The sequence below is a fragment of the Corvus cornix genome, chromosome Z, assembly GCF_000738735.6.
Source record: "Corvus cornix cornix isolate S_Up_H32 chromosome Z, ASM73873v5, whole genome shotgun sequence".
NCBI lineage: Eukaryota > Metazoa > Chordata > Aves > Passeriformes > Corvidae > Corvus > Corvus cornix.
In genome coordinates this window covers 35,679,755-35,751,843 of record NC_046357.1, presented here as the reverse complement: position 1 = coordinate 35,751,843, position 72,089 = coordinate 35,679,755, and the positions used below count along the sequence as shown (strand labels likewise).

Sequence of the window (72,089 nt, the reverse complement as noted above, 5' to 3'; positions counted from 1 at the left end):
AGTCAGTTCTGATTCCAGTATTTCTGCCCTTGTTCAGTTTTATCAAAATTCATTCTTCATTGGTGCAAGTGCAACAATCAGAAGGATGTCAGGTTCAGATCCCCAGAATGTTTTTGGTTAAGATTGATGTCCCAAGGTGTTCAGTGAGGTGATACACATGTAGACACCATAGAAGAGGTAATACACAGTGTTAATATCTAACATAATACAATTTAACTCATTACTTATTTTCACTCAAAATCAAATCCCCTTGAGGCACACACTGGTCTTCCCTATCCTTCTGCATTACTCACCAAGTGCTCCTGGGTCCTTGAGCAAAAACAATCCCTTTTGCTGAGGCACACTTTTTTCTCAGCATGATTTTAATGTACACTATGGGAACTTTATCCCTTTCTTCAGGATGTAAAAATTTTGATTGGTCAGAGCCAGCCTTATTGACAGACCTTTGAGTAACCAGGCGGCCTTTGCTAAATGTATCTCCCAGTGTTTGAAAGTCCCACCAGCCATTTCTCTCAGTGGAGTCTTTAATGTCTATTATGTAATTTGATCTTTCCAGAGGCTGGTGCACAATAGGGAATGTGATATATCCACCCAATGTTATGTTCTTTGGCCCAAGTGTCTAAAAGGTTGTTTCAGAAATGAGTTCCATCATCTGATGCAATTCTTTCTGGAGTACTGTGTCACCATAAGCCTTGCTTTCCGAGGCCCAAGACAGTGTTCCATGCGGTGCGATGGGGAACAGGAAATTTCCAGCCTTCCTGTGGTTGCTTCCACCATTGTAAGCACATGGCTCTTGCCACACAGGTTTGGGGGAGTGTGATATGGTCAATCTGCCAGGCCACCCTATACTTATATTTCAGCCATCATCCTTCATTCCACGGAGGCTTTACCCGCTTGTCGTGATTGATCACAGGGCATGTTCCATATTCATTTGTAACCTGTGTGATAGGGTTCACAGTTAAATCCACCCCTCAATCATGAGCCCATCTATACGTTGCATCTCTTCCCTGATGTTCCAAGGTGTCATGGGCCCACTGAGCTAGAAATAATTGGCCTTTCTGCTGTCAATCCAAATCCACCTGAGCCACTTCAAACCTAGCAGACTGATCCACCTGCTGGCGGTTCCAATGCTGTCGTGTAGCCTGACTCTTGGGTACATGAGCATCTGCATGATGTACCTGGCTAACCATGTTCTCCACCTAGGCAGCAATACCTTGCCATAATGCAACAGCCCAGATGGGTTTACCCCTTTGCTGCCAGTTATTCTGCTTCCATTGTTGCAACCATCCCCATAGGACATTTGCCACTGTCCATAAATCTATATAAAGTATTGGCCATTTCTCTCATTCAGCAATGTCTAAAGGCAACTGGATGGCTTTCACCTCTGCAAACTGACTTGATTCACCTTGTCCTTCAGCCATTTCTGCATCTTGTCCTAAGGGACTCCAAATAGCTGCTTTCCATCTCTGATGTTTTCCCACAAAACAGCAGGGTCCATCAGCAAACAAAGCATATTACTGCTTATTTGCTGGTAATTTATTGCATAGTGTGACGTCTTCAGCACATAATACCTTCTTCTCTTGTGACATTTCAAAATCTTTGTCTTCTGGCCAGTCCATGATCACTTTGAAGAATCCTGGACAGTTGGGATTTCCTATACAAGCTCATTGTGTAATCACTGCAACCCACTTCCTCCATATAGTATTTGTTGCATGATGTGTAGAGGATATCCTTCCACTGAACATCCAAACCAACACAGGTAATTGGGATGCCAGGAGGAGCTGTGCTTCAGTACCAATCACCTCCAAAGTGAATCAGACACCTTCATATGCTGTCAGTATCTCCTTTTCAGGTAGGGTATAACATGTTCCAGATTCTCTGTATGCCCAACGCCAAAAACCTAGAGGTCAACATTGAGTCTCCCCTGGTGCTTTTTTCCGGAGGCTTCAGGTAGGGCTATCCTCCACAGGTGCAGTATAAAGCACATTTTTTACATCTTGTCCTATTTGAACTGGCCCGTGGGCTATCTCCTGCGTGATTTTTTCAAGGGTTTGTCACTGCTCAGGCCCCATTTTGAAATCATTCTTCTTCTGGGTCACTTGAGAGTGCTTACAGTCAGACTGTAATCTGGAATAGTCCTTCTCTAAAAACCCAAAACACCTAAAAAAATCTAGTGTTTCTTTCTTGTTAGTGGGTGCGGGCATATTATCTTATTAATAACATCCATTAGAATCTGAACGTCCATTAGAACATCCCACGGGATGTTCCTCTGAAGAGAAAAAACCAAAGGTGTGATTATTAATCATTAACTTCCAAAATAAAGAGGTGCCTGCAATACTGAATACAGACACCAGACTGGTGTCCTGACCAGAGGCAGTGTCACATCATAAGCCCATCCTAGGAAATACCACAGAGAACACAAACTGCAAGGTATTACCGGTATAAGAGAGACAAAACAAACATGAGTGCAAATAAGTGCACATTGTAATTAATAACTGTTAAACTAACACGAAGAATGTTTCTAACAAGTTTCCTTTAACATGCTCTAGTCAGATCAGTCCTTACCTCAACTCTTTGGGCCCTATATTGGATGCCAAAAAGGACCATTGTGGTTTTAGGCTCAGCTGGAGATGAAACACCACACAGCCACTCACTGAAGTCTAACTCTCTTCCCCTTCACCATGGTGGAATGGGAGGGAGAATTGAAGTGAAACTCATATGTTGAGATAGGACAAGTTTAACAATTGAAAATAAAGTAAAATACAATAATAATGACAATAAAAAGGAAAAAAAACACTAAAAGTGAGGCACAATGCAATTGCTCACCACCTGCTGACTGATGCCAGGCCCCTCCTTCCTGAACCCTGGGCAGACACTTTTCTGGGTAACTCTCCTCACTTTATATATCTCTTTGGTACATTTGGATCATCTGTCCCAGATATGATCCCTCCCAGAGTTTTTTTGCATATCTCCTCACTGGCAGGGCATGAGACAAGGAAAAATGTCCTTGACTTAGGATAAATAGGACTTAGGAAAATAGAAAATACCAGTGTGTTACCAACATCATGCTCATTTGAAATCCAATACACAGCACTGTAACAGTTACTGAGAAGAAATTAACTCTACCCTAGCTGAAACCATAACAATTAGACATGTACCAGCTCAGAATACAGACTAATACTGAGCAATGCACTGTTTAGGAATGATGGCTTTGGAACTTCAGAGTGTTATCTCAAAGTCCTTCAACAAGTTGAACAACTTGTTGTAGAGTACCATTCTAGATTTTGTTGTGAAAATGTAAAAACTTCATTATTGATCACAGGTATTTTTAAACCTGTTTAATGATTTTAATATTAACCACCTTATAGTGATATTGTATTTGCTGAGAATGGACAGCTAATATCTAACAGAACAAATAAGTTACAAATTTTTAGACCTTAAGGCTCATAAAATGGAGAGGGAATATTACTTGCCTGATACTATATGAATTGTTTCTGCTCTTTGTCTTTATTCTATGGAAACACACTAACATAGAGAAAGCCAGTTTCCTGTTATTTAATAAGGTGTAATATTAAATATGATTTTCAATATTTATTTCCAGCAAACAATATTTTTACTTGCAATTATAAGAAACTTTCAACTATAGTAATAGCAACTGTACCTTTACTTCAAGCAATTTCATATTAATTGATTGCAAATTTCCAGCTGACGAAGCAAACTGAACTACAACTGCAGTGGAAGCAGTTATTAATTCATTTTTAATATTAAAAAGAAAAGAAAATACTTCATGGATAAAAGAACAGAAATTAGAAATTGATGTATTTTAGAATGCCTGAGAATTTCATTAGGTTTCCATGTCAGTACACTCAAGCAGCATGGGATTGATTCCTGTATGGGATGGTTTCCTGTGATGTTTTAAACTTTTCCATTCCTTCCTCACTTAGCTCTAAAAACCTTTCAATGGGAGGCATCAGAACTTTTAATCCGATTTTGAATATATACTAAAAATATTCCCTAATTTGTCTCAAGGATTGAAATTCAACTTTTACAATACCTTTTACAGATCATTCAGCTTCTGACAGGTATCTTTCAAACATCTGGAGGGCTTTAATAAAGTTCTATTTTCCCGAAAATAATTTCACACAGGAAACATTATGAAGATTTGTTATGTATTTTGTAATAAATTTTATTACAGCCTCATGGGAACACTTAATGAACACCAGTTAAATACTGCAGAACTGAAATACTACTAGTTTTCAGAAACAAGACCTAGAGGTTGGATCAGGTAGCCTAGTATTCACTTAAAGCCATCCAGTATTTTAGCACTGGAAGCAGGAAGTAGAGATAACTAAATATGGGTAACTAGAGTCAGAAATAGTCACTCTAATTCAGCTACCGATTGGTTGAATAGCTGAATATGAATATTCAGCACAGTCAGGGGTTAAGGCACAATGGGGAACAGCACTAAAGACAGTGAAACATGTTCCAGAATAATTTCTGCATGAACCATTACTGACATTCTGTAGTCTGCATTTAGGATAAAGGTTGCTTTCTGAGAACAGATTTTACTTCAAAAGATTAGGTAAGCAGTGAATCATTAAAATACTCTGCCCAGGGGAAATGGTTTACTGACAACCTTTATAGTAAATCTTTTTTGAAATTCAGTAAACAGTGTCCATACACTCAAACCATCTAATTTTCCCTTTGCTATTGACTTCAAAATCTGTGTGATATTGATGCCTTTTCCTGGTCTTAAAAATTAAGAGCCAGACACGGTTAAAGGAAAAAGGGGTTTTGCCTTGGTACTTAATAAGGATCCTTATGGTGCACTACTCCGCTGAGGTGGAATGTGCCAAAATGCACACACACAATAGATCGCATATACAATTTATAGACCTTGCAAATTAGCATATCTAAAAGGATTCCCCAATTAGAGGCTTGAATGAATAGTGTGATATCCCCCCCATCCTGAGGAATTCCCGCCTGGATAGGTCTAATATTAGTTTACAGGATGTGTTCTAGAGAAGACCTTGGTTTCTCAAGATAGCATAGGGCTTTCTGGCCTCAAACTGCGAGGCCTCCAGGATGTTTGGTATTCTGGCTTAACAGAATATTAGGACTATGCTAAGTTATCGGACATAAGGAATTACAAGTATGCATGCTAAGAGCACTGAGGATACATAAAAGAAATATACAAGGCATATAAAAGGTATACAAAAGAAAAGGCAAAAAATCATCATGGCATCAATATACCATAGAATCACAGAATCATGGAATTATTAACTTCAGTATCAATGAGTCCAACTCTTAAAGCAGCATGGACATGTTTCCACTAAACCACACTCCCCAGTGCCACAAACACACACCTTTATAACGTTCCCCTAAGCACCTTACTGCCTGACCAGCCTTGCAGAGAAGAAGTCTTAAAAGTGCATCTAAACCTTTCCTGGCAGAAATTGAGGCCATTTCCATTTGTCCTGTCACTTGTTGCCTGGCAGAAAAGACTGACCCCCAACTGGCCCTGTACCCTCCTTTCAGGATGAGTCATAAGGTCCCCCTGAACTTCCTTTTCTCCAGGCTAAACACTCCCAGCTCCCTGAGCTTCTCTCCACATCTTCTCTTCTTGTGCTCCACAGACCCTTCAACAGCTCTATTGCCCTTCTCTGAACATGCTCCAGCACCTCAATGTCCTTCCTGAATTGTGGGCCCTAGTTTTGGACATGGGATTTGAGGTACAAATTCACCCCTGCAAAGTACAGGAGGATGATCCCTTCACTAATACTGCGGGCCACACTGATTTTCCTGATGCTCCTGATCCTATTCAGAATGCTGTTGGTCTTTTTGGCCACCTGGGCACACTGCTGGTTCATATTGAGCTGGCTGTCGACCTGCACCCCCAGGTCCTTTTTCACTAAGCAGCTTTCAGCCTGTAGTCCCAAGAATACTCCTCCCCATACACTTTAAAATAGGTGCAGAAAATGTAATTTTCATAATAAATTATTTTTCATAATAATTTGTGAAAATGCAAACATTAGATCTTGATTTTTTTTCATTTTGTTTTCATTTTCATGACCAAGATATACTATGTGTGTGATTTGTATGGTATTATTGTGTATTTTTAAGGGATCTGGGAACAATTGCAAAGTGTGAAGCACTTTAAACAGAGGATGCTTAGAGAAATACGCACAGAATATTCAGAAAACTAACATTTTCCTTAAAGGATTAATTTTTTTTCTAAAACATATGTATTATGTGTAGTAGGGAAGTCTAAGGACTTAATTTATATAGAGATGGTTTTCCTTGGATATTAAATGACAGGAAAGTTGTTTCAGAGAAACAAAATGTGGAATAGACAAGATAAAGCCTAGAATTTGCAATTTAATCCTGTACCATAATTTGGGCAAGGACAGGTAAATGTGTCTGAATCTTTGTAGTATAGAATGACAAGTGATACAAAATGAGAACTATTATAGTCTACAAAGCCAAAATAATTGTTCTATTCACTCATTTCTGTGCAAAGTAGCTTTGTAGCCAGACTTTATTTCCATTGATGACAGCTTTAAACTGTCATGCCTCATACCAGGCATGTACTTGTATTCTAGACACTGAGCAGAAATCACTCCTAATTTCAGCTCTAAATACACATTCATAGATTAAAAAATGGCTTTATTAACAACTGTTATCAGAAAAAAATATATTCAATCATCCACTAAGCCTACATATTTTGCAGAGTATTCAGTAGATCTCAGTTTTTCTTCCAGTGAAGACCTGAAATATTGTGAGCAAACCCCACAGAAAAGCTCTCCTCTGTGCTCCCCAGGCTCCTCACCTTCCTCTGACACAGATCCCCTCCTGCAGCCAAGCTGACCATGCAAAATGAGCAGAGGGACAGAGGGCAGCTGCTGGGTTTGGCACCAGGAGCTGCGGCCAAGCTGCAAAGGAAGACCCAGGTCCCCATGCCAAGGCCAGAGATGGTCCCAGATGGCCCCAGGCATGCAGCTGGAATGGGTGGGAGAAGCAGAACAGGATGAGGCTCTGTGAGCATGTAGAAAACAGTGGGGACAGGCCAGGCACCACCACTCTGGGACTGCACAGAGGGACAGAAGTCTGTCCTGGTAGAGGGCTTGGCTGCAAGGTGTGGGATATTTCTGGATACTCCAGGATGCATGAAAACAGCCTCACTCAGGGGGTCTCATGGGTTAATACCATATTCCTTAGGCTCAGGAAGAATTCATATTCACCCTCATGCAATCTAACCCAAAACAATATCTCCTTTTTGACGGGTTTTTCTCTGCTTTTATTTCCCTCTGGGTTTGGGGTTATGCACAGCCCACACTGTACCATTCCATTCTCACATTTGTGGAAAAGATCGTGTTAACTCCAGCCAACTATTAATGATGACAGACTTAACCTGAATTGCTTTTGTAACTTTTGCCACATTTCCTCTGACAGATCCAAGCAGTCCAGCAAACATGCATTTTTTTACTTCATAAATTTATTTTGAAAGCAAACCAAGACAGGTAAATAGTAAGCATCCTTGCTGACCCATATTTTGAAAGAGTTCCTTGAAAGGTTCTTTTAAATTATTTAATAGCATGTTGTGGGTTGAACCTGAGTTGATGGACAATCTTTCAGACTAATGATGCTTCTCACAATTTACATAATTTAAACCGCACAGAAAGGCGGGATTGGCCTTTGGTCCGAGCTCGCCTGCTGGAAGGTGAAGGGGGCCTTGGAGCGTCCGGGCCCCGCCGGGCTGGGCCGGGGCTCCTGCCCCCCCCTTTTCCCTTTTCCCAACGCCGCAGCACAGACCCTGGGTCACTGTGGGGGGAACTATTCCAGAGCCACAGGCAGCTATAACCAGCCATGGACTGCAACACAGCTAAATCCATCCGGCGCGGCTTCCTGGGACTGGTGGGTCCCTCTCCTCCCCACACACAGAGCCAGCAGAGCCAACAGGAGCTGGTGGAGCCTCCTGTCTGCAGCCAGCACACTTCGTGCTGAACTGAAGAAGACACCATACAGCCAGCAGCACAAAGGGAGCGAGGCTTTCTCCACCGTAAAGGCTGAACCAGAACACTCTTCAACAGCGCAGCTTCAGAGTCAGAGAGAAAGTGAGCCACGTGAGACAAAGCTGAAAATGGCAACGGGAGAGAAAAGGGCGGTGCTGCGATTCTTGCATGTAGCTTAAAAATACTTCTTGCACACCATGGTAGGAAACTGTAATATCACAAACTGTGTGTCTCTTTAATCCATTTGAAGTATATGGGGAGATGAAAAGTTCACGTGTGGCCCATGAAAATTATGAAGAGTGCCTATGCCAGGCTATGTAGAAGCATTGAGAGGCTTTTAGAGACTTCCTGTCAGGAAAAAACAGCCTTTGTGTTCAGGCAAAAGTAACTCATCCTTAAAAAAATTAATAACCCCATGTGCTAGCCTATGTTTGGCAGTGTGAAGGAACTGTGAGATTTTCATGGAAGAGATGTTTTACACCACAGCAGATTGTTTCTTTCTGGGCAGGTCTGCTGTTGATGGCAGTTTGGGAACCATGTGCAGCTGAAGAAAACCCTTTTTTCCTTAAGCATATGAAGGAGACTTATCAAGACCCAAGATACTGACTAAAATCCCATGTTCTGTTACCCTTTGTGAGTTGAATAAAAGGAGGAAAGTGGCTGGGGTGGGGGGGAGTTTGTTTTAATTTCTTGTTATTTCTCCTTACTTTTCATTCTGTTAGTAATAAAACTTTTCCTTTGTACTGCAGCTGTTTGAAGTTTGTGCCTGCTTTGCTTTCTCCCAATTCTTATCTCACAGAAAGAAAATAAGTAAGTAATAGATAATTTGAACAGAACCACTACATAGCAAGAGAAGGTCTAAGGAAAATATTGAACTGATACCTGATGAAGATGGTCATTTGACAAAAATGAATGCAAAAAAAGTGGAGGCGTTTAGTGCCTTCCTTGTCTCGTTCTTTAATAATATTGATAGACCTTGACCTGCCCACTCCTCTGAGCTGGAAGACCACAACTATGGAAGCATTTGTGGACACGGAAATGGTAAGGGACAAGTTGTATCGGTTCATAAGTTCATGGGGCCTGGTGAGATTTATCCTGGAGTACTGAAGAGTCTAGTAGATGTTATAGCAGGAACCCCATGGTCATTTAGCAAAGGTTTGGGGAATCTGGGGGAATGCCTTGCTGAATGAAATCTGTCCAGTGTTATTCAATTTACAAGAGAGACCCAGGAGACTACAGACCTGACCTCTGTACCTGGAGAAATGATGGATGAGTTCATGGTGGAAACTACTGAAAGGCATTTCAAGAAAAATGCAATCTCCAGGCACAGACAGTGTGGGTTCAACAAAGGGAAGGTCCTGCCTAAATAATTTTATACCCTTCTACAATAAGCTCTCTCACGGAGTGGGTCATTGCAGCTCTTCCTGGTTTCAGTACTGCTTTTGATGCCATCCCTCACAGTGTCCTTCTGGACAAGCTGTTCTGATGAGCAGGTGCACAGTGTGTTGGATGAAGAACTGGCTGAACGTCAGAACTTCAGGGGTTGTAGTGTGTGGGGCTACATCTGCCTGGTGAGCAGTCACTAGCAGTGTTCCTCAGGGCTCTGTTTTTGGGACAGTTCTGTTCAACATGTTTATCAATGATCTGGATGCAGGAGTGGAATGCACCATTAGCAAATGTGCTGACAATACCACACTGAGAGATGCTGTTGAAAGTGCTTCTATCTCTCAGTTTTGCAGAGGGATCTGGATATACTGTAGCATTGGGTGATTATCAGTGGCATGAAATTCAATACATGCTTGATTTTGCCCCTGGGATTGGGAGTAACACAAGGCACAAGTATAATCTGGGAGAGGAGTGTGTGGAGAGCAGCCCTGCAGCAAGGGATCTGGGGGTGCTGGTGGGCAGCAGCTCAGTGTGAGTCACCAGTGTGTGCCCGGGCAGCCAGGAGGGCAAACCCCATCCCGGCTGCATCAGACACGGCAGCACCAGCTGGGATCGGGATCATCCTGCTGGATGCAGCCGTGGTGCGGCCTCACCCCGAGTCCTGTGTGCTGTGCAGGGCCCCACAGTTTGAGAAGGATGGGAAGGTCCTTGAATGATCCCATGCTGAATATGCAATAAACATAATTGAAAGGTTTTTAAAATATATCTTTATGAAGCTTATACTGAGCAGGAAAACATTTTGAAAAATTTTACATAAGTGTAAACTGAATAGGAAAAGAGTGTTAAGATTTTCATAGAGAGTAAGCACACAAAACTGAATTGGAAGAAAGATTGCTTTTTTAGAAGGCCAAACAATTCAGCTGAGACTTGTATATAGCCCAAAAAGGGGTTTTAAAATGAATAGAAAAAAGAAATATGAGACACTGGAGTGAAGCAATAAAAAGGGGGGTTTTTTTCTTCCCATGAAAGGACTATTATGCTATAGAGGAACCAAAGCCATAAATGGCCTATAATATTACCAAACAATTCTCAGAGGAATTACATTTTTTGAGCCATAAGAAGGTATATTAGCTAAAGTACAGATCCTTCCGTCACTATTTTCCTTGGTGTTGGAATGGTACTGTATTTTGAAGAATTTAAAAATTGCTTAGAGATAGAAGAAATCTTATCTTATTTGAGGAGCACGGAATAATTTAAGTAGGTAGGAAGCAATTCTGGAATTCATCTAATCCTTAATGGTTGATCTAGCTATCCCTCCTACTTTCCACCCCAGTATGTCCTTAAGTTTGTTTTTGCACCAAAGAGGATTTCTTCAATGGGAGAAAAGTATTTTATAATGTCATGGTTTAAATATATATGAAGTATACTTACATGACTGTGAAAAATCCACTCTTCAATTTTAAAGCTGTACCTTTCATTGCTGGAATGAGCCCCATGAAGGCACACTTCTCCTTTCCCCTTCAAAAGCAGAAGCAAATCCATCAATAACCTGCAGGGATAGGTGCTTGTTTTAAAAAGATGGAGCTTTAGCTATCTTTTTGTTTGAGTATTTGTTGAAACATTTGAATTCAGTTGTATTTCTTCCAGTTTAAGACTATAAACTCATGCTTATTTGTAGTGACTTAAGGGAAAAATTGAAAATGTTCAAAAGTACAAAATACTATTAAACTCCTCTAAATTCTTTTTTCCCCATTCAAAACATTACAAAGATGAATCTTTTTTGAAAAAACTATTTTCTTCATTGTCAATAGATTTTTTCCAAAATTTTTATTTTTTCTTACTATGTAGCACCTATGCATGTCCACAGTATTCCAGCAAGTTCCAAAAATAGAACTACATTAACATATTAGAAACTAATAAAGACGAAATCAATACATGCTCTATCTTGATATTAAAATTATGAAATACTTTTGTTCCATAGCAACATTGAGTTTTTCCTCTTTAGATAAATTTTATACATCACACCTTGCTTCTTGGAGCAGGGAGAACACTGAAATTAGGACAGGTTTGAAGAGAAAGATTATTGAGAAATAATAGAGTACAGCAGGAGACAGAGAATTTGTGTGGAAAGGCAAATAGCATGGAAAAAAGCCAGGAGGAAAAGGGAGCCTTGTTCTTACTGTGTATAAGGTATGAACTGATTTGAGGAAAGGATCATGCACCTTCCACTTCTTTACCACTGCATATCACCAGTTGTGTGATCAAACTATGTAGAATACCTACAGTGTTACTTCCTGTTGGACAGTTAGTCTGGACATTGGTGTTGGAATCCTCCTATTTGAAAGGCACTATACAGGAAAATGTTCTTATTAATAAAATCTTGTTGCAGCCAAATAAACAAAAATCTCTAATTTCATACTGTTGTCTACAAATACTAGCACATATAATCTACTTTTTAACTTTTTTCTTAGGTTATCTTTTCTGGATTTACAAAGCAAGTTTGAGTAATATGCATTTTTAGTGAACAGCTATCTGCTTAGGACTGGGGGAAAGCAACTTACCTTGGACTTAGCGTAGTGAAAAGTGGCAGCCATATTCACAACTTTCACAGTAATAATTTTGTTTCCAGTAACTCTAAAAAGAGACAAGAAGCTTTGCCAGTATTCTCAAACTGCATGAATACATTGCGATGACATAAACAAAAGAATGAAGAATTCCCTTTAGGACTCAAGCCATAAACTTTAAAACAAGGTACCTGTGTAGAGTGGGAAAAAAATAATAACCCAATTAACTTAAGACTCATACACTGAGGAAGGTGTAGACTGTGATAAGATCATCCCTCAGCCTTCTCTTCTTCAAGATGAACAGTCCAAGTGATCTCAGCATCTCCTTATAAAGTTTAGCCCTCAAGACCTGTTACCATCGTGGGCACCATTCTCTGGACACACTTTAGTAGCTTTATATCCTTCGTGTATTCAGGCTCCTCCTCCTATTCACAGGACTCGAGGTGAGGCCACTCAAGTGCAGTGTAAAGTGGGACAATCCCGTCCCTTGCCCAGCTGGCAGTACTATGCCTGATGCACTCCAGGACATGGCTGGCCCCCCTGGCTGCCAGGACTCAGCTGACTTATATTCAATCCGCCCTCGATATACCTCAAATTACAACTAAAGAATACAAAAATGAAAGCAAGTTTGTCAGTATCTGAGTTACTGTTAAGACTAGCCCAAATGAGATAATAAATTAGCAGTACTATTAGACTGAGAGGACTGTGATGGTGGAAATACATCTTCAATCTGTTTCTCATTCACTAGAGTTCAAGGCTTGAGACATCTCATAGTATCTTAAGTTTTCTTCCATTTCAACCATTTCACTCATTAAAATCTTGTTACATTCATATAATAATGAAATTTCAAAGACATTTTTAAAAGGGTAAAGGCAAATATTGTGAGGTTTATTGGGGCTTTTATAAAATATTATCCTTATAATCAAGGTATCTAATTGAACAAATAGATGAAATAACCATAAAAGTGAAAATAATACACATGGTTTGTCAGGTAGAAGAAGGAGTATGTTGGCAATTGCTTATTTAGAAGAACAAAACAAACCATTTGCCTCAGCATGTATTTTACAGGAAAGTGTAAGCCTGCAGTATGTCAGTAGTAATTAACATGCAACTTTTATCATTTTAATTTATACCATCCTAATTAATGGTATGCTCTTGTTTCTTACAAACAAACCACAGTAGACCTTTTTCTTATGCATTCCTGATTATTTATGTAGTTTTAGAAATCTGAGTGTCCTGCGGAGCTGTTAGAGCTCAGGTAATCAAACATCTGAAACAAAATTTCTGTAAGGCCTAAAGAGCCAGGCAGTAGATTTAATCTTGTTCTAAAATGCTGCAGTTTATGTGATTATCTGTACTTACCATAAAAATATCTTTTCTGAACAGTCCAGGCAGCTGTCAACTTTACACATTTCCAAATAAGAACAATATTAAATCTAAGGCTTTATTCAGGATCTAAAAGAGAAGTATGGAAAGAAATCTGTCCTGATTCATTTTCTCTTGTTAGAACTAACAAGCCTGAGACATTTCATTCTACAAATTGCCTCAGCCTTCCAGAGAGATGATTATTACATTTAACTGCAAATGCTAGTCCAATTTTTTTGATCCATTTGGAAGACTAAATGAAACAAAGGCTCATGCACAGAGTAAAAGTTGCAACTGTGAAGAATGAAAAACAGTAATCATCGTAGAGTGGTAGTTATACTGTTGTTGACATTAAATACTGTGTACGTGGATATGTTTTCAGAAACATTAACAAGATTATGCTAATTTTGACTTTCAAGAGAAAAGGGAGATGGTGGGCTCTTTGAGAAGAGAGGCCATGTGTCCCTTGCGAAACCACTTTTTCTGTGTCAGGCCAAAGTCAGCGAACCAGGTCTAGAAATACTACTGACAATAGCAAATTGACACAGGAGTTCACGCACGGAACCGTCTGTTCTGTCTTTCGTATATCTCATGTGAAAACTGAGGACATAGGCATAAATGAAAAGAAAGGTACAGTGATGTAATTTTTGACTTGGCAAGCCTTTGAGGAGGGAACCAAACTTGCACATAAAAATTAGAAGGCTTGAAATCTGATATCATGCATTATTTTGATGCAACAGATTGTCAGATATTGCAGAAGTCAATGTTAAACTAAATTTAAGGTTCTGCTGTGGTCCTTCACTGTGACTAGGATGTTTCTTCACATGAAAAATTTGATATAAGCAGTCACACAGCTAGTGTAGATGATTCTAGTTGATTGCTGTTCACAGCTGAGTATGCCTAGCATCACAGTACAATACTTATGAATACAAATTGTCGCTCCATAGAAAAGTTATTTGGCTATGATTTTATGTAAATATTTAATCTGTACTGAACAGTACAGAAGGATTGAAACTGTACATTAACAGTTGTCTAATGCACTAGACAATCTAGACCTCTTACATGAACTACATAAATGCCACAAATGCAACAAGTATTAAACAAGGAATACTGACCTTAGGCACCTTTGCTGCTTTGACTAAATTTTAAGGAAAAGGAAAAAAACCCCATGTCATCTCCATAAGAAAAAAGGGAGGGGGGAAAGCCTGAAAACCAAAAATAAAAAAAACCCAAACCCCTTTTGTTCAAATACTTCTCTTACCATGCTATAAGTGGATTATCTTTCAAGCTGGTTTTTGTTACTTCCTAAACCAGAAAAACTTTCAGACTCTCATTTAAAAATAGTGAAAACAATGACAACCTTAGTGTTATGGAAAATACAGCAAGATTATAAAAGCTAACACTGCAAGAAAAAGCAGAATTTTGGTTAAAGTGAAAATTCATAGAATCCTAGAATTATAGGGTTGCCTGGACTGGAAGGGACCTTAAATATCATCTAGTTCTAAATCCCCTGTAATGGTCAGAAACACCTTCCACTAGACCAGGTTACTCGCAGCTCCATCCATCCTAGCCTTGAGCACTTCCAGGGAGGGGAAAGCCACAACTTCTCTGGGTAACCTTTTCCAGTGCCTCACCACTCCCACAGGAAAGAATTTCTTCCCAATAACTGATCTAAACCTACTCTCTTTCAGTTTGAAGCCATTCACCCTTGTCCTATCCCTTGTAAAAAGTCCTTTTCCATCTTTCGTGCAGTCTCACTCAGTATTCTTCCCATGCTCCCTGACCTTGTCATACACCTTCCTTTTTTTCCTAATTTCAAAGTGAAGATTCCTGTTGAACCATGCTGGCCTTCTGCCTTGTCTGCTTACTTCTAACATTCTGGAATTGCCTGCTTCCATGCCTTAGGAGGTGATGTTTCAAAAGTGACCACCACTGATGGACTCCAGAGAAACATTTTCCTAGGGGACTTTACACACTAGTTCCCTGAGCAACCTGAAGTCTGCTGTCCTTATGTCTGGAGTTGAAGTGACACAACATGTCAGAAGTTTTGCTAGCACTTTTTACAGTCAAACTGTTTCCCTGTTGGGTTCTGTTACCACAGGGGTTTTGGCTTGTCTCCGTAAGACTGCAAGTGTATTCCAGGCTGGCTAGTACATCTCATAGTCACCAACAGAGGTCCCTTCCAGCACCCTGTCCTTCTGACCTTTGTGTACCATCCCACAGCTTGCCAGGGGTAAGCCTGATATTTTCCCCCTTCCCCAGCACACCTAGGTTTAATCTCTGCCAATAAGCCCTGCTAGCTTCTGAGCAAAGACTGTCCTTCTTCGTAGAGAGTGCCTAAAATGAACATCAAAACATTATAGAGAAAAAGTATAAAAAATCAAAACAAACAAGCCCTATAACCCTCAAAACCACCTAAAAGATGGGACACCAAATGCAGCATGAATGCTCCTCGGAAAATTTAGAAGTATGCCAATTCCTAAGTAACTATATTGACCTGAATTTGTCTGGTGGTCTGTGCAAATACACTGAGAAGTGGCTTACTATGAATTGCATTTTAGAGGTGTGAAAACTGCTATGAATAAGTTGGATGTGATACATATATGGGCCTGTACATTTTTGTCTCTAGCTCTGGGCTGGCTCTAAATTCGTAAGATGAATGTTCTACAGAGTGAGAATTCTCTGTGCACATTATTTCTACCTATATAAGCAGAATTTAAACACTTCTGTTCATGTAAGGGTGTAAAATGGTATTTCTATGTGAAAATTGTATTGCACCAGATTTGACTGACATGCTTCAATGCAATTTGCATAACAATATAACCAACGCAGGAACAGTTTCTGAAAGTGGCTACAGACATACAAATTTACAGTTCTGAAAGTGACTTTACTTGTTCAGACTACACTGTTTTGAATTTTTTCAAATGCATTAAATGGAATAGAAATATCCCATGTAGTCTAGGAGTAAAAAAGTCAGTGTTCCTTTCTTTGATAGTTGGGAAGAAGTTGAAGAAAAGAAACAGTATTTATTTTGAATCCTTTGTTTCCACTGAGCAGAGCTACATTTAGTTCAAAATTCACCTAAAATTTTGCCTTATTCAGTAAAAGTAAGTATTCCTTTAACTAGAAACACATTCTAGAAAGATATTGCTGGTTCAGCTAATATCTTAAGCATCTTTCCAATGAATATATCTTTGCAAAACTGAAGTAATTTCAACCATAATTATTTTCATTAAATGTTTATTTGCATAAACTATTTTATTCATGCTATTATGATTTACCATATACTGTTAACAAAGCCCAGGCTATTTCATGTTCCATTTCATATGCAGCTATGACTGATTAGCTCAAGCACATTGCATGATCATGCATATATATTGGCATAATTTTCATCATTTTGTATCCAGATCTGGCAAGTTTTGTTTTCAAGTAGATGATCTTTACTAATGAGGTGCAGATTTCCTTATGTAAATCAAGGAGCAACAAAAGACCCCCCCCTGAGCTTCCTTGATCAGAAAGCTGTCTAACCATAAGTAGAACTCTGCAGCAGACAGAGCCCTACCTAAAGTCTTAGAGTTTTGGGCAGTTTCATTTGAGATAGCAGTCAAGAACAGTAGTCTTTCTTCAAAATAAATTTTCAAGTTATTAACATTATAACATTATAAACATTACAGCAACTTACATTGTTGCAAATTAAGAAGATTGCTTCCCTATCCATTATATCAATCAATCTCTATATTATGAAAGTGTATTACAGTGCAATGTAGGGTAATGAGCTAGTGGAATTTACTGAAGACTTAGATAATAGAAAACTTAGATATTCATACTTAAACAAAAAATACTAAATACCAGCCTAGTCCATGAAATAAGGACTTTTCTTCTTGGAAGTTTAGAGCTGTCTGTGAAGGATAAAGGACACCCTTGAACAGCCAAGATAACACCAGCATCCCAGTCCCTCTAACACATTTTTCTTTGGTGGAGGGTTCAATGTTGTCTGGTATCATAGATAAGTAACTATGGAAAGTCCATCTCCTGGGACATCTGGATCACTAGACAAGTGGCGAGAATTCTGAAAAAAAGTAGTTACTTTCAGACTTTTACTATAACTTGTAATTGGTAATGTGGGGTAACTGATTAATCAAATCACTCTCCATGAACTTTGAAAGCTTATTTGAACCTTATGTAAAATCACATTCAGGATGCCTCACTACTGCTGAGACACTTCATGTGAACGAATAAATATTTACTCTTGTACATCAGTATTTTGCACCCTAGCTCTTCTCCTTGGTTAGCACTGGCCAGTTGCAAAGTTTTGTGACAAAGTACTAATCCATATGACCTGGCTGCATATTACAGGAGAAACAAAACTGTCTTGTCCTAAGAAATGGAGGAAATAATATAAAGGAGATATTTAAAAGATGTGTAGATGTGGCACTCATGGATATGGTTTAGTAGCAGATTTGGCAGTGCTGAGTTAACGGCTGGACTCAAAGATCTTAAACATCTTTTCTAACCCTAACATTGAGGAAAATGGTATTAGACTAACTATTCAATATGAAGATGGATATAATAGAAAGCATTTGGAGAGCCTTCTAGATCAAATACATTTTGTGATACTCAGAGGGATTATGATTCACCTTTTCTCAAATTTGATCTTTTTCCACTGTAGTTTCAGAACTGGCTAGCTCCTTGGTTTTCCATTTGGATTAATTGTTTATGTCCCTTATGCAGTATTGCAACATCTGCATTTTCAGGAAAAACCTAAGAGCTTAATGTGTTTACATTTCTCAGAAATGTATTTTAAAAGACTATTGAGGTCTTTGATCTCCGGAGTTGTTTTCTATTTTGATTTGTTGGATTTATTTGGTTTTGCATTTTGCTTTTGTTTTTTAGTCTAGCTGTCTCACTCAGGTATTTAAGTGTTTAAAATGACACAAGGCTCTGGACTGAGTTTTTATATTACTCTTTTTTATTAAAATGACTTTGATCTACAGAAATGGTGTTCATTCTAAAATCACTGCCATGAACTGAAGATCATATATGACATACTCAGGATAAAGCTATATATCCATTAGGATAAAAATATAGATAGAAGGTTCAGTAGAGCCTAAACATGGAACACATATAGAATCATAACAACTAAAATTACAAGGACGGATCTTCAGAAATATCAAGCCATATCAGCTGTATAGACTTAGCTTCTTACCTGGTTTTCAGCTTTCAGCTTAGTGTTGTTCTGGTTACATGGTGATTATTTCTCTATTTATTTTCTCTGTTTCTATTTATCTTGCTTCATCACATTTAGGTACTGCAGTCTGATCACAAGGTATTTCTAATCAAATAAGCCTAGTAAAATCAAAATCTGTTACCCAACTCCTTCCTCATCCATGTCAAAGTGAAATTCAGTGAAAATATTTAAATTAGCCTAAAAATACTTAACAGTATAGCTTGCTAGTCTCTCATGGTCAATTCCTGTCATTATACCTTTAAAAGAGAGCTTTTCTGGCAAACTCGCTTCAAAAGGATCAAGCTAACAAAATAACTTACACATTCAAATGTTTCCTTGTGCTTCTGTAAAATATAAAGTTTGAAAGCTAGGAAATTTGGGAGGTAAGTGTGTATGTATATCTGTGTAACTATACGGTAAGGCAGTGAAGCATAAATGAAGAAACAAGGAGCTGGTGAGTGTATCTCATGCATTAAGATATTCAAAAAATCATTCCTATTACACAGGAAGATTTGGATGCAGACATTTTAATTAGTCACTTGAATTAATTATTTGACTACATATAAATTCATATTTAGGTCTGAAAAGTAATATTTTAGGAATTTCAAGCTCTAAATTCATACTCAATTTATAGCAACAGATACCACATTCTGGAGAAAAGCAGCTCACATCTGCACTGTAAGTTTTATTTGGAATGAAAAGTGGCTATATTAATTGCCACTAAATTCCCTTTTTAACACAAAAGAGAGTTTGAACATCGGGACAGTAGCTGTTGGTCTAAAGAGTTTTTCCTCTTGAAATTACTATCTACTATACAATGCATTTGTTATCAACATTAGCTTTTGAATCACTTTTCTGCACATCCAATTAAAAAGATTTGTAGTGTACTTTGCATTCACAACTCGGCTGATGAATGTTAGTTTTCATTTATTTTGTTTTCTCACCCATCCCTGAAAATTTTACTTTAGTTTAAACAAAGGGTTCAGGGATTACTCAAAGCTGTGCTGGATTAGACTTGGCTTCACACTCCAGCAATTTATTTTTTTTTCTTCCTAAGAGAAAATTAAATATTAAATTCTAAGGTCTGGCATTTTGGGGGAGATAATTCTCCATCTATAACCCAAATTAATTAGCTATTTATTCATGAAACCAAGGAGTTCCAGAACTTTAGTTTTACATGACAATATGAACCAAACCATGAATAAAGATAAAAAATTAAACCATTTAAATAGTATCATTAAGATTGTTTGATGACTGATATTAGAATTAGAGATAAGCTTAATTATTTTGATGAAAGGGATCTCAGGCCTTTACTTTTGATGTCAGAAACAGAGATTTGCAGGCAGGAAAGAACTGATGATGAATTTTAATGTATTACCCTTGCTAGACTTCACTACTTCCTTAAGTACTAGAACCCTAAAGTATTATGCTTTTTTGGGTATTTTATTTGCAGAAAGGCAATGAGGTACAAATCAGATTTTTTGTTATGTTGGTGACTATAATAAAGGTACTAAAATCTTACATTATTTAGAAATAAAAATAACATTTTCAATGGTGTACAACCTTCTTTCATATATATTAGTTTGGACATAACAACTAAAGCTTTTGGACAAGTATATAACTGATTAGCAATTTTGTTGAGAAATTTAATTTCTTTCTTTCTGTTGCATTATCATCTTGCTGGCATCCATTGATGAGCTTGACATAAAAAGTATAAAGGTACAGGATAATTTCTGGTAAATTTGTGTTTAAAAAATCCCCAAACCTAACAAACCCTTTAATTTCTGTTACCTCCTCTTTCTTACCAGCCTACATGCATGGTAATGTTCTATCCAGGACTCCTGACTGTTGGAACTGTTGCTGCCCACCTGCAGAATATACAAAACTTGTAAAAGTTCATTTGACAACTTTTATGGCTCAGGACAAGACTCTCTGTTTCATCAGGTATTCTTATATTAATGATAATCTGAGTCATTTTGGTTTACTTTTATTTTTTCAGTCATGCTTTGCTTTTTGGGAGTGATAATGGCAAAGGGAAGGACTTCATTTACCTATTTTCTTTGATCCCTAAATTCCCTTTTATCCCTTTTTGTTTGGCAGAACATTATCAATTTTTCATGTTTGAAGCCCATTTTAGCTCAGATCTTTTCAACCTTAGGTATTGGTGTTAATCTGAGAGTTGTATTTAATTCTGACTGTCCTAATAGCATTGACTTTGCTTTTAATACTTTTGAAACTAGTACAAGATAGGTTTTTTGGATATGACACTAATTTCCAAGGTCAAAATCAGCTTTCATGCCTTACATGAAGTTAATTTCTTTAAAATTATTCTCTAATTATTGCATCCATCCTGTGCTCTAATTAGAACTCTTTCTTCTTATGAATGTGTGAGTAGGGGGGAAAAGAAGGATATTGAGAAGACTGAGCACTGAATAGATTGTATTCATGGGTAAGTCATGAACCAAGAACATGAAAAAAGCCTCTTTTATTAAATGAACCATGTTAGAACTCAGAAGAAAAATACAGAAGTTTTTTGCAGTCGTGACATATTACAGGTATTTAGTAAAAGGGATTTTTTAAGAAAAGACATAGGCAATGACATTTGTGTTTTCAGAAGAGAAAGTTGCATTTGTTTTCCAAAGTAATTTGGCTGATATTTTCAGGGAATTTTAATATCAAGTAGTAGAGAATAAAAATAAATGAATGTATATTTGATAAAGATAAATCCAAATAGTACCACTGGTCCACGAACAAGCTCAAAACTTAATGACATTGGAAGAAATAAAAATTCTGGGGTTTTTGTTCAGTTTAGTGGTTTTGATTTTGAGGTGTTTTGCATTGAATGTGTGTGATGCACAGTTCTTCTCACTTATTAAACTATAAAATGACATTAAATGCCCCACTATTCCCAAGGAAAGTCTGATGGAAACATTAATTTTAATGATTTTTTTAACTGGGGAAATGCATCTGAGATAAATATGAAATGTGACAAAACCCAGGAAAAGTTAAAAAAAAAAAAAGCCAAGATGATTAAATATTGTCTTGGCAGAAAGATATGTTTGTGTAGTTATTTTTTTGTCAAGGATCCCAATGTAAAAATGTTTATTCATTTGATTTCTTTGTTGTTCTTAAATAAAAGATTTGAGTTTCATTCTAGTATGGAAGAGAGAGCTTTCTGAACAGAACACCAATTAAAATCTCAGATTTCGATGACTCATGAAATCATTAAGGTTGGAAAAGACCTTCAAGATCATTGAGTCCAACCTTTGATCGAATACCACCACATCCACTAAATCATGGCACTGTTACTCCTACTTGGTTTTTGAACACTTCCAGGTATAGTGACTTTACCACTTCCCTAAGGAGCCTGTTCACTGCTCTTTTCTGTGAAGAAATTTTTCCTAATATCCAACCTGAACCTCCCTTGGTAGAGCTTGAGACTGTTTCCCATGTAGTTATCACTGGTTGACTGGGAGGAGAGACTGACTCCCAACTCACTACAATCTCTTTTCTGGTGGTTGTAGAGATCAATAAGGTCTCCCCTGAGCCACCTTCTCTTTCTTTGCTAGAACCCTCCGGCTCTTTCAGACACTCCTCACAGCATTTATATTCCAGATCCTTCACTAGATTCATTGCTCTTCTCTGGACACCCTCCAGTACCTCAATGTCTTTCTTGCACTGATGAGATCAAAACTAAAAGTGCAGCCTCTCCAGTGCTGAATACAGGGGATTATCCCTTCACTGGTCCCGCTGGTCACACTATTTCTGATACAAGCCAGTATACAACTGGCCATCTGCAGACACTGCTGGCTCACACTCAGCCAGCTGTTGACCAGCAATGCCAGGTCCTTTTCCACTGGGCAGCTTTCCAGCAACATTTCCACAAGCCTGCAGTGCTGGATGGGGTTGTTGTGACTGAAGTACAGGGCCCCACATTTTACATTGTTGAAATTTACACAATTGACCTTGACCTCTAAATCCAGCTTGCCCAGAACCCTCTGAAGACCCTTCCTATACTCCAGCAGATCAATGTTCTTCCCCAGCTTGGTGTCATCTGTGAACCTGCTGAGGGTGCACTTGATTTCCTCACCCAAACCATCAATAAAGGTATTAAACAGGATTGGCCCCAGCACTGAGCCCCAGGGAACACCAGTCTGACCAGCCACCAATTGGATGTAACTCCACAACTCTCTGGGCCCAGCCATCCAGCCAGATTTTTTCCAGTGAAAAATACACCCATCTAAGCCATGGGTTGCCAGCTTTTCCAAAAGAATGCTGTGGAAAGTTGTGTCAAAAGCTTTAAAAAAGTCCAGGTAAACAACATCCACAGCCTCTTTCTCATCCACTAGGCAGGCGCACGTCATAAAAGGAGATCAGGTTGGTCAGGCAGGACCTGCCTTTCTTACACCCATACTGGTTGGGCCTGACCACCTAGTTGCCCATGCTGCATGATGGCACTAAAGATGACCTGTTCCATAACCTTCCCTGGCTCTGAGGTCAGAATGACAGGCTAGTAGTTCCCCACATCCTCTTTCTGGTTCTTCTTAAAGTGTGGACCCCTTTGCCCTTCAGGACTGCCTTTCAAGAGACTTCCTCCACCAGTCCCCTGAATGAGTGAAAGTCTTCCTTCTGGAAGTCCAAAGTGGCAGTTCTGCTTATCCCATCATTACTTGTCCAGGATTGAAAAGTGTCATTTCATGACTCCTATGCCAAAGACAGTTTCTGACCACTACATCACCCACTAGTGCTTCTCTGTTTACAAACAACAGGTCCAATGGGGCACTTTCTCTGGCTCTCTCACCACACAGGGACATAGCTGTTAGCAGAATAAACTCATCTTGGGGAAAACTAACTAAAATTACTGCCAATTAAAATAAATAAGTAATTACTCATTTGCCTGGTGGGAAACAGAGAGAAAAACCTTAAAAAAACCCCTTTCCTTCCCCCTTTTCTCAAGCTGATCATTAATCCTTCACTCCAAAACACCACTGTCCTCATTAAGTGGTCCAGTGGGATAGAGTAAGTAGGATTTAAAGTCAGTACATTGTACTTCCCCTCTGCCTCTCCTTTCTCCTTGCACTTCCTCTGCTCCCGTGTGGCCCTTCAGTGTTCTGCAGCCCCCAGAAATACACAACTGCATCTTGGGCACAGAGAGTACAAGTCTTCCGCGGGTTGTCATGTGGAGAAGTTCTCCAGTATAGTGTTCTTCCTGTTCCTGCTTTGACTTTGGTATTCCCTCTGATCTCTCTCACTCTTTTTGTTCTTTTAATGTCTGTCAGTTTTTAACCTTTTTTACACGTTTCTGTAAGGGCATGACATGTGACTGATAGGCTCAGCTGTGTCCTTGGTGGATTTACTGGAGCCAGCTGGAACCTGCTGTGGCTTGGATGAGACAGACCATGTCTTTGCAGAGAGTCCTCCTTGCAGCACCCACAGGGACAGCATCTTGCCCATATGCTGCCAAGAAAAGAAAAATTATCTTGTCTTCTAGAGAGAAAATGACTGTAAAGCTTTTTCTTTCTCATGATGACGTCGGTTATCTAGGAATTGTAAGCTGTTCTTGAACTTACATTCATGTGAAGAATATGTATTACAAGTACCTCATGGTGTTAATAATGATAAAATAAAACTCTTTGACAGTGATTATATTTGGGGTTCCCCTGAACTGGTCTGTTTTTAGAAGGAGGCTGGACGGAGGAACTGTTCAGGCACTTTTCCACTCTCCATTTATGGTCAGAACTAGGAGTCTTACTGTCTTATGGATTATTCATAATCGGTTGGCTTGTATATTGATCTTAAGGAAACTTGTCAAATTTAATCACAACCATGGGACATGATTCCAGTAATGTGGAATGTGCACATACAGACAAGTACACAAATGCCTATGTTCATATTATTATCATTATTAGTATCATTACTCATTTAGGATTTCACTGTGTTATGTGCACCAAACATTTTACCACTGTGAACATGGCTTTCATGTAATGACCAATACCTTCCAGGCAAACTGCGTTCTGAGCATCTTCTGGGAGTATAGGCATAAGCAATCGCGTGAGTTACTTTAGTAAATAATTCAAATGATGTAATTGTGGAAGAACTCTGAGATTAGTGATTTTTTCATCCCACATAATCTGTTGAAAGAAAGATTTTCTTACATTTCAAGGCTGCTGGAACATCAGTGCATCATGATTCCCAGAGACGGTGTGGTGCTCATCTCTTCCTCTTCCAAAAGTTGAAAAGATGAGCAAGTTAATGTTCCCGGGAAATAATGTCTTCCTTTTTTTAAAATTAGGTTTATTTAGTTTCCCAAGCTGGTACAAAGGTGACTTATGCAGTACTTCTTAATATTTGCATGGTGTGCTGATGGTGTACACATAATAAATTATGTTAAAAGAAGGTGAAGCAGTTCAGTGCGCTCATAATGTCACTTTTCTACAGAAGCAGTTGATGTTGCAAAAATGTTATGTGATCACAACAACAGACAGTAAGAGAAGGATGAAAGTTCATTTTGGTAATATATTAGCTGTTTGAAAATATTGGAATATCATGACTGAATATTGAAATGTTGATTCAGACTTTGTTCACAAGTCAGCTTAACTTGGCTGCTGATTCTATAGAGTTTGAAATGCATATGCAACAGAAGTACACATTTTACCAGATAGAGGAATTCAAGAAAATTGTGGTTTATTTAAATGTGTGTAAATATAATTTGTTTCATCTCAACTGTTCTGAGACTTGTGTGATCCTTTGAGCTGTTAGCAGATGACGTCTGCCACAAGACATTTTTACTTTTAATATTTGGTGAGTGAAATTCTTATGTTAAAATATCTGTTATATGTAAGTATCCGTTTTCCCAACATCAGGTCTCATAAGCCTGTGGCATACTGTTCAAGTGGGGCTGGTGACTTTTCCTAGAAAGAGAATAAGATGAGAAAACAGTCACTGAAAATAGTGTGGCACAGCTGCTTTTATAGAAAATAGCACCTGCAACAACAGTGATGGCTGAGAGAGGGACTTTAGCATACAAAAGCCGGAAAAACTAATGCAGATTTGGAGAACACACAGTAATTGATCACAGTGAATAATGAGGCATTATACTTATAATGGTTTCCTGAGGTGAAAAGATCAAGGGCCATTTTAAATACTGGTATATAAAAAAAGTAATTAATTCTCTTATGGTGATAAAATATTTTTGTTTTCCCCACAACACTTGTATAAATTTTACTGTAGTTTCATCAAGTAACATTATATGCAGTAAGTAAGAGTAAAAGAGTTGCAAAGAGCAGTTTTAAATTAAGTTCACAGATAATTTAGAAGGAACATTATATTCTCTTCCTGTCCTTAATGGCAGGCTCAACTGCACTGATGAAACACAGTCATTAATGGTAAAGCAAAGTCATTAGGAAGCAAATCCCTGATTGAGATTTTAACTCCATAAATGAGCTGCGTAGGTACTCAACCTGGGAACTCCAGGGGTATTTTAAAGTGTATTTCCAATTAAATCTGTCTTGAGGAACAGTAAGTAGAATGGTACTACATTTTCTTTGGAGATAATGGGATTATTATTTTTCCTTTGACCTGCATATGTACTCCTGATCTGCTATGAAGATATTTAGATGTTTAGAATGTGGCCTGGAGTTCTATAAGTGCAACTTTACAGTTGTTACACACTTTTGAGAAGGGGCACCTGGTCTAGCCGATGTGGCTTTGTGGGAGAAGATCGGACCAGATAATCCCCAGACATTCTTTCAACCTCAGCTATTCTACGATTTTATAGAATAGAATAGAATAGAATAGAAAGAATAGAATAGAATAGAATAGAATAGAATAGAATAGAATAGAATAGAATAGGAATGATCTTAAGCACAGTGATAGCACTTTGATTTCCTCACTTTTAAGGTAAGCATTATAATTAATGGCAAAGCTGTACAGCAATCATACTGGAGGTTCTATGCTCGACTTGAAAACTCCATAAATACATTGACATTTACATTTACTCCATAAATTATATATATATATAGATATGTAAAAGTCAAATCTACAAGTGGTTCAGTGTTGCACATTCATGGTGGCAAAAAAGCCGAACATAGAGAAAAATTAATTCTGTGGTATTTTTAGCAGAGACATTGTTGGGGTTTCAGTTTAGTCTTAGTTTTTTTTTCCTGTTAAAGGAATTTTCTCCCATATGCATGTTGCTAGGAGACAAATAGCTGTACTTAAGAAAGACAAAAAGGGGGGTGGGGCGGGCCTGGCTACTCCTTTGTCTACACCTGGGTGTGGGGTCAGTTTGCTCTGAGCATCCGGAGAGAGAAGCTGCAGAGAAAGGAGCTGCTGCTTCTTTCTTTTTGGCCGTTCTTTCTTCCTGCTGGAAACAACGCCGGGACCCCAAAAGCCGCTTTCCCTGCCCTGCTGGAGACCGAGCTGTGGCTGCCCTGCCCCGCTGCTGCTTTGAGCTTTCGCTACGCTGTAGCCCTGCTCGCCCTGCCTGCCTGGGCCTCCGTGGGGTTCTCCCATCTGGATGCATCTCGCCTGCCACCCGGGATTTGCGTTCGTCCCTGCCGCTCCAGCCCTGCCGCTCCAGCCTGCTGTTCCTGAGAGTCCGGGATCGGCTGCCCAGCGGTTTGTGAAGCCTTTGTCCCATCCCTTCCCGGGATCCCAGGGCACCGGTGCCGCGCGCTCCCCGAGCTCGCTCCGGAGCGCCCCCTGCAGCCGCGGGGGAACCATCGCACCTGCCCTGCTCACCGGGAGCTGCCAGCGCCCCTGCCGGCTGCGAGCGGAACTGCACCCGAGGGGAAAGGGCCCAACAGCCGAGAAGGCTGGGACTGGGTTTGTGTTTGCTGTTACTGCCATAGTTGTTGTTGTTTTGTTTGACTGGTTATATACATATATATATATATCTATATCTATATCTATATCTATATCTATATATATATATATATAGTAAAGAACTGTTATTCCTATTTCCCACATCTTTGCCTAAAGGCCCTTGATTTCAAAATATAATAACTTAGAGGGAAAAGGGGTTATATCTGCCACTTCAAGGGGGGGCTTCTGCCTTCCTTAGCAGACACCTGTCTTTCAAAACCGAGACAGACATATATATGAATATTACCATACATTGACTTAGCTTTCTTTTCTTATTTTAAAGAATCTAATCCCCTTCCAATACCTGGCTGGCATTCATCTCATGATTCTTCAGAATGTGTAATTCCTTTTTAAAAATTTTCTTCCTGTTGAGCTAAATTAGGATCAAACACCTGTTATGATCTATGTTTTCCTTCATACGACAACCATGTTTTTTGATATGCATGTTTTTTATTTGTCAAAAACTACGGAGGCCTAAATTAGTTCAACTATTTTAGAATACCATCATATTTTATGCATTCTTTTCAAGAATAAAGTAGATTATACTCTATTTGAACACATTTTTAATGTAATTGTATTCTTTAAATATCTTAATAACTACATTCTTTTAGAGTTGTTATTTAGATTTTATTCCCTATTATTCTAAAAGACACTGATTCTTGAAAATATTATTTCCTCACCTTCCTGATATATACCAGACCAAGTATAAAATTGTAATTGCCATGTGATGACCTCAGAAAACCAAAACAATGTCCTAAAAAGCTTTTACAGATCAGAAACTCTTCTGTCAGAGTATGCCAAAGTATGAAAATGAAATACCTTGTAGAAATGTGTAATTTCTGTTTATTTTTTAGTTGGAAATTCACAAGAAATTTAATAACAGGTATTTTTTAATGTAATACTGCTCTATCTTATTCTATTTTGGCATTTTAAGGATATTTAAAATTATGTTTTTTAGTTGTGAAAAACCAAACAAATGCATTTTTAATAGTTGAATTTCCTGAAATTCATATTCACCTGTGACCAACTGTATAAATAATACGCCATCTGTTAAAATCTAGTTCAGTATGAAGTGAGTTAGGTTTTTACCTTCTATAGACCAAATGGGCTAAAGAAGCTATCATGATTACATTACTGTTAAGAAGTGTGCCAAAACAACTCCGCACATTTCAGGCTATTAATTAAAAATCAGCTAACACATTACTATGAAGAAAGAATGAAGAGGGTGGCTGCCAGACACTCTAATTGGCTTCCTCAAGAGACTGATGTATTTCAAAATACACCAAAAGTAAAGTCTACAATAGACATATTTTGTTCTCCAAGACAGTCACTTGAGCTTTAATTTTCTCTGTCATTATGGCAATGGCAGTTTAATGGCTCAAAACCCTGTCGACCTGTGGTGGATCCCATCTCCATGAAGTATATCTTGAGTTACACCAGTCCCAAATCTTAATGATGGGTCTTAATTTTTCTTTCCTTTCAAATAATGTAACAACTGGGACAGCATTTTTGATGAATAATTGTAGAAATTTATTTCGGTCTGTCTTCTCTTAAGATAATCATATGGATACTTATTTCAACTTTACCTGAATATGTCTATTATTGTCTCATTTAAAAAATATTTTGCAGAAGTTTCAGGTGAAAGTTGTTTTCCACCCATTATTAAAATTTCATTCTCCTGTTTACCTTTTTAGTACCTACTACTCCTATTTTTTTTTGCAAGGATGGCAAAAATCTGCATATGTTAAAAAAAAGGTAGCATGAAGATTTCCATTCATTATTGTCAAGGTTCAGGCCATACTTCAAATTTCAGGAGTGAACCAACACAAATATATTTATATAGACCCTTTTGCTTCCATGGGTGAGTATCAAGTCAATAACATATTTAAAAAATATCTATTTGGTAGTTGCTAGAGATTGCATGGTTTGTTTATTTAAATTCCACAGACTTTTTATATATATTGCAGAACTTTAAAAATAACAAGAGGAAAAAAAATTAGTCCTGTAACCTAATGTTGAACTTCCATGAGATTTAATGATGCAAAAATTCAATATATCCTTAGATATACAGAATCTTGGGTCCTAATAAGAAAAATAAACTCCTTGAACATTTCTGAATTTATATTTATAAAATCAGAGGTAATGAAGATATGGGTATGCTACTCTTTTTATTTATCTAGTTAGCCCCCCCCGCTTATATAGTATTTCAACTCTTATAATTATTATTAAAAATATATATTTCTTATAAAGTTGCAATCTTTTTACATACATCTACTTCATGTACAGATGTATTCATATGGTCACATAAATATTTCTTAAAAGTCAGTGGACATTTAACACTGTGTAATATAGTGTTGTGATGAGCTTACAATGTGATTTGCTGTATTTTAGGAGAATCTCTATATTACCCCATAGAACAAATAGTAGATAAGTTAAAATTAATGAATATAACTTTGTGCTTCAATGATAATAAATAATGTATCTTTCAGAGTTTTGTATAAAAGGTGTAATCTATAAAATTCAGTAAGAGAATATAACATGGTTTTGATATTCAACTATAATTAATTAAGGTATCTTGACTCGATCTGAATGATAATTATTGTTTTCTATAAGGAGATTTCAAATTAAATGAAGAAAGGTCCTAAGGCAACTAAAAGGAACCATTGTTTTCCTTCAATATTTAGTGTATTTTAAACTTAACATAAAGTAATATATGTCATTGAATTCTGATACTTCTGTTTCTTTGATCTGTAAGCAAAGCATCCTCATCAGTAAAACACAAAAATTTAAGAAAGACTGATGATGTCATTTGACCTTGTGTTCTGTGTATTTTTAAGCATGTAATAAGGTTTTATTTTGAAGGAATCTTTCAGTCTACTTACATTTAAGAGGTGCAGTTTTCCATAAGGCGCCTAAAACTCTTATAAATAATAAATTCTAAATGGTTAGGCAAAAATATTCTTCTGTCCAAATAGTATATACTTCATTCATTAAACTTTTTTTTTGTTAAGGTATCTAACAAAATTATGCAAACCTAAATCCTTGATAATGATCTTTCCAACATGCAATCTATTATTAAAATTAAATTGTAACAATATCTTTTTCTGACTGCATTTTTACTTTGACAGATTCAAAATAAAAGATGCATATATTATTCCTAGTAAATTATATTTACCAGAAAAGTATTTCTTCAGTTAATATATGTAGAAACTGAGTCATAAAAGAATGAAGTTAGTAATGAACACTCATTAATTATTTGTATTAAATTAGAAACTTACTAGAAACTTAGTCATGCTAACGTTAGTAAGAGACAGCTTCTTTTTAGGACATGCAAATAGAGAGGCACAAGAAGCATAAAGAGACAACTGTTACAGAAAAAAAAGACAACCTGTTACAGAACATTAAGTATCTTTATACATGCATTTGTGTAGAGCTCTGTTGTAGGTATTTTTTCTTGTTTCAGGGTATTTTAAAACTGAAACATTCACTATGTTTAAGTAAAGTCTGTAATTCCATTATCTCCTGTCCTGAAATGAAAATGCCTCCCGAACTCAGTATTTTGATGTAAGCTATCAGTTGCCTGAATTCAATGATTGCAGGATGCTGTTACTGTATACAGCTGAAATCATATTATTCCTTCTATGAGACCAGAGAATACTTTTATGAACATATTTTGCTGTCATGAATTTTTGGGAAAGAAAGTATGGTCAGTTTTGCCGAGCTTCATGCAGAAGTGACACAGCAAATCTCTCGCCCACACAGGCTGGGAATAAGAAAATTACAACACCCCTATTTTGATTGATGTTGCCATTTAAATTAATTTTCAGCAAACTGTTTATAGATGCACCTGACCCTTATTCTTTCTTCTTTTCTTAAGCATTTTTTATTGAGATAAAGCTATACCACAGCTTTGAAAAAAACATACATTCAAAAGCAAATTACAATTTGCTTTACAAAAGCAAATACTCTATCAATTACAAGATAGAGTATTATCAGCTCAAATAGCACATAAACTCATAGGTCTGTAAGTAGACTGTGTGTAAAGTATAGCAGAAGAAATAGTATTCTAATCTGCCTCATTCAATTCCTAAATCAGATATGAGAAGATCTGTTATATGCTGTGCATTAAAGATTTCAAAAAGAATACACCTTAGCTTTCTGAAGCTGCTGCAGTTATACAGCCAGAAGTGATATCATTTTAGGGCTTCAACATGCAATCATGTACATAAATACTATTTTTGCAATGGAGTTTCCCAAGAGCAGGATTCAGCACAGATTTGAGCACCATCTCCTTGCAATTTCATGTGCTTTTAATAATAAATACCAAATGTATTTATTATTAAATACATTTATAGTGTTTTATAACACTATATAATACTTTTATCATAGTGTTGATAAAAGGTAAAGACAGAAGTACAAAAAAAAATTGTGAATAGCACATCATTGTGAGTTTGAATGTTGATTTGAATAAATCAAATTATATTCTGATCTGATATTTTTCCATCAGAGCTCCCACACATTCCTGTGCTGGAAACCATGTGATGGAAGTAGAAAATGATAAAAAGATATCTCCATAGCCATACTTGAAGCTTTAGAGCCCTGGTTTATTTGTTTTGTTTGGTTTTCTTGTTTTTTTCCCTGGGGAAGAGGTATAAAAAGAATGTGACTCCTGGATAGATACGAAAGAAAAAAACTCTCCTTCAAATTACTGAGGAACTGGTGCTGTTTATGCTTGTCTTCTCAGTGACTTTTCAGTCAGTGCTTCATGAATGACCCCCACATGTTCTTTCAATATTGTCCTCTGTTCCAACCTAGTGAACTAAAGGATGGAGTCTAACTTAATTTTTTTGTTCTTGTTTGGTTCAAGGTAAAGTTTTAAAATCTGTTTTGAATTATATTGTACTCACAGCTCTTGCTCCCAGAGACATTGCTCTCAGGTCTGTCAGAACAGTATTCATAATTATCAGTGTATATTGGTATCTGGATTCCAGACTAATAATGTCAGGGAATTAGTAAGAGTAATAACCTCTTGAATCATTGGTGATAACTAGCTTGATCAGACTCATGACAAATACTAGTGTAAAATTCCTCACCTGATGCAGTCTTAGTGAAATTTATTAGATAGTGTTTGTTTGGGGTTATTTTGGGGGTAGGGTTTGGTTTGGTTTGTGGGGTTTTTTTGTTTGTTTTTGCTTTACCTTTGCTTTTGTATTTAAGTAGGTACAATTTTTTTTTATTTTGTTTTTGTACAGAGTGCACTCATTCTCTGGATCCAAACATTCTCTTAAATAATGGATATTAACAGTGTCTCCACTGGCCTGAAGGACACCAGGGAAATAGTTCAGATTTTATAAATATCAACCTCCAAGTACAGGATGTCTAGCTTACAGATTTATGTGCCAGCAAGATGGACATGGTGTAATGGGCAACACAAACGGTGATATCATTACATGATAATATACCTGATGATACCATACACATCTATCAGAGATATTGCTACCTGCAGGTAGCAATATCTCTTGCCCACCTTGAATTTTGCCATATTTCAGAGAAAACCAAATTTAACGAGTGTGATAATTATTTTGTGACTTTTAAGAAGACAATTTTACTCCTATTTATTAAATAGGATCAGAGGAGTTAATCATCATTTTTCAGTACTTCTCAGCACTATAGACAATTTTGTTTTTATTTAATTTTAAAGGATTGTATTTTCATTTTAATATTCAGCAATCAAATTTCCTTCAATTAAATAATAAAAGAAATTTCTAGAAGCATCCCCTGGTGTCATGAGGATTGAGGAGGTGAATTGGTCCAATTTATGCATGCTTTGAAATGTTCTTTCAGAAATACCTTAGTAAGAAAGAAATATATTATCACTAGCATTTCTTCTGCTTTTATTTTCAGACAAATTATAGCAGGGATTTTCTGAATGCTTTATTACTTTATCTGTCACCAACCTTTCCACTGATTATTTATTGAGAAACAGGATTGTTAGAGAAATGCATCTAAAGTAGAAAGTCACACAGGATAAAAAACCCATGCATCTTTAAAGAGTACAAGTAAGATCACATGATATATGCTAGAAATGAGTTTTAAGAAAAAAAAATTGTCAGAAGGTGGACATTGCAGGCTCTTTTTTTTTTTTTTCCTGGAAATAGTTACAATGATTTTGATGACTGAACATACTGAAGATTTTCTTATTTTCTAAATTTTCCTTTTAACTTTGAAGAAATTACAGACATGCAAATTCATATTCCCTTTTGGAGTGGCGTTGTTTGGGATGATGAAGGGATACATAGAATAAGTATTAAGCATTCATTTACAGTAACCAGATTAGACCAGAGTGGTGTACGAAACTACTTGTAAACTTGGTTTTAGTTTTATATACATAGTGCAGAGAGCAGGGTTTGTGAAAGAACATCTTCTTTGGGAAGAGCAGAAGGAAGAAGGGAAAGATAAAGGGGTACTGGCTCCTGGCACAAAAGAAAACTATGAAGAATGTAAGAGTGGTGTGAGGAGCAGGAGGCGACTGTGTGTGCTGGCTCAATATCTAAGAATCACTGAGGTAGAAGAGGGTCTTCTGAGGCTTTAGAGCCATTGACTCACATGGGAGTTGTAGGACAACATGAACAGTCTTGGCAATGTGTCTCAAGTGAAAGAGATTGTTCAGAGTAAGGAAAAACAGTACCAGCTGGCCAGTTGAGGAACAGATCCTTGAGCTATAAAAGCTACAGACAGTTCAGACCAGCTTGCCTTTGCATTGTCTTTTCTTTTTTTAAGGTCATGTGTATTTCTTAACATTTACTAATTTAAAATAGATACAACGTAGGTTTAGAGAAGAAACTGAGTAATATTTTCAAAAGAGCAGCTATATGAACAGGAATCAAAAAAATATCTTCTCCAAAACATATAAAAGTGGTAGCAGTTTCCCAATAAAAGGGGATCAAAGAGTCAAGATCTTAAATTAAGGATGTAACAGAGAGTTTCCAGTCTCAAATATATAGATTGAGACTGAGGAGTAAAGACTGAGTGACTGTGACTTGTGTGTTGATTGTGAACTCACCTTAAGAGTTATGTATGGGCACTTGGGATGTAGGAGAAAAGCTATTAGTCACAGTACATATGGTACCAGTATAGGAGAGATGTTCTGGGGTTTTATCTCAGGATAAGAGAGACCTTCATAATTTGAAATACTATGAGAGGTGTAGGATGTATAGAGACCTGGAATCTTATGCAAGGAAGAGATAATCATGCAAGGAGTAAAGATTCAAGCATGTCAGAAACTCTTGAACTCTGTGGAAAGAAGATTTGATCTGAAAGGAGAGGTTACACCTTAATTCTAATGGAACCAGACTGTTATAACACAAAATTAAAAAGGTCATGGAAAAGCTGCTTGAGAAAAATTGTCAGGGACAGAAAAACATACGGTTTGAGTTGACAGGGCCAAAGCATCTATGACTGACATTTAATGTGTTTCTGAAAATGCCAGGAAGGAAAAAACCCCACCAAAACCACAAACCAACCTATAAATAAAACAGACAAATAAAATTGCCAGCTGACTGGGGCATGCAGTATCGAGTCAGTGGGCTAAAGTAACACTTACTAGTGCTAAACAACATGAATTCTGGCATCCTAAAAATAAAATGAGACACTACAGTGCTTGGCATCAATCACCCTGATAAAATAGGCATGTCAGAGACCTGAGTGAAGGAGAGTAATTAGTAGGATATGGCTAGCACCTGTGTGGGAACTGTGACGTAGCACATACTGGGAGCAGCACTGCATTTGAAGGATTTTATAAAACACTGTAGCATAAAAACACTCTTGCAAAACAGAAAACCCTAGTGTAATATTAAAAATGTAATAGTAAGACGAACACAGGTCATTGCTCAAGACAAAAATCCAGAAACAATTGACCAGTTGAAAATTTGGGGTATTAATAGTGACAGACATTTGTCCACAAAAGGACAGGATTGATGACGCATCAAGATGGGCTAGAGAAATAAAATTTGGGATTTAATGACCAACTACTATCAAATACACCATCCTCTTTTTTTTTTTTTTTTTATTAAATCCATGGAGGCTAATTTGAGAAAAATATGAGAGGAAACTGCTTAATACACTATAATTTAATAATTGATAGTTTAATAATTTATAATTTAATGCTATAGTGGAGACAGTAGGTCAAACAAATCCAGCACACAAACATTCACTTTTAAGAAAGAGATCTACATTTGAGTTATCCAAACATAACAATACAGACTATAAAAGCACCACCAAGAAGCAGTGTAAAAGGTAGAGGCTATTACAAATAAATGATCTTTTAGAAGCCCAAATAAATTGAATGTTAATACTCAATGAGAAAATAAACAAACAAGAAGCTTTGGAGTTAGAGAGAATCTACCAGGACGATATTTTGGCTTTTGAAAAATAGATGGCATATTCTAATGAAAATTGGAAGTCTAATAAAATGTAATGGATGAAATAGGAACTTAACTTAATTTTTTTCTTTTTTCCTGTTCTGTATTTTCCACTAACTGCATTCAGGTCTTTATGTACTTTTTTATTTACAGACTAAAATTAAAGAAATTGGTTTCTTTATAGTTACTCAATTGCACATCAAATTGTGCTCAATATTTAAAATCTATCTAAAGGACTTCATTGCAGAGTAAGCCTATAGCAGAGTGGTGACTATCCCTGCCTGTTAGGGTTTGATATCCTAATGGATATCAATGGGGAGCCATACTTACTGATCACTTCTTCATACTTCCATCACTGAATCAACTTAAGGGTGCAAAACAGGGAGTTTAATGTGATACTGTTGTTGGTGCATTATCATGGTATTAAATGGCAGCGCCTGTTCTTTAACTTGCAGCAATTACCCCCACCCTCAAACAGGTGCTCTGAGAGACCAGGACACCTATACAGCTGTTTAATCTTCTCTGTTCTCATGGGCAGCTATACCTAAAGCTCACCAATAACCACTCACCAATACCCTTTCATTCTTGAAAACTTTAACGTGATTTAGTTGAAGATATCTGTGCTCATTTGCTGGACAGTTTGTTTAGATGACCTTTAAAAGCCCCTTCCAATCTATGATTCTATGACTGCAGCTCCCAATTGAATTGTGCAGTGATTCAGTAAAAATCATGACTCACTTAGACTGACTCCATGATAAGAAAAGGTTGTCTGGATCATTTTCTGAGCAGGCATCTCAATTTCCTGTCTTTTTCAAATAACATGATCAATCTAAGAGGAAAAGAGCAAATGTTAAAGTAGAGCTTCTCCTGATAACTCGGAAATTTTACTTTCTCCTTTTAAGTAAACTGAATAGTAGGAGTTGAGGTGGGCTGAGTGTTATTTTCTTCCCTTTTTTTATGAACTCATGCATTTTCAAGGTATGGGCTTGTTGATCACTTTGTGAATAGCTTCAGATAAACTGTATTATTTTTAATAACCTAGGAAGTGTAACCAGAAATTTGCACTGAATTCTGACTGAACAACTCTATCTCTTTCTTTTCACAGTACATTTTATTTTTCAAAGTCATAGTTAAAAGTTAAAATACTAACCTAGAATATATTTCATGACATCACTCCATCATTGCCTTTTAAAACAAACCATATAATAACTTTCTCACCATAAAATAAAAGAAACTAGCCACATTTTTTGCCTTGTTTTACATTAAGATAAACAGAACTTTATATAGGAAACAAATGCAGAGAATATATTTTCTTCAGGCCAAAATTTAATGATTCATAATTTTCCTAATAAAGTAGTAAAAAAAAGATCCCTTCCAGAGGGACCTTAGCAGGCTTGAAAGGCAGTGCCATGCAAACCTCATGAAGTTTAACAAGGCCAAGTGAAAGGTCACCTGGGTCAGGGCAACCCCAAGCACAAATACAGGCTGGGTGGAGAACGGATTGAGAGCAGCCCTGGGAAGAAGATCTTTGTGCTGGCACATCAAAAGTTCAACATAACCTGGCAATGTGTGCTTGCAGCCCAGAAATCTTGAACTGTGTTTAAAAACAGCATTTCCAGCAGGTTGAGGGAAGTGATTCTCTCTCTCTCTCTAGTCTGCTCTGGTGAGACCCCACCTGGAAAACTGCATCCAGCTCTGGGGCCACCAACATAAGAATGACATGGACTTCCTGAAGTGAGTCCAAAGGAGGGCCATGAAGATGATCAGAAGGCTGGAGCACCTCTGCTGTGAAGACAGGCTGAGAGAGTTGGTGTTGTTCATCCTGAAGGAGAGAAGTCTTTCAGGAGATGTTACAGCAGCCTTCCAGTACCATGTGGGGTTCTACAAGAGAGATGTAAAGGGACTTTTTGCAAGGCCAAGAAGTGATAAAACAAGGGACAATGGCTTGAAACAGAAAGAGCATAGGTTTCGATTACATATGAGGAAGAAATTCCTTACTCTAAGAGTGGTGAATTCTGGAACAAGTTGTTCAGAGAAGCTATGGATGCCCCATCCATGGAAGTGTTCAAAGCTAGGTTAAATTGAACTATGGGGAACCTGGTCTAGTGGAAGGTTTCTCAGCCCATGGTAGGGGGTTTGAAAAAAGTAATCTTTAATGTCTCTTCCAACACGAACCATTCTAAGATACTTTAATATTCTTGAAGTACTCCAAAGAACTAAAACTCAGTTTGGAAATCTTTGTGAAAACTGTGTTGTCCATATTTAAGTGGGCTGGTACGCATTTTTTTTTACCATTTGGATAGTACAGAGATAAAATAACTGTGCTATGAGATCTCCCTGAAGCTAAAGTTACTTCAATCTTTTTATGGGAAGTTCATATGAAATACAGAATCATACCAAAGATGTAGATTCTGAAACATATTTTAACAAATTTTCAAAAAGTATGTATTTCCCTATTGAATTATATAGATTTTAACATAATTCTAAAAAAGGGAATAGTGGTACTAGAAATCTTTAGTTCATAAACATCATCTCAGAGTAAATAATCCTTTTCTATAAATTAAAGATATATGACGTGGGACTTCAAGCTAACATGGAGCTAGGGAAATGCCATTATACCCTGTATATGAAATATATACCAAAAATACAAAAAACCATTTCCACTTCTCAAGCCTAATCGTGCTTAGATTTTTTCATCACTTTTAGAGCCAATTCCTCGTCCCACTGTGCAACTCAAAAGAAGGAGGAAAAGAGCTCATTAGTAAAGTTGAGTCTAGGAAGTCTGAGGAAGTTGCAAGGGGTGACCCCTAACCCTATTCATAACCCTACCCTTAAGCCTAGCCCTAACCCTAACCCTAGCCCTTCTGATTTGATAATAAATTAATTCCCCCTACTCAAATCTGGTTTTGCCTGTGTTGGCAAATGCTGAGAGAGCTCTCTGTTCCTATCTTGACCCCTGAGCTTTACATTATATTTTGTCTCCTCTGTTCAGTGAGGAAATGGAGTGATAGAGTGGGTCGCTGGGCACCTGGTGGATAGTCAAGGTCAAGACAACACTTAATATAATACTTGTATTACTTTATGCCGGTAAATAAATATGAAGCAGTCCAAACCACCAGTTAAATCAATAAGCATTTTAAGTTTATGACAATAAATGGAAATTGTTTAAAGCTGAAAAAAAAATTTACCTAGTTTCTCTAGGACAAAACTTTTGCTAAAAGAAAGAAAGAAAACAAAAATACAACAAGTAACCTATTAAGTAGATCGGGTGTATAAATTGGTTTGGACTTCTGGTTCCTTATTTTGGTGAATTATTTTTATCATACAAAAAAAGAACTAAAAAATGTTTTCTTAGCCCTTTCTTCAGATTCTTTTGAACAGTAACTTCCTATGGACCTAGAATATTTTAATTATATTACTCTCGCTTTCCCTTTTCTCTCTCTATTCCTTGTTTCCCTCAATTGCATTCATAAGTTTCAGTTCATCTTCTGCTAGAAGTTCCTTTTTCTTTTGAAACGATCACAGCTGTTTATTAGCACTGCTAAGGTTCATGGGAAAAAGTATTTCATCCCTGATGTCATATATCATAGCACTACATCTTCCCTTCCTTCCTTCCTTCCTTCCTTCCTTCCTTCCTTCCTTTCCTTCCTTTCCTTCCTTTCCTTCCTTTCCTTCCTTTCCTTCCTTTCCTTTCCTTCCTTTCCTTCTTTTCCTTCCTTTCCTTCCTTTCCTTCCTCCCGTCCTTCATTTATTTTTTTGTCTTCATTCTGGACCCCTGCCCGTGGTTGTTCTCAAGTACATGATGAAATAGGTTTCATAAATGAAACTGAGGTGATAAATTTAGAGTAGCTATGCCAATAGAGCAATAAAGTATCAATACTTGTGGTTATTTTTTATTTGTATAAGCAATAAATTGGTTTTCAAAATCACAAAAATTCAAAGAGAAAATATTATATTACAGAAATAAACAAACAAATATAGCTTTTTAAAATTCTATACTTATTTCACCATGGTTTGTCCATTTGCTTGAATGAACTGGTTAAATAAGTGAAATACTCTCCTTAATATTTACTGAATCTTAGGAATACAATGTATTGATTTCCAAGTCACTTGTCATAAAAATGGATAAACACTGAATTGTAAAGAAGAAAATGGCCTACTTTCCATGCATTGTAATATCTACTGGAAAATATATACCAGGGACAAAACCTTAGTTTTCCATTAGTTTTCATTTCTTCACACATTTTTAAAAGGTTGAAATCATAAATATACAGAATACACTTCTCTTCAGATACTGAGGTAAATTATTAAAACTTGCTGTAGAACTTTCTGATAGTCTAATAATACTTGAGCACAAGCAAAATTAAAGATTTTATCACATTGGATTACTTCATAGAAGCAATTTTTTCCCTAATCTCATATGATGAAGGACTTAATTTAGATGCAGAATATGTTATTTCTGACAAGCTAGAAGCCAGTGTGATTTTAACTATAATCTGAATGCAATGAATTTGATAGTTCAGGACTAAACTTATCATCTGGGTCAGACACAGGTACACGTAGATTTATTTGAGCTCTTAAAATATTGAATTCTTCATTTCCAAATTTTGATCAATTTACTTCAAAGTTCTCAGCTTATCTGTGTTCCAAATTTCATGATGCTGAGTCTGCTTTACCTGAAAGCTCACATCCAGATCTAAATTTCGTCTTAATAAGGAAATTCTGGTTTCTTGTGCTAACATTAAAAAACTCTAAGTTAATTGATTGCAGGTGAAATGATCTATAGACTTTTCAATTCAGTGTTGCAGTATTCAATCTCCTGTTTGAATGAAAATAGATATAGTTGGAAGAAAGATTTATGCACAAAGATTGCTCTCTAGCCCTTGGTATTTGTCCAGGTTGTCCAACTGTCATATCAAATGAATAAACTGACTATAAAAATGTTTTCCTCCAAATATAGACCATTCCTTGTTCTTTCCTGTGTTTTATATGTGTCAGGGGGACAGGAGTGGCAGCAGAGGACATGTCAAAGCATTTCTGCAATAGCTAATGAAGATTTTGTAGAGCACCTATAGTATTCTTTACCTACCATATATATAAAAAGGGGTTTCTGTGAGATGAAAAGAACAGAAGCCTTTTAAGTAGTATGACAACTAAACATTTCTTTTGGTTCCATTTCTGTCTCTAAGAGGTTTCACATATTTTCTTCTATGTTACAATATACTGTAGGAAATATACTGTTTGAAATATACTTTCAAAATGATACTGTTTTGAAAGCAAACATTATCGATAGAGAAATAGGAAGGCATGCATCTGTTACTAGAACATAAATGATTGGCAGGGCCAGATAAAGTCTTGATAACAAAATGTGTGCTATTTTTTATTATTTTGAGAATTTTTCTCTTGCTGTTCATATCCTTGGATTTGTCTACAAAGAATTTAACAATTTTTTTCCATGGCTGGCCAGTATTTCCTGTTCTAAACCAGCTTATCTAACTACTGGATGTTTGGGAATTCTAATGTGGCAACTGACCACGCATTTGTTGGGAAGAACTCATTGCACTCATATAAAGCTGTTAAAGAACAACAGTGCAATAGCCATGAATAATTAAATAGGCTAACTGCACATTCATGCAGTAATATTGGATACATAGGTATCTACACACACTATTTGCATAGTAGGTCAGATCCTTGATGCATTCGCTATGTTTAGAGTCTTGGAACAGACTACAAGAAATGCTGGGTGAAATACAGAACTTTGATTTCTAATTAAACTAGGTCTGTTACTAAAAATGTCTGTTTTGCATGCTGACTAACTCATACTGTATTACAAAGCCAAAAGCTTCTTTGTGTAGAGAAGCCATTATTGCCATAATTCTCACTGTGAAGTGGTTCTCTAACAACACTAGTGTAAAGAATGAAGATAACAGGTGTGTGAGTAGATTCAACTTGATTGTTGACTGTTGTCACTACTTTTTAAGCACTCTGAAGCGACTAATATCAGACTGTATGGAAAGTTCAGGCTGGCAGTCATAAAATAAGGGTAATGTGTAGGTAGTCTGATTGGTACACGACAGCCAAGGCTCACATGGCTAAGCACATATGCTTTGTGCAGTGTGGATGTTGGTCTAGCTGGAAAATACAAGAAACTCCAAAATGCAGGGTGTTACGTTGTTCTTATTTTTTTGGCTTATACGTCATAAAAATTTGCCTGTCTGAACAATACATTTCATGCTTTCTATTTGTATTCATGAGATCTATCGATGACCACTTCATGCACCAACTAGAGACCACCACCAGTAAACAAAGTAAAACTGAGTTTTAAACAAATTTTAGAGAGAGATAATCAATTTTTTTTTCATTATTTTAAAAAAGGCTCATCTAAAAATCTAATAAAATGCAAAGGAGGGAAGGAATAAAAAGACTTTTCATATAATACACATTTTTTTGAAAGTTAGATGATTGTTCAGCAATGAAGTGTCATGTACTATGCACTACTGTATTCTTTTTAATGTTTTTCAGCTGAAAAGAGTACTTTTTGTTTCCTTCAAGCATATTTGAAAGAAAAAAATGCAGAAATGTTCCAAATAGGAAACAAATACATATTACCTTGAGGCTTAAGGACATTTTATTTTCATGAGTTAAGACTTCCTCATTAGTTTCAGAATGAAATAGAGTCACAGGTCAGGGAATAGGTCACTCTAATGAGAAAAATAAGATGTGTAGATCTTCCCAAGACCTATTGTATTTTATTTGTGGAATATTGGTATAGTTTTATCATGTTTCTGCTGAGAACTTTTCCATTTTGAAGTTGTGTTTATGATGTAACAGTGGTTTGGTTTTTTCTTTTTCCTCTAGAATAGTCTCTTCTCTCATGCTGCCATATAATTTATACTCTGAATGAGAGAATTTATGCTCAGTGTACATTTTAAATTTTAGAGAAATTATTGATAGAAAAAGTAAGATGACAGCAAAGATGAAGGTTCTATTTTTCTGGGTTTGAAATAAAATAATTATAGTTGTTACTATTATTATTGAAAGTATTGGTGGGACATTTCCAGTACAGTATGCAAACAATCATAAATCTTATTCTCCAGTACACAGGTTATCTGGAAAAAAATCTGTACAAATAGTCGAGCATGTTTCCTGAGAAAACACTAATCACTAATTTAAATGAATTGTAAATACTTCCATATTTTGAGATCCTGAATTTTGTTGTAGACACTGAGAAAACAATTCAGACATGCCCTAATACTGAAGAGTATGTGAAATATTTCTAAAGGCATTTTCAACTAACTAGCATAAAACATGCAGATATGTGAATAATAATACTAAATGTGCAACTTAGGCCCTTTCTGTGCAAAAAACTTCCTACTTGTGATTCCGACTAGCTTGCTTTCTTTAGCTTAAAGCATCTCTTTTCTTCATGACTTCAGCTTTCACTCTTACTTTCCTATTACCTCAGCTACTCTGCTTCAATTTTGAATATGTGTATACCTGCGGCATTTGATAAGGGACAAATTTACCTGAGAATTGATTTTCCTGATTGGTACTTTGAAGAAGTTGTAGATTTTCCAAACAAAGATTGTCGATGTGTGAAATATGTCTTTCATACAGTATATATTAAGACTGATGAGTAAAATGCAACCCATATGAAATGAAGCTCATATTAATCATCTTCATTACACTGAAATGCTGGTTGAAACTCATATTTCTGCCAGACCTGTGTTTATATATGCCTATTTTTATACTCACATATATATTTATCTAGAATATATATTTGAATGAATTACAGAAATAAATAGACCTATGTTTCACACATTTATGCTTACCATTCATTAATCATGTTGTTTAGTATTTGTCTGATCACTAAAGAACATTTAACCAGAATGTTTTCTGCCAAGTGAAGTTGGTCATCTGAGGAGGAATTATCTGTGAAAAACAAAGTATAATAATCATTACAATATCCAACAGTTTCTCATAATATTTCTAGTTGTATATGTTACTTAAAGTAAAACTATAAAATATGAAAAAAAATGCTTATTTGTTAATATTAAAATAGTAAGAACTGTGAGTGCCTGTAACTCCGCAAAGAAGAACAGTACCATAAGGACTTGGTGCAAAAATATCCAGTTCTTTATGTATTTAAAAGAACTAGGTAGGTCCACATGTTCTCGTTCCTCAATCCTTGTCTTGCATCTGCTGGAGCATTTTGTATAGTATTACTGATGTGTAAACCTGGCACATACACTGCAGAAAGGAAATTAAACAAAACACTGAGATAAGATGAAAACCTTAGCTTTGTTTTGTGTAACCACAAATTAACTTAAAAAGACCCAAAACCAAAAACAAAACCACAAAAAACAAAACCCGTTACCAAGAAAAATTATCATTATTCAATAAGAGAAATTCTATTACATCTCAAGAGTCAGTGAGCCAAATCTTTAAACGAAAAATCTTACATTTCTAGAGCGAATCCTTGATGTGAAAGGAAAGAATTGCTGACGTTAAAAATAGGAAGTTAGGAGCCAGATTCCTTGTCTTCTTTCTCTACTCTGCAGTGGCGGACTGTAAGATAATATTGAAATGGCCAGAGAATTGATCTGAAGGGAAAGTTCCTTCAGTTTACTTTATAAACTTGCTGTGGGACACTGAGACAATCAAATATAGAAACACTGGATACATTAGAAGCTTGAAATAAAATTATGTGCTTTACATCTATTTGTGCAACTATAATAACCAAAACAATTCTTCTCTGTGATCAAACATTGCTCCTTTGCTTCTCTCCTCAAAAAGGTAAAATTGAATATTTGACCAGAAGCAGGGTTTATCTTCACTAAAACAGCAAAAAACAAAGAAATTTGAGATTTTTTGATAATATTGTCCAGCTGCAGGATAAAATAAATTGGAAAGATAAGTATGGAATTACATGATGAATAAGTTTTTCTTATGTCAGAAGAAAAGACAGAATCTAACATGATTTGTGGGGAGGAGGACAGGGGGAAGAAAATATGCTGTTGTGTGTATGAGGCCCTGCCAAGAGCATAGTATACTCCAAATCTTATGAAATGAGAAAAAAAGCACTTTCTTGCAGGTGAAGAGCGGACATCTGATTAAAAAGAATATGTTATATGTGGCCAAAAATATATTAAATATGTTTAAATCTCCAAATTTTCAGTCCAGTTTTCATCTGTATTAATCACCTAAAATTTCAAATAAAGGTCCTTAAGTCATGGGTGTTAAGAACCTTCAGAATTACCCAACATTTATTACTTAAAATTTTTATTGAAAAGCAATCAGGTTTTCATTGGCAGGTTACAATGTAAACAAAGATATTTTGCTTTCCATTTTGTTTTTGCTTTTTCCTTTATTTTTCTTTTAGCATAGTAAGTACCCTTCATCTTCCAAATGACCAAGAATGAGACCTTTTCTAATTTTTCAATTGATCTATGAGATAACAATTTAATTTTCAACATCAAATTGATATGCTGATTAGCAATTGGCACATGAATGTTTTAAATGTAAATCATTAAAACTGATTTTGTAGTGTCTTGATTCCATGATATCTTCTCTAATTAAGGTATTACATTTAACTGTTGGCAGAACATTTAGCAGCTGTTTAGAAGATCTTACATAGACAGCAATTGTTACTAGGTCACTTTCCAAAAAGTGAAAGTATGTTTCAAATAAAATTTCAGCCATATTAGTCCTTGGTGTACTTCTAACTAAAGTTTTCATTAACATAAAGTTGTAAGGTAAATGCGATGAATGACAAGAATGTGTTCCATCTCTCTTCTATCATTATTCAATGACAGATAATTTACAAAACATTATAATCTAGTTGTTGTGATATGGTTTGTAGTTTAATTGGATTTTTTTTATGCACCCTTCTTCTCACTTTGTAATTTTTTCCTTTCTCACTTAAGGATGACTCAGTCATTACTTTTTCCATAGGTACTCCCTGACTACAGAGGTTCTTCTATCTAATGAGCACTTGCAGTTGACTCTCTCTGGGAACAAATTTTCAGCCTTTCTTTGTACTAACACTCCCAGTCTTCCAGGAGTTAAGGCTCCATTATCTTTCTGAATCTTACTTTTCTTTCTTCTCTTTTAATCTTCTCCATTATCTTTCTGAATTTTACTTTTCTTTCTTCTCTTTTTATCTTTTCGCAGACTCACAGGATGTTTGCTTTGGAAGGCACCTCTGAAGATCACATAGTCCAGCCCCACCATATAGCAGGTTCACTAGAGCAGATTGCACAGGATGCGTTCAGATGGCTTTTGAGTATTACAGAGAAGGAAACTCCAGAATCTCTCTGGGCCATCTGTTCCAGAGCTCTGTCACCTGCCTATTAAGATGGAACTTCCTGTTTCATTCAGGTGTTTTCATGTGGTATGAATTTTCAAGAAAATCAAAATACCAACAGTAGGAGGCTTCTGAGAATAAAAGGGGATCAGATTTTATAAAAAATTACTATGATGAGGTGATAATATGGTGAGGCAGCTGAAAATGTAAATGTTGTCAGAAGTGGAGAGGTGGAGGTAGGTGAAAACCGAGACAACATGATTGAGGACAAGATTCTTTGCAATTATATATTGCCTTTTGTCTACTGACATTACTGGAAAAGTGCTAGGCTACAGCAGTTGTAGGTCCAGTCATACAATTTGATAAATGCCTGAGATTTCAAGGAAAAAATAAGACATGGTAAGGACTATGACTATTATTTTAGCAAACTAGTTATGAGCTGAATCAATAGGATGGATGTTATTATGAATAGGAAATTGCCATGGTCAAGAGGAAGGATAGTGAAGGCATGAATGAGATTATTTTTTCTAAATCTAAATTTATTCATTTCAAACACCTAACCTTTTAAATTTTAGGTAAGAACATTTGTAGGTTTCTGATGTATGCAAAAAAGGTAAGAGAAATTTGCTGAATCCTACTGAAGGACAGATTGTCTGTATTCATGGGTAGATTCAAATGCCAGAGCGTTTGTAAAGGTAAGGAAGAGTAAAAGTGTCTATTGAACTGTAGATATGGGAAGCAGTGTGGCCAAGTGAATGCTTATGTGAGAGCTGATTGTATAGGAAAGTGACACAAAACAAATTATTATTGTTGAAGTGCTTACTGTAAACAGAGCATTGATTTCTTTGTGGGCTAAGGTTCAGTGATTTTACCTTAAGATCTGCACTTATTCATAATTTAGACATCTTTTGGGGGTTATTTTTAACTTGAAATAAAACAAACAAATGACAACCCCAAACCCAAAGCCTAAAACTCAAACTCAGAAGCTTGAGAGTTTCTGAAAGCTCCAAAGGTTTTTACAGCCCCTTGGTATTTATGATTCTGTTTATTTTCTGTTTCATATCCCTCTTTTGTTTCCATTCTGTATTACTACTGGCATTGTACAGTTTTCTCCAACTTTTTCTATCTGTCCTAGTTCTGTATTAGTGTTACCTGTGGTATCTTAACAAAACTGTTAGTGTCACAATTGTAAACAATTTCACAAAACGTAGACAAGAATAATGATGATAAAGAGAAGGGTGCTAGTGGGAGAACAATACAATATGGAGAAATCTTTTGGCACAGTGACCCATAACCTGTGGGTTTGGTTTTTTTCCCACATCTTATTTTGTGTAGGCTCTAAAATTTTTTCATGATGGAATCATAGGATACTTGAGCTGGCATGGACCCAAAAGGATCACCAAACTCAACTCCTGGCCCTGCACTGGACAACCCCAAGAATCACATCATGTGTCTTTGGAGAGTGCTGTCAAAACACTTCTTGAACTCTGTCAGGCTGGTATTGTGAGGAACCTGAGGAGTGTGTTCCAGTGCCCAACCACCCTCTGGGTGAAGAACCTTTCCTAATATCCAAACTAAACCTCCCCTGACACAGCTTCAGGCCATTCCCTTGGGGTCTGTCACTGGTCACCACAGAGAAGAGATCAGTGCCTGCCCATTCTCTTTTCCTCATGAAGAAGTTGTAAATACAATGAGGTCTCCCCTCAGTCTCCTCTTCTCCAGGCAGAGCAAGCCAAGTGACCTCAGCCACTCTGCATATGGCTTCCCCTCTATCCTTCACTGTCTTCATAGCATTCCTTTGGATGCTTTCTAAACTTTTTATATCCTTTTTATACTGTGATGCCCAAAGGGAGAGGTTTCTGTATATGTGACTAGGCTCCTCTCTCTTTAATGAGATTCAAATTGAGAGGAATATTATTTATCTAAGTGTTTAATTTATAAATGCACTGGAGCATTTTTCTTTCAGCATTCTTAATGCAAATTCAGCATTTTTATTTTCTCACATGTGAGAGGGGAAGTAAGATCTGCTGCACTGACTACTTCTGTAGTTCTCATTCTGGGAGAAAATTTTTAAAAGACTTGACATTTTTAAGTGATAAATCACTTTGTGCATTATTAATATAAATATTTTTTATGATATGTGAATCTTCTCCATCAACAAAGGATAAAAATTAAACATTTTTTACTGCATACAGGTAAGTTACAAACAACAACAAAAAAGATTTATTTAAAATAAATTTTAAAAAAATGTTTAAAATTTTAGAGGTATGTCATCTCAGTTTATCTCATATTATACAAGTCAATAGTGTTTTACATTACTTCATTTAAATTTATGTTCTGTGATTTCGTTAATCACTGAGCCAAGCAAATGTAAAATTGATTCACTGCCTATCTATACACATACAAAATCATACTCACATCCTGGCATAAATCCTTGGATTGTAACAGCTTAAATGTCACAGTGAGAAGGTCACTTTGCTTCACTGTGAATGGTACTTGCCTGTTCTGTGGAAGTGGCATTTGTTTTTATAGTCTGATCCATTAAAGTACCAGAAATAATAAAATCAGAATCCTTAAGGTTGGGGAACACCTTCAAGATCATCAAGTTCAATGGTTAACCCAGCACAACCACCAGTGAACCATGTCCTCATGCCATATTCACATGTGTTTTGAATACTTCCAGGGACTTCACTGCTTCTCTGGACAGTCTGTTCCAATGCTTTACTATCCTTTTCATGAAAAGTGTTTGCCTAATCTAAACCTCCCCTGGTGCAAATTGAGGCCATTTGCTCTTGTCCTGTCACTTTTTACCTGGAGAAGAGACTGGCACCTACCTCACTACAACTTCCTTTTGTGTAGCTGTGTAGAAAGTGATAAGGTCTCACCTAAGCCTCCCTTTCTCCAGTGTAAAGAACCCCAGCTCCCTCACCCCTCATAGGACTTGTGCTCTGTGTCTTTAAGTTTTCAGTCCATGTCTTGTGAGTCAGTAAATTTACCATGAACACAAAAATGTGGTCACACTGATCATTGCTTTCAGCCTGAACCACCTGGGAAGGCAGTCATCTTGGAACAGGTGTACTTCTTTCAGCAGGAAAGGGATAGATTTGCTGTGGTCATCTTTAATGGTGTGTTGGTTTGGCTGCTGTAGAGTTAATTTTTTTTCACAGTGTCTGGTATGGGGGCTGTATTTTGCATTTGTGCTGAACACAGGGTTGATAATACAGAGATGTTTTTGTTACGGCTGAGCAGGGCTTACACAGAGCCAAGGCCTTTTCTGCTATTCATACTGCCACGATGGCCAGAAGGCTGGGGTTGCACTGGAAGTTGGGAGGGCATGCGTCTGGGACAGCTGACTCAAAAAGACCAAAGGAATATCCCACACCATATGACATCATGCTCAGTATATAAAGCTGGGTGAAGAAGGAGGAATGGAGGAACATCTCCCCAAGTAACTACTACACATGATGGGGCCCTGCTCTCCTGGAGATGGCTGAACACCTACCTACCCATGGGAACTAGTGAATTAATTCCTTGGTTTTTGCTTTGCTTCCAGATGTGACTTTTGCTTTCCCTATTAAACTTTGTCTCAACACACCAGTTTTCCAGCTGTCACCCTTCCAACTCTCTCCACAATCCCACTGATGGGGAACTGAGCTAGTGGCTGTGTGGTATTTGGTTGCTGGCTGGTGTTAAACCATGACAAATGGCTTCACTGTTTTTAGGGGAATGTTGAAAGACAATATTATTTATTCTAATTAATAAAACCATAAATCAGTATATCTTTCTAAACTTCCTGGTTATTAATGATAGATTGGCCATTAATCTAATTACAATGAAACATAACTTTGTGAGCTTGAAACCCTATCTGTCTTGAGAGAGAACGGTGATGGTTGCCTGGTCAATCTCAAGCTTGCACAGCCCCAGCAAAATCACTGCTATGTGTCCTGTGGTCACCCTGCTGCACTATTGCAAGTGACAGAGTACAGACAGAGTAGAAGCAGCATGACTGCTATTTCAGTCATATGTACTGCAAGTATTTATTTTCTAATGTCAAGCAACATAATCCATCTGATGCTTATCACCTGATGTTTGAGTCAGCTGTTGTCACGGCCACATATCAGAGAGATACAGGAGGCCTCCTAGATTTCTTCTATTGAATAGAAGTTCATAGAAATGAAGCTGTAAAAGCCCAAACTAGAATTCCAAGGAACACAAATAGAGTTTCCAGACTTACTTCTCTTCGTGAGTAATACAATTTTCTGGATCGAATTTATCTTGCAGAAACATTTTTCATTAAGCTATAAAGATGTATTAAGATGGACATAGAAGCATGATGCAAGTAGACTATTCAGAATGTCTTTTTCCCTTTGGAAAGCCCTTTCTAAGTGTCAAGGTGTATAAACAAGACAGTCTGGATAGGGGTGTGTTTTATTATGTGCCTTGAGATAAATCCTGACCCAGCCTACAGTTTGTTATTGCATTTGTTAAATTTAATAATGTGTGCTTTTGGAGATTGATGCTCTAAAAATACAGTTTTCTGGAGTTTTTTATTTTAAACATTCAGAGTCTGAAAGACTTACAAAATTAATTCTGAAAATTCTCAGTGAACATTCAGCAATGTGTGAATTACTCAATACCCTGAGTGTTGCAGGTTATTTGATATGTTAAAAAAGCTCACCTGTAAATTGGCTTCAGCTGTAGCTGTTAACCTGTAGCACTTTCGCCACTGTGGCAGTGGTGTCTTTAGTGTGATGTTGGTATCTCGAGCCACTATGGTGTATCTATGTTAACTATTAAGTACACGAAAAAAACCACAGGCCAAATATTATGGTGTAGCTCTGATGGTGACTTGGCCAGTTTCTCATATGATCTCTGTTGCATAGGCATTCATTGAAGATTATGGTATTATTTCTTCTCTGTGATGTTGTTTGAAAATATTCCTATTCTTGGATCAGATGAAGGACCTCAAATAAATAATTCTCCATTCCATAACTTTGGTTTAACAGCATGCAGAGTACAAGTTTATGTTACAGTAAGCAGAGCAGTCTGATCATTCATTTGAAAACTGACATCTAAGCACAAGAAACAACCCCTTACTCTGATATTCCTCACTTTTGAATGTATCATTTTGACACTCGTTGTGATACTGTCAGTGTTAAGATTTTTAAACTAACAGGCCAGATCTCTGATGCATGAGGTAATGGAAAAGCAGGAAGCAACTATATATCAGCCAGCTGCTGATGATGCTGGTTTTTCTATCTGCATCTTCACTCTTCATATCCTATTTCTTTGTTTGCCTTACACTACTCTACTGAGCCTATCAAGGCTTTCTGCAATCAGCCTTTTCTAGTCATGGCAGAATCTAATGCCTTTGCTTCTAACCCTTTGCTCTAGCATCACTGTTGATAGGAACACAGATGGACCAGTCTGTGGCATTTAAGTAAAACCTTATAAAATGAAGGCCTTGTTGCCTTTGTAAAATTATGGCTCAGGCCTGTTACTTTGGCTAGAGGACTCTGAGAAAAGTTCGTGAGAGGAAAAAGAATTAGTTTCATCCATGAAAATGTAGTATCAACAGAAGCAAGAAAGTTAAACAATAGAAGGAGAAAAACAGCAACATATCAGCACTTGTTATTCTTCTGAATGCTTGAATGCTTATGCTCTAGGTAGCCAATGGTAGTATGTTGTAGTTAGTAATAGCCAATGACTCCATTGTAGTAGTTTAGCAGCCAGTGAATATGTAACCCGAATGATAACATACAAAAGGTGTGTAAAAGAAGCTGCTTTGTTTAATAAACAGCTTCTTGGCCCTTGAAAGAGGCACTGTCTGTGTGTGTCGCGACTGCCCCAAGAGCGACACCAGTCTTCACTGCATGTTGGACAGTGGGAAATCCAGTTTCATGGAAAAAAAGAAGCTCTTTTCCCAAAGATCAGTAGTCAGCTTATTTCACCTGCCAGACACAAATAGCTGAGTACAAGTAAATCATACGTCTTTTGCTAATTTTGCTTGATTTTACATGGGCAGCAATGGCAGAGCTTTAACTTACAGATGGTGTCTTTCTCAGTTCTGCAATCTAACCAAAGTCTGGAGGCAACAAAATTTCACAGAGGGAAAAGGAAAGTGATTGTTTTGGTATGAAAGTAGTGATTTGCTTTTGGGTAACCTGTTCTCAGAAAAGGGTGACACGCTTTAGTCAAAAGCATTCTAAAATCCAACATAAGGAAGGCAGGTAGCTTGTACAGAATATTGCATCGGGGAGTATTTTATTCAGGACTTGATTTTGTCATACAAGTAATAAAACAACCATAATTTTTTTAGAAAGGAAAAAGAGTAGGAGTGTACTTTTCCCTTCAACATATAGGATTTTACTTGCAAAATTATAGACGTCCAAGTTATAAAATGAGAAATACCAATTTATGATTGCTGTCATGTTAGGTTTTAATACATTTCATTCCATTATGGAGTAAAAAAGGGATTTTTTTTTGCCACTATAAATAATACAATTTCACCAGTTAAATGTGATTCATATAGTCTACCTTTGTAACAACTTTCCTCATCTTAAAAGGTTTTGATATGCTGTACTTCTAAGCATGACATTTACATGTGCTATGAAGCTACTTAGATGAAATTTTGATTTATTGTTCATGAATTGTCTATCTTCCTTTGTGGTCTGTAGTAATGAATGAATGGAAGCATGTGAAGTCAGAAGAAATTCTTCCTAATATCCAATCTAAACATCCTCTGAAGCAACTTGAGGCCATTTCTTCTCATTCTGTCACTTGTTTCTAGTATTCTAGAATTTTACACATACACACAGGTGTTCTTAAAGGTGTCAAATTTATTCAGTCTCTGACATTAAATTTCTGGTATGTGTGGATAGTGCTGCCACTCTCTACCTCCTGACACCCGCAGGACTCCACAAATGTTGGTGCTGCTGTCTCGGGTCCCTGTTCCAATGTGGGGAGGAAAAAGAACTGGATTCTCAAGCACCATCAAGTGGTGGCCCTACCCTGGACCTGGCTCTGGCTTCGTACTACCAACAGGAGTCAAAAATTTCATTCTAAAACTGTTTTCCATTGCAAAATGCAGCTTTTAGAGTTGCTACAGTTGCAAGTAAATCCAAAAGGCAAGACAGAGGCAAGAGAGCAAGAGAACTCTGCCTACATTCCCCTACTCTTTAAAAGGACCCCTGGAAACCCCACAGACCTTTGATTCCATTTCTGGCCACAGCTGGGTGTTAAAGAGGCAGTGACAATTTCAGGCACAGACAGATATGGAATACAATAAAATTTTGGGTTTCCCAGGACACCCCAAAATCAAGTGTCCTATTTATGACCCCACTTCTTGCACTAGTGCAGTTATGCCACTGTTATATAACACACCACAATTGAGTGTTGCCTCAAAAATGATCAAGTTTGGTCCTGCCTCCACAAGGCAAGAACTGAAGCTTGTTCCCTTGCAGCTTATGCCTAGGCACCCATGGTGTTTTATGCAAGTTTCACCACCAAATGAGTGTTTAAGGCATGTACTGCAAATGTAATTACCCCTCTCCTTACAGACATGTATTTAATCTGGTTTTTTGTAATGTGGTTTTATTGCTTTTTAAGTGTTCACCTTTCTTGGGCAGCATGCTTCAGTGCTTTCCAACCTTTTCCATGAAGAAATTATTTTTAATATCCAATCTAAACCTTGTCTGAAGCAATCTGAGGCCATTTCTTCTACTTCTGTCCATTGTTTCCTAGGAGAATAGGCCAAATCCCACCTTGGTCCACCCTCCTCTCAGGTAGTTGTAGAAACCAGTAAGACCTCCCCAGAGCCTCCTTTTCTCAGACCCCTAAGCTGCTCCACATCAGACTTGTGCTCCACACTTGTGCACCAGCTCTCTTTCCCTTCTCTGGACATACTCCAGCACTCAAATGTCTTTCTTGACATGATGGGACCAAAAGTGAACCCTGGATTCAAGGTGTGGCCTCACCTGTGCCAAGTCCAGAGGGATGATCCCTTCTCTAATCCTGCTGGCCACACTATGCCTGATACAAGCCAGGATGCCATTGGCCTCCTTGGATGCCTGGTCACAGAAGAAGATCAGGTTGGTCAAGAAGGACCTGCCTTTCACAAACCCGTGGTGGCTGGGCCTGATCCCCTGGTTGTCCTGTACGTGACACATGATGGCACTCAACAAGATTTCTGCATAACTTTCCCCTGCACTGAAATCAAATTACCACAGAATCTTTAAAGGACAAACATATCTATATATGTGTTTTAAAAAAATTGTAATTAAAGACACGATTTCTGGAAAGAATTATTCATATAAAAAACCATCACTAATGTGACTAAGCCCGTTAATTTGAATGCCATTACTCTGATTTAAAGCAATGTAACCTGGAGGAGAATTGGCCCCATATGACTTCCAAATAGATAGTTATCAGTTAAATGAATTGGTGTTAAGTGAATGTGTCAATTAAATACGCATAAGTATAAAATCTTACAGCTTTAGGCCTCTCCTGCTCTGTTTGGCATGAATTCTCAAAAAACCTTTATTGAAGTTTCAACTCTCGCTAATCACCTTATACCTTAAAGAATTTTTAAGAGCTGAGGCACCATTCAACTCCTTGTACTTTATAATTTAAGACTTTGGAAAAATAGGTCTAATCTACATTAATTCCAAAAAAAGTAGGTGGACCATTTACTTTGATTCCCTTAAAATAATCTAATTTCACAGACTTTATGATTCACTTAAATTAAGGTTGAGAAAATACAGCACTACCAGAATCATATATATGTACGATTCAAAGTAAAGGACAAAATCTGTAACAAGTGAAAATAAGAATCAAAATGTTGATTTTGGATTTAAAATTTAATCTTCAACTCTATAATTGTTCGAGGGCATTTAATTGTCCTTCCTATTTCCTGCTATGAAGATTTCTTTTCTGTTGATTCACTAGTGATCAAGATATTAACTGAACAACTGAATTGAGAAAATCAGGATGATCTCATATCTGATCCCTTTGATTTCAAATTGGATTTTGTCTTGTGGACCTTACAGCCAAGTTGCCATATAGATGCTAGCTCACAACCACACATACCAAATGGGAAACTATTAGACTATTTTCTCAGCTAGAACAAATGGGTATTTAGCACTTTATGGAGCTTAGCTAATAGTGACAGGAACATAATCCAGAGCTGGAACCATTTTAAACAAAAATATTTATACAAAACTATTTCTATGAGACCTTCTGGTACTACTACATTTGTTTTCACATGGTCCAATAAGTTTCCTTACTTCTTTCCAATAGTGTCTGTCCTCTTGTATTTTAAAGGGTATGCTTGGTAGGATGTACTCTGGAGTCATTACAATTCATGTTTTCTCCTTCCATCCCACTGTATAAGCAGCAATAATTTAAAATGATCACATAGCTGATCCTATAAGAATAAGAAGCATTTTTTTCTTTGAAAGACCTTTTTTTTTTTTTTACCTTTACATAACAACTTCTTTGAAAGGAACACCAAAGATTAGAGAGCTATAACCTACTGTCTTTCAAGACATAGTTTTCACCTATTTCATGGGATGAGGCAAGACCTGGAGCTTTCTAGATGGTGGAAATATTACTATTCATCTGAAGGAAATGAGAAAAAAATATTAAATTGTCTCTCTTATTTTGTATTCTGTCAAAGGCTTAATGCCCATACAAGAATTTTCTGCTGTTGTATTTTCAAAAATTTTAAAATACACACCCTGAGGGAAAGCTGTTTAAAATACAAGTCCTCAAAAGTCTATCTGCCAACAAAGCGATATTCTTTCATTTTTTCTCTTGAACACAAAGGGCTATTTCTTTTTTTTTTTTGTGGTGGCTCCATGTACATTTGTGTGTGTGTGTGAACAACTGATTGGCACATAGGTCTGCTTCCATCTTACACTGATTAGTTTCTACTGATTATTTAACTTTTTGCATACAAGAACTGCAGTTAAGACTAATATTAGGCCAAAGTATCCTAAGTACTGACCTTTTTCAGTTATGATCTCGGCATGTCAAACAACATTGATAAAATCATACCACAATGATCTCTATTGGAAGATGAACATTAAAAGGAATACTCACTTTGCAGGCAGCTTTCCTATAGTATTTTCCTTGCAAACCAAATTTTTGACCAGCCAGCAAACATTACTTGTGGATTTAGGGGTTTAATACCTGCTATTATAAAAAAAAGGGATCTTTTTCAAAGAAAAATCTATAGCATACTCTTATTCTTTCTGGTTAAAATCATGGTTAAGGAAGAGAATACACCCAGTTTAATGTGAGAAAAAAAAGGAGGAAACATATTTAAAAACACGCAATCATTTCCATTTTTTAGAATGAAAATGAGTTGTTGCTGGTAATGACTATATAATCCCATTGACTTCTTTCAAGTTTGTCATATGGATAACATCACCAGTATGAGTAAATATTTTGGAGCTCAGTCTAGCTGATGAAAACAGTGCCCAGACCAGTTAAAGTTCTTCCATTTTCAACAAGTTAAATTGGATAAGATCATGGCTTGCTGTTTGGTTTGCTAAGACTCTTCAACAGAGTCAGCAGAAATAGTCAGCATTCACCAAGTTAAAAGCTGTATTTGTATGAGCCTCTTTGTTCTCTAGAGGGATAACTCTGCCCACACAACGTTTTTGACCTCTGGTCATGGGAATGGGTAAAAAAACCAAACCAGCAAATTGTTCCTCATGATTCTCTTTCATGCAACTACTGACAAGAAACACACCTCTGCTACAACTATCTAGGAATATTCTGGTTTCAAGGGTGAGGGTATCACAAAGTGAATGATCCTTGAACGATATGAAACGTTAGTTTGAAAGTTGTGTTTCAGGAAGTGAACTTGAAATTATCTGTACTTTGACCTGTAAAATATTGGGTGACTTTTTCAGTAATGATGATGAAAAATATTCCTACATAATTACACTGTGGACTGTTTACTTAATCGATAAATTATTTCAGTTCAATTTGAACTATGGACGTATTTCTGAGAACAACTTGAGAAGTTAGTTTCTTCTGAAAGTCAGATACAGGAAAAAATAATACCCTATTTTCTTTGTTAAATATTAACTAAACTTACATATGTTTATAAGGAAGAAAAGATACTTTCATTTCTAAATCAACTTGGAATTAATTCATGAACATATCTTGAAAAGGATGACCTCAAGAACCAGGCACTGATTTGTTCTGCATGTCCTTTGTGATAGAGGGAAACAGGCTAGCCATAGAAAGGAAATGCCTTTAAGAAATGAACTGTAGATTATTCATATTTTGCTTTTTTTCTTCTGTTAAACAGCCATGTGGAAGTTTCCTCAGGTTATCTTCTTTATCACACTCTGTGTATACACATTTTACCATGCTTGTTAGAAGTATGTTTTAACCCCATAATTTTGAAAAAGTGCATGTTTATATAAATATTTCATATTAATTTTTGTTTTTATTAAAAAAATCACTAATATGTAAGTTCTAATATATTTCTTGGAAATTTTGTTTTTGTCATCAACAAGTAATACAAATTTGCATAGTAAAATAGCTTACTTTGCAACTTTCTTAATCTGGAAAAAGCAAAATGTCAAACAGATTCACCAAACTGTCAAGTGCTACCAACTGTCTGAAAAAAACTGTTAACAGAAAAAGATTATTTTGTGTATTCTCAGTGTAGGGCAATAGAAATGAATGTAGTCTTTGCTATTGATTTTAGTGGAAGAAAACTAAGGGCACTAATAAATAGACTTATTGCCTTAGTGAAAAGAGTGTCAGTTTGATACTGCTTTTGTCTATAGCTGCCACTCCCACTTTTATTTCTAAACTCTGCTCTTTATCCTTTCAAAATTGCAATGTAGGGCTCAGGCTAAAAGAATACGATTCTTTGTTGACTAAGAAATTTGTAAATTTCCTATATTCTACTGCATAAGATAATTTTAATTGTGATGGATAGTAACTTTATAGTTCCTTATTTACTCAACTCTGCACGTATGTGTGTTTACAGTGGTCTGCACCAGAAGCTGCAGTGAGTCTTGGGGATTGTATGAGCCAGTGCCAGGAACTGGGTAGACTGAGATACAAATGAACTTACTGGGCAGGCTGTGGATCTGAACCAGGCTGTTGGAGAGGCCGAGCTCATACAAATGTGGATGTCTACTGTAATTTATGGGCCCTTATCTTGCTCAGCCAGAAAGAGGAGCTGTCTACGCTTGTAAACTTGAGACTGTTGCTGTCTACACGTCTGTGAGTCATCTGAATGCATCTGTCTGTGATCTATGCAGCCAGCTGTATGTATGTACATGGAGCACATGCTTTGTTTGCATGTGGCTTCTGGGAACCCATCTTCAGCCTTTCTACCAGCTGGCCTTGAGTACATGGAATGGTGTCATTCTGACTTGTTGAAACTCTTTTTCTAATATTCGGTCTGGTTAAAATTAAGTACCAAAATTTTTTAACTAAAGGGTTTTGTAGGTTATAGTGTTTAAGATGATAAGTCTATATTAAGTTTTCTAAAATAAGTCTTATTTTATGGAGTAGTGAAAGAGAAATACAGAATCCAGAACCTTTTCTTTATTCTCCCTTTCCATGCAGAATTCAATCTTGATAGCCTTATAGCTGTTCAAATGGCATTTGATTGCAGTTGTATTTTCTATTTCATCTTCCTTTACTTTAGTTGGATAACGAGTATGAATTTATCCAGGCATATGTATAGAGATGTTTATAAATATGGGTCTGTAAACTATGTTAACAGCTAGATAAATATTAGGTAGAGATAAGGTGTAGATCCACTTAGTGTAGATCCACCAAGAAGAACCTGTAATTCCACAAAATCTAATAAAATAAATTCATAAATTAAACAGCAGAAAAGAAAGTAACCCATAAGAAAAGCAACAGGAAAAAGTGTGCAATTTAGTCATTTTTCCTTTATTTATAAACTGGTTTCTAGCTAAATCTTGCCTTGCCTGTAACAATATTCTTGAAATTCAGTTATGCAATTTCAAGTTTTCAAACTCTTGCACAATGTTGATCACTTCTCCATCAGTATTTCTCTCTTTAATCCCTTGACCCCAAATGACAACTTATTTTTGACACACTATGATTTCTGTCCCTTTGCTGTGTGAAAAGTTTGACTTGCTTGAACTTTCCAGGCAGGTTGTTGGACGCTTCTTTAAGTTTTTCACTCAAGTGACCTTACAGGCTCTGTGTTTTAGTGCTGCCTAAGAGAACACATTTTTTTCCTCTGTGCAGTTGTTCTGTGTGTCATTCATTCTGTTCATGTTTGCATCACCTGCCTTTTAAGTAATGCAATAATTCCTTATTATTTACACTCTACATTTCCTACTAAGTTGTCTTCAGTAAGCAAACCACTTTCTTTAGCTCCTTCAATAACATCACAATATAGAGAGATGAGAATTTTAGTTCCCTTAACCTCAAAATTTCCTTCTTCTTTCAAATGTTTCTTGCATTTCTTCAGTTTATTTTGTAAAATTGTGTCAATAGATACGGCAGCACACATTTTAGTCATCTCACAGGCATCAATATATTATTACAGAACACAGGTAGATCAGTTCTCCCGCAACTGCCATCCTGCATGATTCTAGATTGTTATCACTGATGCTTACAAAGACCTGACCAACACCCCTCAGTATGATGAAAAATTCAGTAACTGAAGACAGCTGAGAAAAATTAATATGATGACAAGTTATTCTGAGGGTGCCTTAAACCTTGGTGATAGAAGTAGAAATCCTACAGTATTTTTACTGAAGGAAAGGGTAGTTGTCATAATTTCTTATTTTCACAGCTTTTATGAATTAACCAGCATTTTGTATTAAATATCGTGCTTATGGAAGAGGTCATTTGGTTATACAATAATAAAGAAGTTTAAGATTACTTTGTTAACTAATTTTTTTAAATGTCAGAGTATTTGTAGTTTTAATTATGAAGTATATTTGTAATAATATTATTTGTTTTCCTTTAAGTGGTATTTAGGTTTTTTGTAACTCTATATAGCTTGAAATTAAGCTTAATTGTAAGGGTTTTTTTAACTGTCCTCTGTACTATTCCACATAAAGCGAAAGTGCTTTAATCACAGAATCCAGAATGGTTTGGGTCAGAAGGGGCCTTTGTAGATTATCTAGTCCAACACCTCTGCCATGGAGAGACATCTTTAATCTTTTTATAGATCAGATTGCTCAAAACTGTCCAAATTGACTTGGAACTTAACTATCCTATTCTATTCTAGTAAATTATTATATTTGACTAGGAAGGGCAAAACAACCTAGTAGCAACCTAAGTTCTTCAGCAGTTTTTGCGGTATAATTAACCTGTTTTACTGTTACCATGAAATTTTCACTAGTATATACATGTCAGTATTTTAGGACTAATTATTCCAGTAACACTGGAAAAGCTAGAACCTCACATACCTGACAAGAATTCACTGCTCGCTCAGTCGGCAGACTCACTGTTCCATGCCCTGGAATGCCTCGAACTGCCTGGAGAGACAGCATGGGCAATCTGGCAGCTTGGTGGCTCCGAAACGCGGCAAGTGATAGCTGTTAGGCTATCGTCACAAGCAGAAGCAAAGAGGTAGAAATATAACCCTGACTCTGTGCCTCTATTCCTGTTTTCTTTATTCGTCCCATCCAGGGAGGGAACGAGAGAACCTGTTCACAGAAGGGAGAAGCAGGAGAAAAAGGGGCAGGTGAGTTGTGTTGGGCTGCCTTTATTTGGGGGAGGGGAAAGGGGAGAACAGGGGTGCGCCCGTGGTAACCAGCTGATTGGACTCTGTTTCAGGGGAGTCCATGCTATTTTCAAATTCTACCTGCGCTTGGAATAAAGGGGATTCAGAGCACATGGCAGAGACAAGTCTGGACATGCCTGGGCATGTCCCGGGGCTGGGCGGCCTTTCGGACAGGCAGCAACACGTTAATCAGCACTGAAGACACTAGAGCTGAGTAGTTACTCATAATTAGTCAATTAATAGTGATTTATTTGTAATTATTTTAACTTGATTTTCAGAATAAAGAAATAAAATGTCAGAAATTGAACTAGACCGCCATTATTTTATTTGAAGAGAAAGCAAGCCTTCCCACCAGAGGCTTCTCAAAAGAAACCCACATTAAGTTTTTCTAGCAATTGCATATAAAAAGATTCCCAGGAATAACACTTTGTAGGGCTAAAATTGTCATATTCTGAGTGAATGTGACAATTAAAAAGATAGAAAACCAAACTACCAGATTCCAGTATGAGTTCTGGAAAGTTGCTTGAGTAAATTTCCAGACATGCCATCAATGGGGAATAAAGAAAATAAAATTGAGGGCACAAGATTATGCAGGATTTGACTAAAAGAATTTTAAAAGAAATCTGCAGAGAGGATATAACATAGAGAGTGGAAGGGAGAAATGCAATGTAACAATAAATTTTCCAGTTTTAAAAAAACCATAATATTAGAAGAACTCCACAGAAATATTTTAAATAATTACAAAGAGTCCATAATTGGAGCTTTGTTCTTCCTGATACAGATTATACCTATGCATTTAAAAAAAAAAGGAAAAAGCATAAATTTGATAATTAGTTGTCACTGTCATAACTCTGTTGCCACACTCTTTTCTTCCTATTCGTGATTATTGTTTGTCACCACAGTGTCTTGTAGTTTTGTCTCCTTTCTAACTTGTGTTTTCTTACCTGATTGCTATCTGAAGCTCCTCATCAATGACTTGTAAATTATAATAAGGAGGACAAAGAAGGCTGCATAAAGTAAAGTGGTTTATTATATATGTGTTGCATAGTTGAGTTAAATTAACTAGTAAGACTCAGAGGCTTTGGGAAATAAGAATTTAAAATTAGAAAAATAAATAAAAGGATAATGTCGTGAAAGTTTTGTATAACAATCTTGTTGGAAGGACTAAAGCAAGAAATTATTTTAATTTTTTTATCAACTAGCAAGATTTGACATACACAGAAAGAATAATAAAGTTGACCAACAAACAAAAAGACATGAAATCTAATAAGCATTTAGTTGAAATAACTAGTATATTGGTAGAAAGCTTTTTAGAGGTTTTCACACAGCCAAACACAGAATAATGCCCATTAATTTCTTCAAGGGATAAAATATGGAACCAGAAATACATGTGAAGTTACGCTTCCAATAATATTCTCAAAATTAGGATTGTGAAAGCAAATGCAGGTGGAAGGAGATATGAAAAATATTTGCCATGTTTCAGGCGATTTCATTTTGTAAGTTCATACACTGGAAGCATAATGATGTTGAAGGCTGACTCCTCTGTGGGATGAACAGAATACAACAATACAGATTTCTTCTAGTCTAACCTAGACTCCAACTGGTGATGGAAAAAGGAGTGGAAATGGGATAAGCCTTCATCATGATAAAGAATATAAATTACCGTATAGACAAACAAGAGAATAATTCTTGTAAGGCTTTACTAGAGGGACATGGGAAAGGTTATCAGGAGACACCTTGGAAAAATGTACCTTAAGATAGAAATTAATAAAAGAAAGAAGGACAAAACAGTAGAGTACTGATGTTGGTTTTACATCATAATATTCTCAGTCTTAGTGCTTGTGTTTGGCCAAGTACAACTCCCAGGAAGATGATAGAAATTCCTCTGCTGGTATGGTAGCAGTGAAAAGAAACTAGAATCATTATAGAATCAGTAAACAAAACACTACATACTGGATCCAAAAGATTATTAAGGACTACTCCTTATGATCAGAATTGTTGTTCATCCCAAGAATACTATAAATATGGGGAAGGAGATGTTCTGGATTCCTTCAGAAAATTATTTGTTATTCTTTGTATCTTTTTTTTTCCCAGCTGTGGTAGTCTTACTTATCGCAGTGGGATATCAGATAGTCAGCCGTTCTGCTGATTTACCTACAATAATGCCTTAGGAAAATAAGAAAATAATATGGCAAAAATAAGAATAAATTAACAAACTGACAAACAAAAAAACCCAGTCATACAACAGCCTACACTCTTGACATAGCATGGGCAGAATCACCATGAATCTACTAGATTTCATAATTCTTGTAACTGGGTTTCACTTGAGTTTGATGTTTCAAGCTGGTATAAGGAACTATTGTGACTAAAGTATGGTTCAGTCCCTATAGATACTACATCACGGACAAAATTTTGCATTTCAACAGCACTTCAAAGAAAAGAAAGTACTTCACAAATTGAAGAAAACCATGTAAGAAAATCCAAAAGATAATCTAGAATTTCAGTACTTTTTAATGACCCCTCATAGAGTGACTTGTAAAGCTGCTCTAATTTCCTTACACTCCCTCTCTTTTATTACATTTATCACTCACCTAACTGTGATGGTCCCCATGTCAATAATGTACAGATGACAGCTGTTAACAGAAGCTACAGTTGTGGTGCTGAAATTAATGTCTCTAAAAGAAAAGAAAATCAGAGGACATCAATTCCCTGCTTTTTAGGACTACTGATTAGTGAACAACTTTGTACTGCAATAACAATTTTTTAAAGCTGCTTCAATTAACATTATCTCTGTTTGCAACACTGTAAATATAAAATACAACTATAATTTTAAATTATTGGAAGATTGCACTGTTGTCATAGCTAGTTGGTTTTAAGTCAGTAGAATTTTTTCACTTCAGCCCTTTCTTTCTCTGTCATGTTTTTCTGTCTACTATTTCTGTCTGTCCCTGACTCTCTTTCTGACTGTCTCTCTTGCTGTATCCTTCCTCCTTCCTCTCCTCCCCCCTCCCCCTTTCTCTTTTGCTTGCTTTTCCTTTCTCCCTTTGTGTCTCTCTTTTCCTTTCTTGTTCTCTATTTTTAAATCCAATAGTTTGATTGATCAGGTGTACTCTCTAATTTACAATAAATGAAGTCTCATTACTGGGTGAAATTTACATAATACATAATCTAAATTAAATGTTTCAATGTATGTGACGCCAATAGTTTGTGGGAATATACTGTGACTATATAACACTTATAACATGAAGCTATGATCATTGGATTTGGCATGGTGTAATGGTAACCTAATTGCTAGACTTGCTGTTGACAACAATACAGTGTAAACAATCAGTAATGTTGAGTAATAGTGGATGTATAAATAGGTCTAGGGAACCTAAATGAGTACAAGTCCATGGAACCTTACGATATTCATCTACAGGTCTTGAGGGAACTGGCAGATGAAGTTGGCTAAGCCACTATCCATCCTTTATGAAAAATTGTGGCTCTCAGGTGAATTTCCCGATGACTGGAAAAAGGGAAGTATAACCTTCATTTCAAAAATGTTGAACACTGAGGTATCTACAGACAAGTCAGTCTCACCTCTGTGCCAGGAAAGATCATGGAGCACATTCTCCTGGAAACTATGCTGAAGCCCATGGAAAACAAAGATGTGATTGGTGACAACCATCAAGGCTTCATGAAGGGCAAATTATGCCTAAAAAATTTGGTGGCCATCTTTGATGGGGCTAGAGCATTCATTGGTGAGTAGAGGCAAAGGAACTGACATAATCTACCTGGACTTGTGCAAAGTGCTCAACACTATGCCACATGACATCCTTGTGTCTAAATTGGAAAAAAATGGATTTGATGAATGAACCACTCAGTGGATAAAGAACAGTCTGGATGGCCACACACAAAAAGTTGTGGTCAGCTGCTCGCTGGCCATATGGAGACCAGTGATGAGTAGTGTCGTGCAGGGGTTGGTGTTGGGGCAGATACTGTTCAACATCTTGTTGCTGACATGGAGAGTGGGATCGAATGCACACTCAGAAAGTTTGCCAATGACACCGAGCTGTGTTGTTGTATCGTTTTTGCTCGGCCTAGTTTTTGGTAGCAGGGGGGCCACAGAGTTGGCTCCTGTGAGAACCTCCTGGAAGTTTCCACTACGTGCAGCAGAGCCAATCTCTGATGGCTCTGAAAGATGGACATGCTGCTGGCCAAAGCTGGATCAGTGAGAGAGGCTGGTAACACTTCTGTGATGACATATTTAAGAAAAAATCAAAACAAAAGTCACAAGGTTTTGCTTCTGTCAGAGACTGAAATATTATAATTTATGACTTAAACATTTTCTTGGAGGATTTTTAAAACTGTATTACAAAAGCTGCAAAAAAAGACTATTGCACCCTGAATGGGGCCCTTGACTGAGACCTTACACTGCTCGCTGATGAAGATAAGATAAAGTAACAACTCAGGGCTGGGGACATTCACAAAGCACAGGCTTAACACCTCCAAGATGGAGACCACAGCCTCAGGGCTATCAGCTGCCAGGCTCGAACAGACCCTCCACCAAAGGGCGGAGGGAGGAGAGGCTCTGGGTATCTTGGAAAAGCCTGTGGTCAAAAGCTTATCCACAGCAAAAGGGGTGACATGGCCCATCACAGGAGCCCCCCTCAAAGGGGTCCCCAGACTGAGCATCAGAGATGATGCAACAGACCCTCAGTATTGCAGGAGGAGACATGTGGGCATTCCCACCTGGGCCACAGCATATTATAATCCACGGGATTCTGTACTCTTTGGCGTGTGGCGGTGTGTGGCAGTGTGTGGCGGCGTGTGGCGGCATGTGGCAGCGTGGCGTGTGGCGGCATGGCCACAGCGATGGGGGAACCCTCACCACCAGCAGACCAGATGGAGGGGAGCAACGAGACGTCGTTGGGACTCTTGGATGGGTGATGTGCTTCCACCTAACCCCTGTCACCTCTCCCTGTCTCCCCAACCCCCCCCATGCACACTTTTTTTTTCATTTCTTCCTCTCTTTCTTTTCTTTTCCCTTCTCTTTGCCTCTTTTACTGTTAAATAAAAACCATCCATTTTTTGGCATCAACATCTAACTTAGTTTGGTTTTAATCTCATTTCTGGGAATATTTTGAACCTTCTAAGTTCTTTCCAGTTTATGCACAGAGACTTAGCTTTCTTTGCTTTTCTGAGTTTAAACCGGATCATAACAGCTTCTAGTCAGTGAAGAGGAAGAGGTGAGAACATGTGAGGGAAAGCAACCTGGCGGCACCAAGGTCAGTGAAGAAGGAGGGGCAGGAGGTGCTCCAGGCACCAGAGCCGAGATTCCTCTGCAGGCCGTGGTGCAGACCATAGTGAAGCAGCTGTCCCCCTGGGACACGTGGGATGCAGAGATCCACCTGCAGCCTGGCACGGAGGTGCCCATGTCGGAGCGGGTGGATGCCTGGAGGGGGCTGTGATCCAGTGGAAGATCCGGTGGAGAGACGGGGTCCCTGCTTCCAGGCTGGAGGGTCCTTGGAGGACTGCACCCCGTGGAAAGAGAGAGCCCCGGCACAGCAGTTTTGGGAGGACTGTTTGCCCATGGGAGGGACTCACATTGCAGCAGGTGCAGTAGGACTGCTGCTCGTGAGAGTGGACACACATCGGAGAGGTTTGTGGAGAACTGTCTCTCATGGGAGGGATCCCACCGTCTCACAGGGGAAGGACTCCTCTCCTGGAGCAGCAGAAGGAAATCTCGGTGATGGACTGACCAAACCCCCATGCCCTGTCTCCCTTCACTGTCAGTGGGAAGGAGGGAGCGGCTGGGAGGAAAGGTGTTTTTAAGTGCTTATTTTACTTCTCATTATCCTCCTCTGATTCTGTTAGCAATCTTTGCAAACTTTGCAACTTTAAGTTAAGCCTGTTTTGCCCTTGAAGTGTTTTCTCCCCGTCCTTATCTTAACTCATGAAGTGCTTGTTAATTTTTTTTTCCTTTCTCTCCTCTGCCCAGCTGTGACAGGGGAGGGTGAGCGAGCGACTCTCATGGGTGCTTGGCATCAGGCCAGTGACAAACCATGACAGTGGTGCAGTTGACATGCTGGAGGGAAGGGATGACATCCAGAGGGATGCGGACAGGATTGAGAGATGGGTCTGTGTGAAAATCATGAAGTTCAACAAAGTGAAGCGAAAGGTCCTACAGCTGGGTTGTGGCAGTCCCAGGCATATATATAAGTTGAGTGGAGAAGTAATTGAAAGTAGCACTTTTGGAGAAGGATGTTTGATAAAAAACTCAACATGAGCCGCAATGTGCACTCATAGCCCAGAAAGCCAACCATGTCCTGGGCTTCATCAAAAGAGGTGTGACCAGCAGGTGAAGGGAGGTGATTTTCCCCCTCTGCTCTTTTGAGGCCCCACCTGTGAATACTGCACGCAGGTCATGGGTCCCCAGCACAAGAAAGATGTCTACCTGTTGGAACAAGTCCAGAGCAGGACCACAGGGAGGATAAAGTACCTTCCCTATAATGATAGGCTGAGAAAGTTGGCGTTATTCATCCTCAAGAAGAGACGGTTGCGTGGAGACCTCATAGTCTTCCAGTATCTGAAGGGGGACCACTAGTCAGGAACTGTAGTTATAGGACAAGGAGGAATAGATTCAAACTGAAAGATAGTAGGTAAAGATTAGATGTGAGGAAGAAATTTTTTACTGCGAAGGTGCTGAAGCACTAGAACAGGTTGTCCAGAGAAACTGTGGATATTCGAACCCTGGCAGTGTTCAAGTCCAGGTTTCAGGGCAAGGGGATTCTGAGATACCTGGTTTAATGGACCATGTCCCTGCCATGGCAGGGGCACTGAAACTAGATGATCTTTAGAGTCCCTTCCAACCCAAAACATTCAATGGTTCTATGATTTGAACTATTGGTCCCTGTGTTGGTATGAGAGGTATGGATTCATAACCATCCGTCAGCTGGACTTTGGACTATTCATAATGACCCTTTCAGCCCATTCTTGTAGTTCACACACTGGTATCTCACTGCTTATGTTTTATTACAGGAGTGCTAGTGGAGACGGAGTTAGAAGATGTAGTAAAGGCAAGTAATATTCACTAATATTTTCTTGTCCACAAAACCAGTTATTTCATCATAGAAAGAAATCATCTTGATCATACCTGACTTTTATTATTTATTTTATTAGAAGTAAACTATTAAAAACTTTAGAAGTTTATGTTATTAACTTTTTCTTTTAATACTTATTCCACAAATTATTTTGTTGAAAGTATAACTCTGCAAAAAGACATTTAATATCTTTATAGTGTTCTTCACAAATCTTCACAAATATTGATATTAGGTTATTACATCTAAAATACAACTAAAACATTTAAAAGAAGACTAATTTATGCTAAAGAATAAGGGCACAGGCTGAGATATTTTCATAATTTCCATTTACCTTCCAACACTTAAATTTTGGGCTGGATGTGGCTGCCATGCATAGTAATGGTGGTAACTGTCTTTGTAAAAAATCTATCCCTGTACAAAAGAAATTGAATATTACAAAGCACATATTACTAAGCTAGGTAGTTGTAACTACATGCTATTGCTTGTAACATGCTAAATGTAGTACTCTACATCGTAATATATGGGTTTTATTGTATAGAAACAGATAATTCACAGTAAAATTTGCTACAAGTTTTTGTTCCAAATAATCTTTTAAAATACAAAATAAAAACTTAATTTATATTTCATAAAATTTAAAGCACAAATAATAAAAACACAGTATCACATTTCTGATTAATAATCTTTCTATTGTGTAATATATTGAAAGGAATTTTTCTGTGTCAGCACATAAAGCCTACACAGAAAGTAATGATATCAATATTTGCAAAGAAAGTTTCTTAACAATTTAACAGTAATTTTTAAATATAAACTGTATTTTATGAAGCATGTTTTAAAGGCTTTGGTACGTTAAGAGTTGTATTAGAAATAACTGTCTTAAAGAAATTCATGGCCTTAACCTCTAGCAATGTCTGCCTAGACTTCCAAAACAAGATGCCAATGCATTTGGAGTAGTTGGTTAAACAAAGTTTAGAAAAATATTGCTTGACTGAGTTACCGAGGAGACTACGGTCACTCTCTCAAAAGAGAATAAGCCTAAGATTGTCACTGAAAAATACTTAAAATTATGTACTAATTAACTGCTTGAACCAAGGAAGTTAACTACATATGAAAGCATTTTCTCAAATAACTTATCTACCAGAGGTGAAAAAAATACATGTGTTGATATTTTGAAATATTTATGAATGTTGCTTTAGGTTACATTTTCACTAGAGAAATTCAAAAGATTTCTTATCATCCATTAAAAATTAATAATATGATCTTGGAAAACATGTATGCCTTGTGTCAAAAAAAGTCATGCATAAACACAGTTTTCTATAGTTTCTAGCAGCCTAGCATCAGTTATCTCAGTATATCCAACTGTTCCAAATTTTGCATAAAGTAACAAGACATGTAGGACAACTACAAAATAAGAAATAAGTGCAGTGATTTTTAAATATGCAATTGCAACCCTAAGAAGTTTCCATCCCAGTTTCTATGATATTTTGCATATTTATGAATGAAGTCCTGCACTATAATCAAGTTTGCCCCTGTTTAGAAACAAAAATATGTAAAAAGAGAAAAATCAAAACTCTAAGATTTTGATTGGATTAATAACATAATAAGGTGCCTAAAAGTAACATTTTTAAGGCTAATTCTACACAATTTGCTTAATGTTTGCATGTGTGACAGAACTGAAATTTGAAGTGTATCTTTTTGTTCCTTAACCTCTGTATTTCCAGTTCAGAGTATCTTTTTTTTTTAAATTGATTTTAAACTTTTATTAGCTTTTTAACTACAGTGTTCAAGAACATTCAGGTCAGTTGTATTCCCAGGTACCCCAGTTTATACCCATTAATGAGTATGATAATGTCAAAAAATATTCTGACTTTGTTTTGTAATTGGCAGGAAAAGAAAAATCATATTTCATGCATTAAACTTTTTTTTAGGACTCTGAAAAGTAACAGAAACAGAACTACTCATAGGCATTGTAAAATCATTCTCAAATGTGTAATAAAAAATGTGTATTTCACGTACATTAATTGATATACTTTGTACATGACAATTCACAAATTTGTTTTCATATATGATGAAAGATCTAAAAAGCTGTTTCAATGTTCACTTCTGCTTCATTTAGATAAAGATTTCAAGTCTTGTTGCAATATCAGTCAGATGATGCAAATTTTTGAATAACTAATAAAAACAAATATCACATAAAACCAAACACAAATAGCTCCATTTTGCATTTCCCCTCTTGACAAATAGTCCATTTTGTTAGAAATTTGTTAAAGTGAGAAGAAACTGGGAGCTGGTCCCTCTCCTTAGCTCACAGTCTCTCCCTGACCTGATTTCTGATCATGTAACCTAAAGATAACAGAAGGGGAGTTTGTTTCTTTTTCTTAGAAATAAGGACTGCCCATGGAAAAGATCCTTGGAGGTTATTTATTTCTGAATTTTAATTAAGATATTCAGACTATACAGAGATTTGATCAATTTTCATCAAGTGTGACAGTGGTTGCATTGTTCCACTCTTGCCTTTGCCTTCAACAGTTATTACAAAGTGAGAAAAAAAATATAAAATGCAATCTCATGCTAGCCACAGAATCATAGAATCCCAGAATTGTTTGGGTTGCAGGGGACCTTAGAGATCATCTAGTTCCAAACCCTGTGCTGTGGACAGGGACACCTTCCACTAGACTAAGTTTCTCAAAGCCCCATCCAACCTGGCTTTGAACACTTCCAGTGAATGGGCTTCCATAACTTCTTGGGGCACTGTTCCAGCACTTCACCACCCTCGTAGTGAAGAATTTCTTCCTTATGTCCAATCTAAACCTACCACCCTTCAGTTGGAAGGACGGGCAGTGACGGCTGGATCGGTGCGGCAGGGTTGGATGCAGGCAGCCCAGGCAGGAACGCAGGGTGAAGCAGCGAGGCGGTTGTCAGGGGCATGGGAAGGCAGGACAAGTGCGAGGGCGAGCCAGTGAGGGCAGGAGAGCCAGAAGGTAGGCTGGGGCCAGGGCAAAGGAGGGAGCGAGCGGGAGCAGCAAACAGTAGCTAGTCCCACCCCAAGCGAGCAGCAGTGAGCCCTGACACAGTAGGTTTTTATACCCCCCGGCCCCTCCCAAAGTCTGCCCGAGGACAGGAACATTGGCCCAGTCCAACCTTCTGTGCCGTCCATTGGTGGAGACCTCTTTGCGACCTGATTGGAGAAGCGACTCCATGGTGTCTCCTATTGACTGCCTCGTGTACGGTGTTGCCAGGCGAAGTCCTTCCAGGGATAAGGCTTCTTCTAGTTGCCTCCTGCATGTGGCACACGCGCAACCCTCCTCCACATGCCTCTGACAACCATTGTTGAGGCATAACAAAACTGAATTGGCTCCTCACATTGACTAAACCTCTCTTGGGCTTGTTTGCTACTTTAGTGTGGAGTTAGAAATGTTAGAAGGACAGAAAAACTCCATCAAATCCTCTGCAAATACAAAGTGAAGGGAATCATGAAACCTTCTTGGTTTAGATCTTGTTAAGGAACATGTGTTCTGTTCCATTGAAGTAAATACAATAATATAACTGGGAAGGAAAGGTTAAAATGTCCTTTAAACTATACAGATAAGTTCTAAACAAATCCAGTAAACTGAAGCTTTATATTTTCTTTCTTAGTGTGAAACCAAATTTGATGTTGAGTTCACAAAATACGCCTTTGTTACAGGATCAGATTACTTCTATTTCTAGAATGTTAAACTTATTCTGAACATATTTTTGTGTTTAATGCTTTATAAAATAGCTAAAAAAAGTCATTCTTTTTCCTCATTTCCTCATTTCTTCACACTGTAACTTCAGTGTTACTTCCAATGAAATTGTGAGGAATCTGCAAACTGATAATTGTCAGATTTCAGAGTTAACATGTTTCTGTTCAGGAGGCTTTTTTTAGGCATTAGATACTGACTTTCTGTTCATGTAAAATGAGAAAAACAATTTTCAGAATTGAAGGCTTTATTTTTCCATTTCTCTCACTTGAGAGACTTCATAAATACTGATGTCCATACAGCCAGCTGCCGCTTTGACATCCCTGGTATTTTATTCTCGGTCAAGGGCAACATACAACCAGTCATGTCTCACACTCCATCGGTCTCTTGG

The 72,089-nt window shown here is 37.2% G+C and overlaps 1 long non-coding RNA gene across 2 annotated transcripts; it reads right to left on the bottom strand.

Annotated features, from left to right (window-relative positions):
- Nucleotides 1-25,257: 25,257 nt before the first annotated feature.
- On the bottom strand, nucleotides 25,258-60,841 carry LOC104692023. Of its 2 annotated transcripts, none has more exons than XR_752301.4 (3): nucleotides 60,581-60,841; nucleotides 43,672-43,771; nucleotides 25,258-25,465 (listed from the first exon to the last, which is right to left on the bottom strand). It is a non-coding gene; the product is annotated as an uncharacterized LOC104692023 (long non-coding RNA). The 2 variants fall into 2 exon arrangements; XR_752302.4 differs by lacking the exon at nucleotides 25,258-25,465 and adding an exon at nucleotides 37,614-37,720.
- Between the last annotated feature and the right edge of the window lie 11,248 nt (nucleotides 60,842-72,089).